General features: G+C 40.3%; 1 protein-coding gene and 1 long non-coding RNA gene across 2 annotated transcripts; both read left to right on the forward strand.

Annotated features, from left to right (window-relative positions):
• The first annotated feature begins 9,565 nt into the window (after positions 1-9,565).
• LOC455890 (zinc finger protein 85) lies at positions 9,566-36,955 on the forward strand. Its single transcript, XM_024351790.3, is given in 6 exon segments — positions 9,566-9,741; positions 20,320-20,446; positions 21,242-21,340; positions 32,640-32,729; positions 35,070-36,618; positions 36,620-36,955. Coding segments are annotated over 6 exon segments (1,959 nt in total). The 5' UTR covers positions 9,566-9,738; the 3' UTR covers positions 36,711-36,955.
• Positions 36,956-56,769: 19,814 nt separating this feature from the next.
• On the forward strand, positions 56,770-68,420 carry LOC129137977 (uncharacterized). Its single transcript, XR_008540862.1, has 2 exons — positions 56,770-57,126; positions 67,358-68,420. It is a non-coding gene; the product is annotated as an uncharacterized LOC129137977 (long non-coding RNA).
• Positions 68,421-72,089: the final 3,669 nt, after the last annotated feature.

The following is a 72,089-nucleotide window of genomic DNA, read 5'->3' on the forward strand; positions in this document are numbered from 1 at the left end:
GGGAACCTCTTCACTGTCACCCACTCATTCAACACAGTGGCAACCTTTTCACCGTCAGCCCCTCATTCATCACATTGGTAACCTGTTCACTGTCAGCCACTCATTAATCACAGTGGTAACTTGTTCACTGTCACCCACTCATTCATCACAGTGTGAAACTGTTCACTGTCTCCCACTCTTTCATCACAGTGGGAACCTGTTCACTGTCACCCACTCACTCACCACAGTGGGAACTTGTTCACTGTCACCCACTCCCTCATCGTAGTGGGAACCTGTTCACTGTCATCCTCTCATTTATCTCAGTGAGAAACTGATCACACTCAGCCACTCATTCACCACAGTGGGAACCTGTTGACTGTCACCCACTTACTCTCCACAATGGGAACCTGTTCACTGTCGCCCACTCATTTATCACAGTGGGAACCTGTTCACTCTCAGCCACTTATACACCACTTTGGAAACCTGTTCACTCTCACCCACTCATTTACCACAGCGGGAACCTGTTCACTGTCACCCACTCACTCATCACGGTGCTAAACTGTTGACTCTCACCCGCTCATTTACCCAGTGGGAACCTGTTCACTGTCACCCCCTCATTCATCACAGTGGGACCCTGTTCACTGTCACCCACTCATTAATCATAGTGGGAACCTGTTTACTCTCAGCCACTCATTCACCACAGTAAGAACGTGTTCATTGTCCCCCACTCGTTCACCACAGTAGAAACCTTTTCCCTTTCACCCAATCACTAATCACAGTGGCAACCTCTTCACTGTCACCTACTCATCCATCACCAGAGGAATATGATCACTGTCACCCCCTCGTTCAAAACAGTAGAATCTTGTTGACAGTCACACACTCATTCACCACAGTAGGAACGTGTTCACTGTCAGCACTCATTCATCACAATGGAAACCTTTTCCCTGTCAGCCACTCATTCACCACAGTGGGAACCAGTTCACTGTCACCCACTCGATCACTGCAGTAGAAACCTGTGCACTGTCAGTCACTCAGTCACCAGAGTGGGAATTTTTTCACTGTCGCTTACCCTTTCACCACAGTGGGAACCTGTTCTCTGTCAGCCACTAATTTATCACAGTGGGAACCTGTTCACTGTCACCAACACATTCATCACTGTGAGAACGTGTTCACTGTCACCCACTTATTCATTACAGTAGAACCCTGTTCAGTGTCACCCACTCACTCATCACAGTGCAAACCTGTTTACTGTCAGCCACTCATTCATTACAGGAGAAACCTGATGACTGTCATCCACAGGTTCACCATCTTAGAATTTTTTTCACTGTCACCCACTCATTCACCACAGTGGGAACTTTTTCACTTTGGCCGCTCATGCATCACAGTGGGAACCAGTTCACTGTCACCCACTCGTTCACCGCTATAGAAACCTGTTCACTGTCAGCCACCGTCACCACAGTGGGAACCTGTTTACTGTCAGCCCCTCACTCATCACAGTGGGAAACTGTTCATTTTCACCCACTCATACACCACAGTCAGAACCTGTTCACTCGCACCCACTCACTCATCACAGAGGGAACCTTTTCACAATCAGCCACTCATTCATCACAGTGGGAACCTATTCACTGTCAGGCATTCATTCACCACAGTAGGAACCTGTTCAATTTTAGCCACTCATTCACCACAGTGGGAACCTGTTCACTGTCACCCACACAATCATCATATTGGGAACCTGTTCATTGCCTCCCACTCATTTATTACAGGATTAACCTGTTCACTGTCACACACTCATTCATCACAGTGGAATCTGTTCACTGTCTCCCACTCATTAATCACAGGGGGAACATGTTCACTGTCTGACACCCCTTCACCATAGTGGGAACCTGTTCACTGTCAGCCACTCACTCACCTCAGTGGAACCTGTTCACTCTCACCCACTCATTCACCACAGTGGGAACCTGTTCATTCTCACCCACTCATTCACCACAGTGAGAACCTGTTCACTGTCTGACACCCATTCACCACAGTGGGAACCTGTTCACTGTCAGTCACTCACTCATCACAGTGGGAACCTGTTCACTCTCACCCACTCACTCAACACAGTGGGAACCTGTTCACTGTCACCCACTCATTCACCACAGTGGGAACCTGTTCACTGTCACTCACACAGACATCACAGTGGGAACCTGTTCACTGTCACCCACTCATTCATTACAGAAGGAACCTATTCACTGTAACCCACTCCTTCATCACAGTGTGAACCTGTTCACTCTCACCCACTCATTCACCACAGTGGGAACCTGTTCACTGTCACTCACACAGACATCACAGTGGGAACCTGTTCACTGTCACCCACTCATTCATTACAGAAGGAACCTATTCACTGTAACCCACTCCTTCATCACAGTGTGAACCTGTTCAGCCATTGCGCCTGGCCAGAAAAGCTTTTAATCATCTACTGACTGGGAACAGGAAAACCTTTTATAATCTAGAACAAAGAGAATGAGTCTGCTTGCCACTTACACTGCATCAAGATTTTGGGATCTTAAACCTTGGGTTCATAATCTTTAAACTCACAAAGGGCCCTCTAAACTCTTGCAATCATACTGGAGATCTTAATTGGAGATTTTTAGGTAAAGCTAAGCAGAGAAGCTTCTCCTCAAAAGCAGATGGCAACCTTGACATTGATAGCTTTCTCCGGAAGATCAAAAACAAAGACATCTCTTCTATCATGACACTCCTAGTTCACTTTTTTAATGGCTCTACAAACAACAGAAATAAAAAAGGGATCTCTTGTGTGCACTTTTGGGGTATACTTATATATGTAAATAATTTCACAACTAACCTTATATATCGACAAACTTATGTCTGGATAGGTAAAAGATGAAGGGCCACTGTAGGTGAGAAATAAGAAATGTCTCGCATTCTTGCTAAATGTGACATGGGAAATTTGTTGTCTCATAATATAAGAAACAGAATATTTATCCACTGCTCTTGGAGCAATATTGACTTAAAGAGAAACTTATGCAGAATAAGTTAGAGCACATTGCCAGGAGGCCATTACTCTTCTGAGTGGTCATTATTCGTTAGGTCTTTCTTTCAAAGGCTTAGAGTAAATGAGGCTATGGTTGGAAATTTATCTTCCATAATAGGCTCAATAGCAGATTCTACTGTAAAGGCTATGGTTACCCAATAGACTTTAAAATTTTTTACTAAAGTTGTGCTAAATAAAAGAATTTATCTAGTTTACTTACTGGATAAGCAGAGAAGTATCTGTGCAGTTGCTAGTATTTGTAGTTGCACATGGAGAAATACATTGAGTATTACAGAGATTCAGTTGTAGGGGATTAATGAACACACTGCTTGGTTGAAATGAGGAGACCACTTATCTAGCTAATCATTTGATCTATTTAATCATAGTTGGTTGGTTCAATGGGGACCTCGGTTAAAAAGCATACTTCAGGCTAAGCATGGTGGCTCATGCCTGTAATCCTAGCACTTTGGGAGGCCAAGGCAGGTGGATCACTTGAGGTCAGGAGTTTGAAACCAACCTGGCCAACATGTTGAAACCCTGTCTCTACTAAAAATACAAAAATTAGCCAGCTGTGGTGACACAAGTCTGTAATCCCAGCTACTTGGGAGGCTGAGGCAGGAGAATCCCTTGAATCCCAGAGGCAGAGGTTGCAGTGAGCCAAGATCACATCATTGCACTCCAGCCTGGGTGACAAGAGCAAGACTTCGTCTCAAAATAAATAAATAAATAAATAAATAAATAAATAAATAAATAAATCCATACTTCAAACTCTTGATATTATTTTCCTGATAGTCAAAATAATAGTCTCCCTACTGCACTCTATTCTCTCAAAAATTATAAATCTTTGCATGCAGTCATCTCTAGAATGCCAAGTGATCTCTCTTTAACTGGAATGATGAAAACTTGAAGATGTATTTGACCATGAGAACACCATAACCTATGAATGATCTAATAAGAACGGAAACCTAAAATAATGAAAACTGAGAGTGACATTAAAACTCTGAGGTTTGGTTACACTCCGATCTATGTGAAAACTTAATCAAAAGGGGGGAATCTTTTTAAACAAAATTATTGGAGGCCATCATCCTGGACTGAGCTTGTTCACTGGGCCCAAACAGACCAAAATGAACCAAAACGGAGTCATTCATGCTAAATGTGACATAGTTAAACTGAAAATTTAAAGAAATAGGTAGATTCTAAAACTGACCAGGTCTTGTTTTTCTTTTGCAAACAGCAGATTTCAATACAAGGAGGTCCCATCCACTGTAATCCTTTTAAACAATAATAACCTGAAGTCCCTTTTTTCACTTTACAAAACCCACAGTTCTACTATTTTACAGTGGAAATTGAGACTAAATACATCTTTTTTCTTTTCTTTTTTTGAGACGGAGTCTCACTCTGTCACCCAGGCTGGAGTGCAGTGGCATGATCTCGGCTCACTGCAACCTCTGCCTCTCAGGTTCAAGCAATTCTCCTGCCTCAGCCTCCCGAGTAGCTGGGACTATGGGTGCCTGCCACCACGATGGGCTAATTTTCATATTTTTAGTAGAGATGGGGTTTCACCATATTGGCCAGGCTGGTCTTGAACTCCTGACATTGTGATCCGCCTGCCTTGGACTCCCAAAGTGCTGGGGTTACAGGCATGAGCCACCATGCCCATCCATAAGTAAATTTTTGATGGTGACAAAGTAATATCAATGTCTAAAGTTTGGGGTTATTTCTCAAAATTGAGAAGCTAACCAAATGAGAAATATTGTTAAATTAATTATAGCCTAAAGCTAACCCCTTTTATGTTTAATTTTGGTCAATAGGTTTTTCTGTACATAGTTAACTAAAACCTAACTGGATATCTAAATAGATTGTTACCTATTCATGTACCAACCACTATGTTTGTGCCAATAAAAGAACATCAACTGTTCAAACCATATTCAAATAAGGCAAATCCCAAACTGTAATTAATCTGGCTATTTCTGTACCACTTCTATTTTCTGTATGTCACTTTGCTTTTCCTGTGCATAAATCTTTTTTACCATGTGGCTGTGCTGGATTCTCTCTGAGGCTACTCAGGACCCACAGACTACTTAATTTGCAAATTATTATTTGCTTAATTAAACTATGTTAAATTTAATTTCTCTAAAGTTATTTTTCTTTTAAAAGTTTTCAAATGTTTTCTTTCATATATATTATATATATACATGTACATATATACGTATATACATGTATATATACATGTATATACATGTATATATACATGTATATACGTATATATACATGTATATACGTATATATATACATATATACATGTATATACATGTATATACGTATATATATACGTATATACATGTATATACATGTATATATATACGTATATACATGTATATACATGTGTATATATACATGTATATACATGTGTATATACATGCATATATATACGTATATACATGTATATACATGCATATATATACGTATATACATGTATATACATGTATATACATATATGCATGTATATATACGTGTGTGTGTATATATATATATATATTTTTTTTTTTTTTTTTTTTGTGACAGTGTCTCACTCTGTTGCCCAGGCTGGAGTGCAGTGGTGCGATCTCGGCTCACTGCAACGTCCGCCTCCCGGGTTCAAGTGATTCTCATGCCTCAGCCTCCTGAGTAGCTGGGATTACAGGAGTGAGCCACCACGCTTGGCTACTTTTGTATTTTGAGTAGAGACAGGGTTTTACCATGTTGGTCAGGCTGGGCTCGAACTCCCAACATCACGTGATCTGCCCGCCTCAGCCTCCCAAAGTGCTGGAATTACAGGTGTGAGCCACCACGCCCGGCCTCAAATTTGTTCTATGATAAAAAATAAGTGATGTGTTGTAGGGCTTTGATTATCTAAAATAAGTTATGTTTTCCAAATTACTCTATATCAGCTATGTCAGCTATTTTTTCCAAATTATTCTATGTTCTTTCAAAATGCTTTTGCAATTTCTTTTTTGTTTTTTCATTTTGTTTGAGATAGAGTCTCACTCTATCAACCAGGCTGGAGTGCAGTCGTGTAATCAATCATGGCTTAATCCAGCTTCCACCTTCCGGTCTTAAACAATCCTCCTGCCCTAGACACCTGAGTATCATCATGCCTGGTTAATTTTTTAAATTTCTTTTATTGAGCCAGGATCTTATTATGTTGCCCAGGCTGCACTGGAACTCCTGAGCTTAAATGATTCTCCCATCTCAGCCTCCCAAGCCTCCCAAAGTATTGGAATTACGGATTTAAGGCCACCATGTGCTTCAGTAATTTCTCGAGATTATTTCCAATAATAAACAGTACTTTATGGGCACAAATCTACAAGCAATCTGGTTTTTATTTTAGAAGTGTCACTCTCCAGGGTTTTAAGAGTCTAGGGCAGCTACTTGAGTAGTGTGATCCATGGAGGTACATAGGCTTTGAAGTCAGACAGAGTTGATCCTGAGTCCCGGCCCAGCCACTTAGAAGCTGTGAGTTTTTGGACAATTTCTTGATGTGGAAGAGTTCTATAGACTACATATGCAGAAAAAGCAGAATGGACTGGGCATGGTGGCTCACGCCTGTAACCCCAGCACTTTGGGAAGCTGAATTGGGTGAATCACGACGTCAGGAGATCAAGACCATCCCGGCCAACATGGAGAAACCCCATCTCTACTAAAAATACAAAAATTAGCTGGGTGTGTTGGTGTGGGCCTATAATACCAGCTACTTGGGAGGCTGAGGCACAAGAATCACTTGAACGCAGGAGGCAGAGGTTGCAGTGAGCCAAGATCACACCACTGCACTCCAGCCTGGTGACAGAATGAGACTCCATCTCAAAAAAAAAAAAAAAAAAAAAAAGCAGAAGGATACTGATTGCAAATATGGTAGCAATTTTTCATCCCTCCTGTATCCATGTACATTGACAGGTGCTTTTACAGCCATTCCCATGAAGATTCAGAATCTATTTTCCAAACGCTTGATCTGGCTGGCCTTCTTTGCTCATGGCAGTAGAAACCTGAGAACATGACAATGTGTTGGTTTGGAGCCTAGGCTCAAACAGTTTTGACTGCTTCTGCTTTTCTTTTCTTTTCTTTTCTCTGTTTTTTTCTTTTTTTGAGAAGGAGTCTTTCTCTGTCATCCAGGCTGGAGTGCAGTGGCATGATCTTGGCTCACTGCAACCTCCACCTCCCAGATTCAGGCAATTCTCGTGACTCAGCCTTCTGAGTAGCTAGGACTACAGGTATGTGCTACCACACCCAGCTAATTTTTGTATTTTTAGTAGAGGCGAGGTCTCGCCATGTTGGCCAGACTCGTTTCAAACTTCTGACCTAACGTGATCCACCTGTCTTGGCCTACTAAAGTTCTGGAATTACAGGCATGAGCCAGCATGTCCGGCCTGCTTCTGTTTTTCTTTCAGAATGCTGCCATATTCATGAAAAAAAGCCCATATTAGGCCAGGCACGGTGGCTGATGCCTGTAATCCCAGCACTTTGGGAGGCCAAGATGGACAGATCAAGAGGTCAGGAGATCGAGAACATCCTGGCTAACACAGTGAAACCCCGTCTCTACTCAAAATACAAAAAAATTAACCGGGTGTGGTGGTGGGCACCTGTAGTCCCAGCTACTCAGGGCCTGAGGCATGAGAATCACTTGAACCCAGGAGGTGGAGCTTGCAGTGAGCAGAGATCGCACCACTGCACTCCAGCCTGGGCGACAGAACGAGACTCCGTCTCAAAAAAAGAAAAGAAAAAAGCCCATATTAGCCAACTGGAGTATAAGATACTATGAAGGGGAGAAGTAAGGTACCCCTGTTGACGGTCCCAGAAGCAGAAGCTCACCTCTACAAGCACAGCTGCTGCTTTCCTAGTCAATGAGCAGCTCATGATACATGTCTGAAGGAGCTCAGCTGAGAACAGAAGAATGGCCCCACTGAGCCCAGCCTAAATGGCTGAGCATTTCAATTATGAGCAAATCAGTTTTGGATGGTTCGTTATGCTGCCATAGCTAACTAATATGTGCACCCAGTGCAGATAGAATGCCAAGATTTAATAACAGGTTGATTACTAGTTACCTTCTAACATTGGGCACCATAAAAGTACTGATATTTTCCCCGATTTAAAGTTAGATGTCTTATAAGATAATGTTGAGAAATGCAGAAATATGGCCAGGAGTGGTGGCTTATGCCTATAATCCCAGCACTTTAGGAGGCCAAGGCGGTTGGATCACCTAAGGTCAGGAGTTCAAGACCAGCCTGACCAACATGGAGAAATCTCGTCTCTACTAAAAGTACAAAAAATTAGCCGGGCGTGGTAGTGCATGCCTGTAATCCCAGCTACTCGGGAGGCTGAGGTAGGAGAATTGCTTGAACCCAGGAGGCAGAGGTTGCAGTGAGCCAAGACCACACCATTGCGCTTTAGCCTGGGCAACAAGAGTGAAACTCCATCTCAAAAAAAAGAAATGCCAAAATACATGTGGACATGTATGCATGTGATTGTGCTTATATTCACTCAGTTTCCCACACCACAGAAGAAAACAGGTAACCACAGCCTGAACATTAGAGTCGAGGTCAAATAGCAAAATAAGTTTGCCTTTAATCTATTTTCTTCCTATGTAAACATTAAAGGTCAAGACTGTGAACAGATCTGAAGACATAGTTTTTTTTCTCCTGTGGCCCATCATCCTTTGTTCACTGTCTGATCTCTGAAAGAAAGATGGGCAACAGGTGGTAAGCAGTGGTTTACCTGTGATTTATTCCTGCTGCCATCAGCTTTTTCTATAGCCACTATTTGTTTCACCCTCGGAACTGAAAAGAGACGTTGATAAATAGAGGCTGTCCCCTCACCTGTGGCAGAAAAGGGGTGTTCAGGCCCTCCACCCCCACTGACATCACAGCTGTACTTCAATGTGGCAGCTATTGGCCATGTGTGGCTCCTGGGTGCCTGGAATGTGGCTGGTCTGAACTGCGATGTGCTAGAAAGGTAAAATACAGAATTAGTTTCAAAGATTTTGTTTCAAATGTATTTATATTTCATTAATAATTACATATTGCTCACATATTAAAATGAAAATATTTTGAATATATTGGGTTAAATAAATTGCTACAATCAATTCCACTTGTTTCTTCTTTCTTTTTAAAGTTTGGCTACTAGAAAATTTAAAATTCACCTGTGACTCACATTTTATTTCAGAGGATTGCCTGTTCAAAGGACCAGAATACAGGAAGGTCATAAAATCTAAAATTTTAGAACAATTGTTGTTATACTTTGTTCATTTGTGAATAGCCATATAATATATTATTTTTGAATGCATATAAATTGATACACAAGGTAAGGGCAAATACTCTCTGGTGTGAGCCTGGCTCAGCTCAGGAAGGAAGCCCTGTCTGAAAAGGCTGCAGCCTAGGCTGTCACTCGCTCTTCTTTCAGCCCAGCATCTGATCACATCTTCTGTCACTCAGGGCCTGAAAAGAAGGTGCCTTAAATATCATCCAATCAGAGACGCTGGGCTGGGAACCGTCCAATCAGGAACGCAGCTGGAGCGGATAGGGCGGCTTCCAGGATGTGGCGGGGCCTTTGTCTCTCGCTGCAGCCTGAGCGCTAGGTCTTGTTTTCCCTGCCCTGTGTTTTCTGCTCGTGGACGCCCAGCCTCTGTGGCCCTGTGGCCTGCAGGTATTGGGAGATCCACAGCTAAGACGCCGGGACCCCCGGGAAGCCTAGAAATGGTGAGAGTGCCGGGTCCGCCATCCCGAGGGGGAAAGGGGTTGGTTGAAACCGGTGGGAAGCGGCTGTGGCGGGACTCAGGCCTCCCTGTAGTCAGCTCCACCATCTGCGCTCCAGTTCTTTTTGCCCAGCTCGGCCCCAGTTCCTCCAGCCATAAGATGGCGGCTGCGCTGACAGCCGGCCCGGGCGTCCTGTTTCTTCCCTGCGCAGTGACTGTGCCCTGGACTGGAGCCCTCTCTGGGCAGCTCTGCATTCGCAGCACCGCGTCTCTCCCAGATTGAGCAGGGACCACGGGAGGGTTGTCAGGGGAGAATCCTGACTCGGGGTGCGGGTTCATGAAAGGAAAGAGCTTTGGGCTGTGGGGTTCCCGGTTCCTCTTTTTTTCTGTTAAAAATGTATGGGGGGACGGGCGTGGTGGCTCACGCCTGTAATTTCAGCACTTTGGGAAGCCGAGGCGGGCGGATCATCTGAGGTCAGGAGTTCAAGACCATCCTGGCCAACATGGTGAAACCCCGTCTCAATTTTTAAAAATACAAAAATTAGCCGGGCGTCGTGGCGCGCGCCTGCAATCCCAGCTACTCAGTAGTTTGAGGCAGGAGAATCGCTTGAACCCGGGAGGCGGAGGTTGCAGTGAGCCTAGATCGCGCCACTGCACTCCAGCCTGGGCAATGAGAGTGAAACTCCGTCTCAAAAAAAAAAAAAAAAATGTATAGGAGTCACCGCAAAAATATTAAAGAACTTAAAAAGTGGTTCAAGTATTGTAGAGCACTCAGCTATGGTTTGTAGTTTGTGGTCCATGGGAGGAGCTTGAATAAAAGACTTATAAGGTGCATGATAAAAAAATCAAATTAGTAATTGGTTAGGTACAGTTATATAGTCTCTTAATTTGTACGATCGTGTTGGCAATTTTCTGGTTATGTGACCAGAATTTAATTGGCAGTTTATAGTTGGTTAAGCCTGAATTTTGTTTTCCCCGATGTGGTAATTTACTAAAAAATGAAATTTTAGTTAGATTTTTTTAAAAAGGAGGACCCCAGGGACTAGAGCCACCTCAGTCTAATTGCCCACTGAATTATTTTCACAGTCCACAGGGGACTTCTTTTCCCCTGCATTTTTCACATATGTCCCAAGCAGGGTCTCAAGTCTACTTCTTACTCCCTGTTCTTCCAGATTAACTCTGATTTACAGTAAAATACTAAATTTCCAGTGTCATTGACATTCCCAAATGCCACCTTCCCCTCTCTGATACACATTATCAATTATTTGTCCTTTATTGTACATTTTATATTTCAATTAATAATTCTTCGACAAAACATTGGATGGCACTATTTAAAAAATTGTCTTCTGTTTGTAAATATTTCCCATGAGAAGAAAGTGAATAATAATCCCTGACACCATATTGTAAAAAAATCTCTGTGTCTCTTTTCCTTTTATCTTCCCTAGGCACAGAGTTCTTATCAGAATATTGGTGGGTCAAGGTTTCCGTTTGGAGACTTTATGGGGTGATGGGTCATCAGCCACTCTTCAGTTTTTTCCTGGTCCTGGGTTTTCAGTACTGTATGGGGATAAACCAGGATGCCCACCATTGTGGCTATGTTGGCTAGAGTGTCTAGTGAATATCAGCTCCTGGGTCATTTTCTCTCATAGGACAACCTGAGGTATGAAGTGTATCCTATCAAGGGAGCAGGTAGATACCCAGGGTCTGAGTGCAGTCTCCTGGTGTACTCTTCCTTTGAAAAGCTAACTCCTTGAGACATTAAAATTGACTTCACCCAGCTGGGCGCGGTGGCTCACACCTGTAATCCCAGCACTTTTTGAGGCCGAGGCGGGCGGATCAGGAGGTCAGGAATTTGAGACCAGCATGGCCAATATGGTGAAACCCCATCTCTACTAAAAATACAAAAATTAGCCAGGCATGGTGGCACACACCTGTAATCCCAGCCACTAGGGAGGCTGAGGCAGAAGAATTGCTTGAACCCGGGAGGCGGAGGTTGCAGTGAGCCAAGGTCATGCCACTGCACTCTAGCCTGGGTGAAAGAGCGAGACTGTATCCAAAAAAAAAAAAAAAAAGATTGACTTCACCCAACCCAGCTTCTATTTCTTGGAGACACATTGAGAGAAAAATGCAGAAATAATTTTTACCCCCTGGATTCTCTAAGATTTGTGAAAGAAAAAATAGTATCCCAAAAGACAAAAAAAAGGTCACCCCAGTGAGATGGTGCAAGAACTTGCAAAGTAAAATGCACTTGGGGCAGTCACTGGGGCATAGTGTAGTGTCTCTTGAGAGGTTGGTCATTGAGAACTTTAGTGAGCAGGAGCGGGTGGGAGAATCTTTCAAGTGATTGAATGGCCTGACTTGACACATAGGTCAGACACATCTCTTTTCTAATCAGTACTGTCCCTCTGTGGGTTTGTCACCTTGAAAAGATTTGTTCACTTATTTTGACTTCAGCTTCTTTTAATTGTAAATTGCATTTGATTAGTAAAGTTTAAAAGGCACAAAAATATTTGCACAGGGTGTAAAAGAAGTGGGTTTTAGAAAAAAATTAAAATCTAATCATATATTCCATTTGTTAAGAATTCTTATTTACTTTTTCCTTTGTCAGGGTGAGTTTAAAAATTTTCTCAGGTGTGCTTATGGCTGGGTGATTTTAAACAGAATTCCAAGGCTTAGCTTTTAGAATGTTATCAAGGAAAAAATTAGGAAAAATCTCTCTTCCATTTTGGCTGTAGAAAATAAATAGATTTCCACAAGAAAATGTGGTATATAATTGGTGAGTTACATAGATTCATGAAAACACAAATTTCTCTTTTTGCAGGGTAAAGTTGTGACACTGAATATTTCTGTCCCATATCCTGTTATCTTGATTTTTAAGTTTCATGCTAAATTTTATGAGATGAAACTTGGTACCTCCTAGAAGTATTCCCATGACTAATTGTTTACTACATGATTTTTTATAGAAATAATAAAATAATACATTTATTGTCTGAAAGGAATAAATGCTTTTGCTTTTCTAATTGAGGTATAAAATGTAAGCACCAAAAATTTTCTTTTTTTATATGAACACTGTGTTTGAGTGATTTCATTGGAGTTTTCAGTTTCAAAAACCAAGGGAATAAATCTGACGTGGAAATTAAAGCTTGAACCCAGTGACTCCAACCTAAGGCTAATATTGAGCCTACAAAAAAAAAAAAGATTATTAAAGGCCCAGTTAGTTCTTTCTGGGGAGCCTCCCCTACAGATGTCCCAGCCTGCTCACCCCAGCCATGGAAGAAGTCTTTCCATCCTGAGAGAAGCTCCAAAGCCCTGGAAAGCTGGGGCCCCACAGGCAGATGCAGTTAAGGTTAAGATGAAAGGAAACTGGGAGGGTCTCACTGATGATAAAGTTTTTTATTGTTTTGAGGCACTGTCTAGACTTTGTAAAATAAAACAAAGTTAGATTTGTGTAAAAAAAAAATTGAATTCCAAAGGAATATTGCAACAGGAGGAAGTACCAACTATATCATCTTTATGGCTTGCAAAGTTTAGGCAGACAAAGGCTTTGTTTCCTAGGGAGGAGCATAAAAGATTAGAAAAAAGGTGGGAGGGGAGTGGCAAATGGAGTGTGAAAAAAATCAGATTTTAGATCAGATAATGTTTTACCCTGAAGTCAGCATGTTCATAGGAGGGACATAAAATGGGGTTGTATGTTGACTCACACTCAGGGTAGCTCAAAGTTCAGGAGCCTGTGGGAAAAAAAAGAAACTTAAGTTTGATTAAGAAGTATTTTATTTCTGTGCATGGTGGCTCACGCCTGTAATCCCAGCACTTTGGGAGGCTGAGATGGGCATTTCACCTGAGGTCAGGAGTTTGAGACCAGCCTGACCAACACAGAGAAACCCCATCTCTACTAAAAATACAAAATTAGCCAGGCATGGTGGTGCATGCCTGTAATCCCAGCTACTCAGGAGGCGGAGGCAGGAGAATCCCTTGAATCCAGGAGGTGGAGGTTGTGGTGAGCTGTTATCACGCCATTGCACTCTAGCCTGGGCAACAAGATCAAAACTGTCTCAAAAAAAAAAAAGTATTTTATTTAGACCAGTGAAGACAAATTCAGCTCATTTTTTAATGAGAAAAGGAAGAAAATGTGTAGAGTATGTATCTGGCTATGTGATAGGTAAGAAAAGGGAGTGTCTTCTAAGTCATAATAAGAAGGGTGTTTTTGGCCGGGCATGGTGGCTCACACCTGTAATCCCAACACTGGGAGGCTGAGGCGTGAGGATCACGAGGTCAGGAGTTCAAGACCAGCCTGGCCAAGATGGTGAAACCCTGTCTCTACTAAAAATACAAAAATTAGCTGGGCGTGGTGGTGTGTGCCTGTAGTCCCAGCTACTTGGGAGGCTGAGGCAGAAGAATCGCTTGAACTGGCAGGCGGAGGTTGCAGTGAGCCGAGATCATGCCACTACACTCCACCCTGGCGACAGAGCAAGACTCCATCTGAGGGGAAAAAAAAGTGTTTCTTTTCATAAACTGTTGCTGGAGCACACAAAGGATGATTTTTATTAATCACAGCTATTTTCCAGGATTATGTATGTGTTTCATTTTTCCCCACCTCTTTTTTTGTCCTATACATTTCTTTCATTTGACTTCTTCTGGGTTGTATCTTTTATAATAAACTACAGAGTTTGCTGGGTTCTGTGAGTAGCTCTATCAAATTATTGAACTAGAGGGAGGTTATGGGAATCCCCAAATTTTAAACAGTAGCTCAGAAGCATAGGTGGGCCTATGGGGTTTGTGACTGGCATCTGTAATGAGGGCAGTGTTGTGGGACTGAACCCTGAATCAGGGTCTGTGCTGACTCTGGGTGGTGTCAGAATTCAAATTTCAGATAATGAGTAGGTGCTGGAGAATTGCTTAGTGTTCAGCAAACTCTACAGATTTGATACCAGAAAAAAGATATCACAGAGGCCTGGCCTCGAATGGAACTCTGGGTGTCTGGGAAGGGGAGGCTCTGCTCTCCTGTACACAGGCTGTCACACTGCCCATTGTCTTGTGATTCCAGGTCTCCTCCCAGGGTGACTGTGGACTGAAAACTTAGAGGAAAGGACCTCTGATGACAGACCCCCTTTTCTTGCAGCTGCCACCACAGGAGTCCCACCCACTCACACACGCTAGACATTGACGTGTCCACATCCCTCTCAAGACTAGTCATCATCCTCAGGAATTTCACCACAGCATTGTGGATCCTAGTATTTCTTGCCAAAATCCCACAAGAGTGTCTACAAGTCTCCTGGCATATCCCAACCCCCAGACACTGAATCTGCAGCAGCAAACTGTTTTCTCCACCAACCTATGGTTCTGGACCACCTGTTCATAATCTCATCTGCCTGCACAGGCACAAATAAATCAGAGTACAGCCCCACCGGGACGGCTGTCTGTAGCAAAAACCTACAGTCCTTCCACCTACATTGCACTTTACCCCACCCATGAAATTTTTTTCTTTTAACTTTTGATTTGGTTCAGGGGTACATGTGCAGGTTTCTTATATAGGTAAAATTGTGTCACGGGGGTTTGGTGTAGATTATTTTTTCACAGAGGTACTAAGCATAGCACCAAACAAATATTTATTCAAATTCTCTTTGTCATCTCACCCTCCACCCTTACTAGGCCTCAGTGTCTGTTGTTTCTTTGTGTACGTGTTCTTATTTAGCTCTTACTTTTTTTTTTTTTTTTGAGATAGAGTCTTGCTCTGTCACCCAGGCTGGAGTACAGTGACAGGATTCACCAGACAAAAACTGATCTCTTCTTTTTTTTTTTTTTTTTGTTTGAGACACAGTCTTGCTCTGTCACCCAGGCTGGAGTGCAATGGCATGATCTCAGCTCACTGCAACCTCTGCCTCCCAGGTTCAAGCAATTCTTCTGCCTCAGCCTCCCAAGTAGCTGAGACTACAGGTGCACACCACCACACCTGGCTAATTTTTATATTTTTAGTAGAGACAGGGCTTCACCATCTTGGCCAGGCTGGTCTCAAACTCCTGACCTTGTGATCCCACCTCAGCCTCCAAAAGTGCTGGGATTACAGGCATGAGCCACTGCACCCAGCCTATTTCTATTTCTTTAACCTTGCTAAGAATACATATGTATCTTATAATAAAATTACCCTAGAAAACCTTAAAATATTTCTTTAAATTTCTTAGTATATGTTATAAAATTGAGGGGGCAGTGGCTTGGCTTAAAAAGATTAAGATTACACAAACTCTGGGATTTAAGTTTCTCTTAGGTAAGCTTAGGAAAAACAGAACTGGAAATACCCTAGTGGCATAGAGAACAGAGTTCTACATAGGGTCCTCTCCCTGCCCCAGTTCTGTTTAGATTTAACCTATTTGGAGGCCTTGTTTAGGTCTGGCCCCACCCTGGAGTCTTGCCTCACACAATTTGTTAGAAGAAATCAAAGTTTTGGGCCAGGCGTGGTGGCTTACGCCTATAATCCCAGCACTTTGGGAGGCCAAAGCAGGCAGATCATAAGGTCAGGAGTTCGAGACCAGCCTGACCAACATGGTGAAACCCCATCCCTACTTAAAAAATACAAAAATTACCCTGGTATGCTGGCATGCACCCGTAATCCCAGTTACTTGGGAGGCTGAGGCAGGAGAATCTCTTGAGCCCAGGAGGCAGAGGTTACAGTGAGCTGAGATCATGCCATTGCACTCCAGCCTGGGTGACAGAGCGAGACTCCATCTCAAAAAAAAAAAAAAAAAGAAAAGAAATCAGAGTTTTTGTCTAGTGAATCCTTCTGCCTTTCTAGAGTTCATGCTCACAATTTCCTTAAACCCCAAAACAGATAAATGGTAAAAATAAAGTATGTATTTTAGGGTCTTAATTTTTAAATTTTGTATTAAAGTGAGTGCTTGCAGAAACATTCTATTTAACAACTTGTTTTCTATTTTTGCAAATCCAGTAGTTGCTCTGCAAGTCACATAAAATTAAATACAAACACAGTAAAAACTTCTCTAAAATACATTAAACTTTCCTTTCTGTATTCCTCTCATCTGTCTATATTTAGCTTTTCTTCTATGCAATTAAAAAAAATCAATGACAGAGAAACAAGAAGAAATGGAAAGGCAGGGCTCTTTATTTAAATCCTAAGAATTATTAAACACTTAATAACATCTTTCAGGGTGTTATGATGATGAAATCACATAATGTGTTATGGCCAACACAGTGCTTTTTAACATCCTTTTGAGAACATAGTTCCTGCTTAATATATCTTGCATTAGTACATGTGTACATGTTGTTGCCAAATGCAGGCTTATTCAGACATTGCTGCCTTCTGTTTCCTCTGTAAACTTTAATGAGCCAGCAAAGAATATGATACTTTAGGATGGAGATGGATTTTATTTATTTATTTAGAGACAGAGTTTCGCTCTTGCTGCCCAGACTGGAGTGCAATGGCATGATCTTGGCCCACCACAACCTCTGCCTCCCAGGTTCAAATGATTCTCCTGCCTCAGCCTCCCTAGTAGCTGGGATTACAGACATGCACCACCACACCCAGCTAATTTTTTTGTATTTTTAGTAGAGACTGCGTTTCTCCATGTTGGTCAGGCTGGTCTCAAACTCCCGACCTCTGGTGATCCACCCGCCTCGGCCTCCCAAAGTGCTGAAATTACATGCATGAGCCACTGCGCCTGGCAGAGATGGGTTGTCTTTATTTGTACCAGAAGTATTTGGTTGTGACAAGAGTGCTGAGTGTAAGGGAACCTGTGCTGTGCCTGCTTTCTCTAATGCCAATAATGAGCCCAAGGGAAGCAACATCAGCACTGACAGGGTTGTTACCTATTCATGGACTCTTTTCAAACCTGCAGAATCATATTACATAGAATGGAGCCAAAATTACCAAGTGATTTATAAGCTCATTAAAACTTGAGAGGCAATGCTTAGCTAAGTGGTTATCAGCCCAGGCTTCTCAGTAGGATTCCATGGCCAATTTGCAGAAATCTCTTTACTTGTGCCCTTTCCACAGATTCTGTTTATTGTTCTAGGGGGAAGCAGTCATGTTGTAGTAATGAAGTGCCTCATGTGACTCTTAAGTTGAGGCCAGAATCAAGTATGAGGTGTTCCAGATACATTCATGAGTTAAGTTCCACCTTTGCACTAAAGGGTGGCCGCAGGACTGTTTCTGTTTGGGTTTGGTAGGGACAGAGCAATGTGGCCATATTTTCTTTTTCTTTTTCTTTCTGCAGTTTCACTGGAGTGCAGTGGTGCAATCTCGGTTCACTGCAACCTCTGCCTGCTGGGTTCAAGCGATTCTCTTGCTTCAGCCTCCCGAGTAGTTGGGACTACAGGCACATGCCACCACGCCTGGCTAATTTTTTCTATTTTTAGTAGAGATGCTGTTTCATCGTGTTAGCCAGGATGGTCTCAATCTTCTGACCTCATGATCTGCCTGCCTCGGCCTCCCAAAGTACTGGGATTATAGGCGTGAGCCACCAAGCCCGGCCATGGCCCATATTTTCATTATTGTAGCAGAAATTGCTGGTGTCTGTGACAGGGGAGGGCACCTGAGAACAGGAAAAGTGAAACGTATTTTGATACCCATGGAGCAGCTCATTGTTCCTGAATCTCTTCCATTATAAAGGACATAAATGAGTGAGCTTTTTCTGCAGGTCTTGATCCTTCTGCCTGTGGGTCTGGTGGTAGCAGATGAGCAGGTGATGTTGACATCTTTAAAGACATATTCTCAACATGCAGCTGTAATTTGTTCAAAGAATCTCATCTGGAAAGGATTCCCAGAAAAGGAGGAGAAAGAGGAAAAAAATTGCTTCTTTTTTTAAAGCAAAACATGTCTCAGATCAAGAGCTGTGTCCACTTTGCCTCCTAGAATGCCATGCAAATCATTACTTCTCTATTGTATTACTCCTCCCTGAAGAGTTTAACTACTTGTAAAAATTCTTATGATAGTCAAGGGTGTCTGAAAAGTATTTTTTTTCTATATACCAGAGCCCTTTCTACATTCTTTACATTGTGGCTTCTTATATGCCATGCAGAATTCCTACCACAAATTTATAATCTGCACTATTAAAAATGTTCCCTTTGTGGCTCTTGAACATGAAAAGGTGTGGATACTCAAGATTTCTATTGGGGGAAAGCTGGAGTCATTTGTAAAGATGGAAAACATGTAATGTTGAGGTTCCATCTGTATTCTCCATTACCTCTGTGCAAAACAGGATCTAGGAAATGCTTAGTTAAACAAGATGACATTTATTACCCAGAAAGTCCTAAAAAAAAATTATCAGGAGATACCTGCTCTCTAGGGTGCTAAAGAAAGATGACTTAAAATTACTATTACAAATTATAGACAGGGAAGATATCTGTATCCTGAACTTTGCATAAAACTGATTTTTTAATGTTAAAATTCAGACTATAGTTTTGGAGGAGCAGTATCACAGCCGTGATGCTGTGTCATTTCATGTGCATCAACACATCATAAAAATATGTCCTAGGATGGGCGCGGTGGCTCAGCCTGTAATCCCAGCACTTTGGGAGGCTAAGGCAGGCAGATCACAAGGTCAGGAGATCTAGACCATCCTGGGAATGGTGAAACCCCGTCTCTACTAAAAATACAAAAAAAAAAAAAAAATTAGCCGGGCATGGTGGTGGGCACCTGTGGCCCCCTACTTGGGAGGCTGAGGCAGGAGAATGCCGTGAACCCAGGAGGCGGAGCTTGCAGTGAGCTGAGATTGCACCACTGCACTCCAGCCTGGGCAGCAGAGCGAGACTCCGTCTCAAAAAAAAAAAAAAAAAAAATTTGTCCTAGTGCAGTTCATGTTAATGATTTCACTTGGTTAAAGAGCTCTCTGACAGATTTTGTCACTATAGAGATAATTATTTTTTCTTCATTATTATCTTAATGCAGCTAATGTGCATAAACCATCACAGTTAATCCAGCAGCTGCCCTTTTTTCTTAGTTTTTTTTTGCATACATCTGTCTTTGGAAAGTCAAAGCTCTTATCTTTGTTTACAGGCCAGAAAAATTAGGAAAAACACAGGTTCTTCCCCTTACTGGATGTTTGACAAAATATTCTTCTTGGCCAAAAACATTAACCTTACTGGTGAGCTTGTTAGAAATTCAGACAATCAGACTTTATTCCAGATCATCTGAAAAAATAATCTGCATTAACAAGTTCTCCAGTTTATTGTACACATTAAAATTTAAAAAGTACCTTCTAACTCAACCTGTCTTTTCCATCTGAAAAATATACACAACTCATTCTGTAGAATGTGTATATGGCATCCAAAAATACACATTTTTATGCCCTTAATTTTATACTATATCATCCAGAAAAGTATCATGTATACACTGGTATTGTGGATCTTATGCCACTCTCTTTTCTTAGAGTTAAAAAATATATTAGAGAATATTTCTGTGTTAAAAAAATTATTTTATTTTATAATTTTAGTCACTCCTGTAAGTCAGAAACAGTTACCTGTACTCTCTCATTTCACCTTGAGTAAAATTAAAAATGCTTTTCATAACCAGTTGGTAATTATGTGTGTGTGTGTGTGTGTGTGTGTATGTGTATGTGTGTGTATCTTTCAGGGACCATTGACATTTAGGGATGTGGCCATAGAATTCTCTCTGGAGGAGTGGCAATGCCTGGACACTGCACAGCGGAATTTATATAGAAATGTGATGTTAGAGAACTACAGAAACCTGGTCTTCCTGGGTGAGGATAACTTCAATACACAATTTCTAATATGCCCTAAAGGTTTTATTTCTTTTATTTGTGGAATGCTTTTCTGGTAAAGTGTGCTTTGCATAAATTAGTTTCAGATCCCTGTTTTCAAGAAAATCTTGGGGATTCATACATGTAGAAAAGAATTTCTGCAAGATGTTTCATTTTGACCTTAACTTTCCAAATTTCTGAGCTGATCTGTATCCTTCACTGTAGATTAGTAAATTCCACAAATTTAATGGCATAAAATATTTTTGCCCACACCTTAAAATGTAATTGCCAACACCAATTTTTGATTCAATAGTACTGGATAGTAAAATTAAGAAACTGGGCCAGGCTTGGTGGCTCATGCCTGTAATCCCAGCACTTTGGGAGGCTGAGGCGGACGGATCACGAGGTCAGGAGATCGAGACCATCCTGGCTAACACGGTGAAACCCCGTCTCTACTAAAAATACAAAAAATTAGCTGGGTGTGGTGGCGGGCACCTGTAGTCCCAGCTACTAAGGAGGCTGAGGTAGGAGAATGGCATGAACTCAGGAGGCGGAGCTTGCAGTGAGCTGAGATCACGCCATTGCACTCCAGCCTGGGTGACAGAATGAGAGTGAGACTCCATCTCCAAAAAAAAAAAAAAAAAAAGAACCTACAAATCAAAAATATTTTTTAAATATTTGAAAATGTCTGTTATAAATTAGTATTTTGGGATTAATTTACTAGCTAAGCACATTACTAGATTGGTCATTAGAGAATATGAGCAAGATTTATATTATTTATTTTTAATAAAACAGGTATTGCTGTTTCTAAGCCAGACCTGATCACTTGTCTGGAGCAAGGGAAAGAGGCCTGGAGTATGAAGAGACATGAGATCATGGTGGCCAAACCCACAGGTAGGTGAAAGTGTAAATGAATACAACAGATGACACATGAGAGGTCCAAAGGCCAAAGAGAAAGCCAGTCCTTAAAATGTGATTTAGGAAGCTGTGTTCCAAAGAAAATAGTTTCTCAGAAGCCTGAGGTTTCTTTCTTTCTTTTTCGCTCTCACATGGGGGCATCTTCTGTCTTATACTTTTAAATTTTCTGAGGATTCTACTTTTCCTTCTGTGATCTTCAAGTTTGCAGTTAGAGCCAAAGTCCTCTTCGTGGCATGTAAGAGACTGCGCAGTCTGGCTGCTTTTTCCTTGTTTAGGGGGACACACAAATATCTGCATAATTTTGAAAAAGTCTATGTTAAGCAATATTTTTAATTGTATTTTTGCATCATGTTTGAAATATGTGAGTAGTGGTTTCTGTTCCATTGGGGGTTTTTTTGTTCGTTTTTCTGCACATTCCATCCTGTTTGTATTACTACATTCTTGAAATATAGTTTGAAATTATAAAGTATGATGCCCCTATGCTTTGTTCTTTTACCTCAAGATTGCTTTGGCTATTCAAAGTTTATTATAGTTTCATGTATGTTTTAGAATTGTATTGAAATCATTACTGTAAAAGATGCCACTAGAATTTTTTTTTTTTTTTTCGCTCTTGTTACCCAGGCTGGAGTGCAATGGTGTGATCTCAGCTCACCGCAACCTCTGCCTCAGGGTTTCTCAATGTTGGTCAGGCTGGTCTCAAACTCCCAACCTCAGGTGATCCATGTGCCTTGGCCTCCCAAAGTGCTAGGATTACAGACGTGAGCCACCATGCCTGGCCACCACTAGAATTTTGATAGGGAGTTTGTTGAATCTATAGGTTACTTTGTATAATATGACACTTTAACAATATTTATCCTTTCAATGCATAGACATAAAATATTTTAAAATTTATTTGTGTCTTCTCTAGTTTCTTTCTATGATATCTTATATCTTCCAGTGTAAAAATGTTTTACCTCTTTTGTTAAATTTGTTCTCAGAAATTTATTATTTTGATGCTATTATAAATAAGATTGTTTTCTTTATCAGATAGTTTGTTTTATGTATATGGAACCCTAATTTATACTTGTATGTTAATTTTATATTTTGCTAATTTACTGAGTGTATTTATTAGTTTAGACAGGTTTTAATGTACTATTCATGGTTTTCTATATATAAGATTATATGATCTACAACCAGCAACTTTTACTTATTTGTCTTCAATTTCAATGGCTTTAAAACAATTTTTTTACTAATTCTTCTGCCACATACTTCCAGTGCTATATTAAAATAGAAACATTGACAATGGTATTGGGAATGGGTGCTTGGTGTCACAAAAATCCTTTGAGAGACAAAGGATCTCTCAGCAAGGCTAGTTTACTTTCTGCAGAAAGAGTACACTCGCCAGCAGTTTTGCCAAGAGAATACACTAAACAAAGGAGGCAGGGTCATTTATAACCTGATGGGTCCACCCTACTGCTGTGTCCGGTTTCCATTGGCTACAACAGGACCTCACATTCTGTATTTGTCCCAGTTGGCTAGCAACTTAGAACTTTCTAAAAGAGGCAAAGGCAGAGGAGAACAAAGGAAGGAGGGAGCAACTTGTGGATGCTGAGAAAGGTAAAAACACCTCCAGATAAGGAATAGGAACAGGCTATGACCTAATGCTTGCTTGGACCAGTATAAGCATGCCAGGGCAAATATTTAGGCTAAAATGTGGGAGCTAAGAACACAAAGTACATTGATTTCTTTATCACGGCTAGCAGATATCTAAGAATGTCAGCACAGGTGTTTGAATACATTTTGCTTCTAAGAGAAGTTACTATTTATTCCTAATTACACAAGGAGGAAAGTCCCTTTGAAAAGGAACCTCTATTTCACATTTTACAATGAGCACAATATAGTTTTGCATTGGTGTATATGAATTTGAATGAGCAAACAGCTCTTCAAGTTTTTGGGGTTTTTTTGTTTGTTTTGTTTTTTGGGTTTTTGTTTTTTGTTTTTGAGACGGAGTCTCACTCTGTCATCAGGCTGGAGTGCAGTGGCACGATCTTGGCTCACTGCAACCTCCGCCTCCTGCGTTCAAGTATTCCCCTGCCTCAGCCTCCCAAGTAGCTGTGACTAAAGTCGTGCACCACAACGTCTGGCCAATTTTTTGTATTTTAGTAGAGACGAAGTTTCACCATATTGGCCAGGCGAGTCTCAAACCCCTGACCTCGTGATCCACCCACCTCAGCCTCCCAAAGTGCTTGGATTATAGGCATGAGCCTCAGCGCCCAGCCCTCTTCAAGTTTTTATAAACCAGTTTCAGAAGGTAAAGATCTTCTGTTGGGCCCCCAGGGTGACGGGATGCCCTCTGCGTTTATAGTGCAGAGGAATTGTAGCTTGATCAGAAGGCTGCTGGGTCTGCACTAGGGTCCGCCTTTAGTTGGTTTGTTGTAAGAGGCTTGGGTAGCTGTAACTCCCATTTTATTTTTGGACAAACTGAATATCCTTCAGGACTTCTATATATAAGGCAGACACTAGGGCAGTTTTCTGCAGTCGAGTCTGCTAATGGCAGGGCTTATATCAGGATGTGGATGAGTATGGCTTTCACTGAATACCAGAGAGCATTTCTCTGGGACACTGTGTGGGTTTCTGTGTAGGCAGAACTGGCCATAAACTGTGGCTTAGGGAGCTGGAACTGAGTCATTAAACTGCTTTGGGGACCACAGTAAAGGCCAAGGTCTGCAGGCCTGTCTGCATGTCTATAAATTGATGTCTTCCTCCAGGACTCTGGAAGGGCAGGGCCTCTTTCATACTGTGGCTGGGAGGAGTTTGGGATGACCAAGCTGGGTGGGCCATTTCTTTGGTCTATAGTCAAGAACAGAGTTTCTGTAGATTGCCACCTGAATGAGGGCCTGCCTTCCGAAACGGATACTCCTCAGTCTTGGGCTTTAGCAGTTTCACAAGTCCCTCCCTGGATCTCAAAGCTCTTAGAGGCACTTATTTTGGAGATGGGGTCTTGCTTCAGAACCCAGACTAGTCTTGTTTTTTTGTTTTTGAGACGGAGTCTCACTCTGTCACACAGGCTTTAGTGCAGTGGCATGATCTTGGCTCACTCCCATCTCCTCCTGGGTTTAAGTGATTATCGTGCCTCAGCCTCCTAAGTAGCTAAAATTACAGGCACACACCACCACACAGGGCTAATTTTTGTATTTTTAATAGAGACATGGTTTTACCATGTTGGATAAGCTGATCTTGAACTTCTGACGTTAACCTTCCCACCTCAACCTTCCAAAGTGCTGGAATTACAGGCATGAGCCACCGCATTTGTCCTAGGATGCTCTTGAAATCCTGGCCTGAAGCAATTCTCCAACCTCAGTGTACCATGTAGCTGTCATTATAGGGGTGAGCCATGATGCCTGGCTCTCTCATAAGGGCATTTTTGTCAGGATTGGCTGAAAAAATTTTCTTGCTGTTGCGGCATAAGAAAGTAGGGCACCTTTTATTTTTCCATCTTGCTGATGTTACTCTCTATGTACATTTTTCTTTCTATTTTCCATTTCAAACTTGTCTGTAATTTTAGATTCAGACATTTAGAACAATATGCTAGAATTTACATGTTATGCCTGAAGTAAATTATACAATTAGTAGGCACTCCATATTTACTAAAATAGTTACTTATAAATTTAAGTTTGCTGCAGGCAAAACGGAATTATAGGATATTCACCCACTTTCTTCAGCCTAAATCTAAATAATAGCATAATTTATTCCCAAATATTTGTTTTATATATCAGAGGCTCTAACCATATTCTGCTATATATGTGTGTGTGTGTGTATATATATGTGTGTGTGTGTGTATTTTATTTAGCAGTTTAAGGCTATTTGCTTCTAAATTTGGATTGCAGCAGTTTCATTTTGTGTAAAAATGCATATATTTAAAACAAAATTTATCTCGTTTCTTTTAAATGATTATAAAAAGTTTCTCATTACAATATTCTATTTATGCTTATACTGTATTTTCTCTGAAATTTTACTGCCATACAGTGCCTGCCGATGATTCAAAGTACCTGCTTTCCATGAGTACACTGTCAAATATTGTTGTCTAGACACATTCTTTCTTAATGGTACATCAATATTGCAAACCAGAGTTTAGGAGTAAACATTTATTACTGTCTTGCAGTTCCATATTAGTGTGTTTTAGTGTAGGCTTGTTTTTTGTTTTGTTTTTTGAGACAGTCTTGCTCTGTCACCCAGGCTGGAGTGCAGTGGCATGATCTCAGCTCACTGCAACCTCTGCCTCCCGGTTCAAGTGATTCTTCTGCCTCAGCCTCCAAGTAGCTGGGACTACAGGCACACACCAGCACGCCTGGCTAATTTTTGTATATTTAGTAGAGATGGGGTTTCACTATATTGGCCAGGCTGGTCTCGGACTCCTGACCTAGTGACCCGCCCACCTCGGCCTCCCAAAGTGCTGAGATTACAGCCCTGAGCCACCACTCCCAGGTAGTGTAGGTTTCTTAACATCAGTTTATTGTGTTTTTTGCTTTTACTTATGCATTATAATTTTAGGTAACTTGCAATTCTGTATGTACACGTTAGGTCAATGTGAGGTTTAATTAAGATACAAATCAGCCATATGTCTATAACAATCTGATTATATATGTGTGTGTGCTTATCTATAAATATGACCCCCAGTCTGGAGTGCAATGGCACAATCTCAGCTCACCGCAACCTCTGCCTTCTGGGTTCAAGCGATTCTCTTGCCTCAGCCTCCCGAGTTGCTGGGATTACAGGCATGCACCACCACACCCAGGTAATTTTGTATTTTTAGTAGAGACGGGGTTTCTCCATGTTGGTAAGGCTTGTCTCGAACTCCCGACCTCAGGTGATCCGCCCACCTCAGCCTCCCAAAGTGCTGGGATTACAGATGTGAGCCACTGTGCCTGACCTCTTAGCTGATTTTCAATGGTTGTTTCATCTTGTTTAAGTGAGTAGTTATGGAGATACTCTTATTTTTACCATGTGTTTAATAATGAATATCTATTTCCTTTATGTGAAAAAAAAAAAAACACTTTGTGATATGAAGGTAATTCCTGAAAGGATTTATAATTCTATATTGTTTTCAGTTTTTTTCTTTAGAAAATTGTTTTTAAAACACATAAAGTTTGTCATCTTAAATCTATTGAAGTGTACATTTTAGGGCCAGGCATGGTTGTGGCTCACATCTGTAATCCCAGAGATTTGGAGAGGCCAAGACAAAGAGGATCACTTGAACCCAAAAGTTTGAGACCACCCTGGGCAACATATGGAGACTCCTTCTCTACAAAAAATTTCTTTAAAATGGCCTGGCATTTTGGTGTGCACTTGTGGTCCAAGATCTTTGGAAGATTGAAGAAAGAGGATTACTTGAGCCTGGGAATTTCAGACTATAGTCAACCATAATTGTGCCACTGCACTCTAGTTTAGGTGACGAAGTGAGACCCTGTCTCCAAAAAAAAAATAGCTTTATATTTCAGGAATGTTAAGTATATTCACATTGTTATGCAAAAGACTTCTAGAAATTTTACGTCTTGTAAAACCAAAACTCAATACCCATTAAGTAACAGCAACCCATTTTACCCTCTCTGGTGCTCTTGACAAACACCCTTCCACTTTCTGTTTTTATGAGTGTGACCACTTAAGATATCTCATATAACTGGAATAATATAGTATCTATAATTTTATTACTAGCTTATTTTAAAGGGACATAATATTCTCAAAGGTTATCTTAAACTGTTACAAGATAATCTGTTTTAAGTCTGAAAAAATATTTCATTATATGTATATGTTACATTTTTTGATGTGTTTATAAATCAAGGGACATCTGGGTTGCTTCAGTTTTTTGGCTTATGTGAATACTGGTACAATAAACATGGATGCTCAAATATGTCTCCTAGGTTCTGTGTTGCATAGTTCGGATATACATTCATGAATGTGATTGCTGTACTTAATGATAATTCCAGTTTTAATTATCTGAGGAACATTTATAACATTTTAAAATAATGACTGCATCCTTGTTTTCCACCAATTAGTATGAGTTTTATTTTCATTGCATCAGCAACAAATTTGGTGGGTTTTTTTATATTTTATAGTGGCCATTCTAATGGGTTTTTTGTTTTTGTTTTTCATTGTTATTTATCTAATTTTGTTTTTCATTGTTATTTTTATGCATTTCTCTACAAATTAGTAATTTTGTGTTTCCTTTCTTCCCTCCCCCCACCCTTCCTGCCCCAGGTGGAGTCTTGCTCCAGGCTGGTGTGCAGTAGCATGAACTGAGCTCACTGCAGCCTCTGCCTCTGGGGTTCAAGCAATTCTCCTTAGCCTCCTGAGTAGCTGGGATTACAGGCACATGCCGTCACACCCGGCTAATTTTTATATTTTTAGTAGAGACGGGGTTTCACCGTGTTGGTTATGCTGGTCTCGAACTCCTGACCTCAAGTGATCCACCCGTCTCAGCCTCTCAAAGTGCTGGGATTACAGGCATGAGCCACCGTGCCTGGCCACATTTCCTTTCAAATGCTTTTTCCCATTTGTGTATTCTTTTTGAGAAAAATTTAGTTCAATTATTTGTTCATTTCTAAATAAAATTATTCAACTTTATTGTTAAGTTTTACAAGTTGTTTATACATTCTCAATGTTAACTTCTATGATATGTGATTTGCAAATATTTTTAGCTATTTCCTAGGAGGCATTGTCACTCTATTGAATGTTTTCTTTGATGCGCAGAAACTTTGAAGTGTAATGCAGTTAAATTTTACCGTTCTTTTCTTTGTTGCTCATGCGTTTAATGTCGTATCTAGGAAAATAGTGCCAAGACAAATGTCATGTCTTTCCCCCTTCATTTTTATATCTGGGTATTTTATTTAAAAATATTTTTCATATGTGGTTCAAGGATATAATCCATCTTCATCTTATCCATGTTGATATCCAGTTTTCAACATTATGTCTTGAAGAGGTTAGCTTTTTTTCTATTGTGTGCTCATGGCAACTTTACAAGATCATTTGATCATATACAGATTTCTGTGCTCTCTACTCTGTTCTTTCATCTGTTTATCTGTTTTTGTGTCAGTACCACATTGCTTTTGTTATTGTAGCTTTTATATTATTATTATTATTATTAATTTTTTTTTTTTCCTGAGACAGAGTCTCTCACTGTTTCCCAGGCTGGAGTGCAATGGCATAATCTCGGCTCACTGCAACCTCTGCCTTTCAGGTTCAGGTGATTCTCTTGCCTCAGCCTCCTGAGTAGCTGGGATTACAGGCACCCACCTCCACACCTGGCTAATTTTTTGTATTCTTGGTAGAGATGGGGTTTCAGTATGTTGGCCAGACTGGTCTTGAACTCCTGACCTCATGATCCACCTGCCTTGGCCTCCCAAAGTGCTGGGATTACAGACGTGAGCCACCTTGCCGGCCTATTATGTTTTTAAATCAGGAAGTATAATGCCTCTGTTCTTTTTCATGGGTGTTTGGCTATAGTTTATAATCAAATTTTAAACAATATTTCTGTAAAAATATGTGGCATTGGGATTTCTAGTTAGATTATATTGAATTTGTTTGCCACTGTAGTTTGTATTGACATCTTTGAAAAATTAATTTTTTTGAAACTTGAGCAAGAATATGTTGAAGGATGTGTTTTATTTTTACGTAATTTTGGATTTTCCAGTTTTGCTTTTAATTCCTAGTTGCATTCAGTTTTGGTCAGAAAACACACAGTGTATAATTTTTGTCTGCTTAAATTTATTTGTTGTTGTTGTCATTGTTATTTTGACGCAGAATCTTACTCTGTCACCCAGTCTGGAATGCAGTAGCATGATTTTGGCCCACTGCAGCCTCAACCTTCTGGGGTCAAGTGATTGTTCCACCTCAGCCTCCCGAGTAGCTTGGACTACAGACATGCAGTACTATGCCTGGCTAATTTTTTGATTATTTGTAGAGACAGAGTCTCACTTTGTTGCCCAGTCTAGTCTCAAACTTCTGGCTCCAAATGATCCTCCTACCTTGGTCTCCCAAAGTGTTGGGATTATAGGTATGAGCCTCTTCACCCAGCCAGTATTCTTAAATTTAATAAGATTTGTTATGTGTCCTAACAGAATACACAAGGTGCAAATAAGAATGTTGTGTATTCTCTTGCTTTTGACTGAAAAGTTTTGTACATGTCTGTTAATCCTAGTTGGTCTGTGATGTGGTTTAGATGTTTGTGTTCTTCAAATCTCATGCTGCAATGTAATCCTCACTGTTGGATGTGGAACCTGGTGGGAGATGTTTAGATCATGGGGCAAATTTCTCATGAATGGCTTTGTACTATCCTCTTGGTAATCAAAAAGTTTACACTCTGTTAATTCAGATGAGAGCTGCCTCATTAAAAGAACCTGGCCCCTTCACCTCACATTTGGTTCTGTCTTTTACTATGTGATGTGTCCAGTTACTGTTGGCCTTCCACCATTGTGGAAGCTTACTGAAACCTTCCACCAGAGGCAGATGCCGGCACACACTTCTTGTACAGTCTGCCCAACCATGAACCAAACAAGCCTTTTTTATTTATAAATTATCCACTCTCAGGTATTCCTCTATGTGCAAAATAATATATTCTGTAACGTTGTCTAAGTTTTCCGTTTTCTTATTGATCTTTTCTCTGAATTTTCTATTTATTATTAAAAATGGGGTCTTGATGTCTACAATTATTATGTTGCTATGTATTTCTTGTTTCACTTTTGTCAATATTTGCTTTATGTATTTTGGAGCCCTAATGTTGTATATACATATACACGTAAATAAATAGGCATAATAGTTTTAGATTCCTGGTAAATTGACCCATTTTACTATTGTATAATATCAGTCTTTGTCTCATGCTAGTACTTGACTTAAAGCATATAATGTCTAATATAATTATGAGTGTCTTACTCAATTGTGGTTATATTTGCATGTAATAAAAAGTTTTTCCATTCTGTTACTTTCAGCTTATTTGACTCTATATTTTCCAGTTTGTTATTGGTATTAAATATTATTTTATGTTGTGTATCCATTAACAGATTTATATTTTGTTTTTCATATTCTACAGAGGAAATTTAAGAGTTTTATGCACCATTATTTTGATAATAAATAATTTTATGTGTTGATATATTTAATAGAGAGTTTTTTATTTATATATGTTTTTATGATGCTGTTCAGCATCATTTTATTTTTTAACATAATGGACTCATTTAGCCTTTCTTTTTTATTTTGTATGCAGTGTCTCACTATGTTGCTCAGGCTGATCTTCTACTCCTAGTCTCAAGTAATCTGACTGCCTTGGCCTCTTAAAACTGTAGGATTTACAGGCATGAGCCACTACCTGGCAACCATGTAGCAGTTTTTGTAGGACTGTGCTAGGGGTGATGAATACCCTCACCTTTTATTTTGAAAAGTCTTTATTTTTATCTTGTTTTTGAAATAAAGTAATTATAATTAGTAGTATAATTATTATATATTTTTATATACTTATATATTATATTAATATATAATTATAAACATATTTTCAAGTAGTATTGGTTAAGAATTTTTTATTACATCATAATTTGGAAAGTTCTCAGCTTTTTTAAATCTTCAAGTAACCTCTGTATTACTTTTTTGCTATATTATTCTATGATTTTTTTCATGAATATATTGTTCTACTTGATGGTGTCCAATAAGTTTTACATTTCATGTTTTAATTTTGTTTTGCACTTTTATATTTTTGTGTTTTATATTTAAGGGTATTCCAGCTCACATTAGATAATTGTGTTTGGATGTTTTAGTTTATATTATAATTGTGTATGAAAATATTTAACTGCAATTTATGACAGTGTGAAGCAAAATCAAATATGAATCAGCCATATGTCTATTGCTCATGTGTTTATGTTTGCTTGCCTGTATAAATATTATTTCTATTTTCCTATAACTTGTGTATTTGTTGTGTAGTTTGGTTGTGAATGGTTGTTTAATCCTGTGTAGGTGAGTAGTCATAAAAATTCTTCTACTTTTATCATCTTATTTGTGAATCTATATTATTTCTGTGTGGGAGAAACACTTTTGAATTTTAAGATAATATAAAAACTATCATTACTCTGTATCTTTTTAGGTATTTCTGTTTATTTTTACTTATCAAAAACATAAAATTTATAAAATATTTGTAAATATTCAATTTAGTGATCTTAATTATATTGACATTGTTTTGCAACATATCACCAAAATGTTTTTATCTTGCAAAGCTGAATCTGAATACACATTAAACAACTACCAATTTTTCCCATTTTGTAGCACTTTCCAAACACCACTCTGTTTTCCTTGTCTAAGGTTGTAACTGCTTTAAATATCTTATACAATCTCTGTCTTTCTGTGGCTGGCTCATTTTATTTGGCATAATGTCATCAAAACTTATCTTTACAGTTGTCAGAATATTTCCTGCTTTTTGAAAACTGAGGGATATTCCAGTATTTTGTTTTTTGTTTTTTTGAGGTGAAGTTTCACGCTGTCGCCCAGGCTGGAGTACAGAGTGCAACGGCGCGATCTCGGCTCACTGCAGCCTCCGCCTCCTGGGTTCAAGCAATTCTCCTGCCTCAGCCTCTCAAGTAGCTGAGATTATAGGCATGCGCCACCATGCCCGGCTCATTTTTGTATTTTTAGTGGAGGTGGGGTTTCACCATGTTGGACACGCTGGTCTCGAACTCCTGACCTCATGTGATCCACCCGCCGTGGCCTCCCAAAGTGCTGGGATTACAGGTTTGAGCCACCGCACCCAGCCTATTCCAGTAATTTTATATTTCAAATTAAATCTGCTGGATGGTTTAATGACAGAAATTTGCATTGCTTTCACCCATTGGCTTTCAGTAACAATGCTGCAATAATTATGGGTAAGTAAATGACTCTTTATATGACATATACATTACGTATGTACTGCATTCTCTTATTAGTCTATGTTTTCAGCTTTATACTTATACCAGGTTGTTTTAATTTTGTAGCTTTGTACTGTGTTTGAAATCAGGAAGTGTAATGCCTCAAACATTGTTTTTTTTTTGAAGATTGTTGGGTACTTTATTGTCTTTTGAGATTCCATATACTTCTAAGGTGGCTGTTTCTATTTCTTCAAAAATGCAGTGAGAAGTTTTAAAAACATTGCCTTAAATCTGTAGATTACATTGAGCAGTATGAACATCTTTACAGCATTAATTATACCCTGATTCCATTTTTATCATAGAGTAATTTATAAAATTTTAGTTCTAAAAAATTTGTTAAGACTTCTTTTTTGTCCTAACAGGTTGTCTATCAAAAAGAATGTCGTATGAGCTATTGAGAAAGGTGTATATCCTGATGTTACTGAGGAGTGTTCTCTATGCCTCTGTTAGAAGTAATTGTTTTATATTGCCTTAAAGTTACCTGTTCCCTTCTAATATTCTGTCTTTTTTTATTATTATAGAAAGTAGGTATTGAAATATCCTACTATAAAAATTATATTGCACTCTATGTGTTTCATCGATTCTGTCAATATTTGTTTTATATATTTGGAACCTTAATGTGAGATATACACATGCACACACACACACACCCCACAAATGTATATAGAAATTTTTCAGAGGTTCTCAGTGAGTGAATCTATTATTGTTTAATGTCCTTCTTTGTCTCTTTGGAGTTTTGACTTTAAAGTACATTTTATAAAATATGACAGTTTTAACTTAAGATGTGTTGTGTAATATTACTTAGACCTCTTCTGCTCTCATTTGGTTAAAATTTGCATGGAATGTCTACTTCCATCTTGCCACTTTCAGTCTTTCTTTATCATTAGATTGCAACTGACTCTTGTAGAAAGGCAAGTTGAATCCTGGTTTTTAATTTTTTTTAATAAATCCCTTTATTGAAAGTATGTCTTTTAATTAAAAAGTTAATTTTATATATATTTAATTTTCTGAAACAGAAAGACTTACAAATGTTATTTTATTGTTTTAGTTGATTCTTGTATCTTTGTTCCCAATTTTCTCTCTCTTCCTTTGTGTCATTTTTATTTTTGTACTAATATGCTTTCACTTTTTAAAATTTTCTTTTATATCTCTATACAGATTTTTTTGTGGTACCTTGGGGTTTACATAAAATCTCTAAAAGATGCAACAGTATATTTAATTATGGTAAAAAATGAACTTTAGTTGTATACAAAAAATCTTTCTCATTATATCTGCCCTCAACTTTCTTACTGATGTTGCTAATTATATCTTTATGTTGCAAGTACATTAATGAGTGTTTATAATAATTAGTGTTTTTATTTTTCAACTTTTAGAGAATAACTAAAAATGTTTTCTGCACCATTATGATAATGCTAAGGAATTCTAATTTTGGATATGTGCATATCTTTCCCAGAAAGTTATGCATTTTTATATAATAATATGTTGTTTTCTTACATTATGTTATTTTCAGCATCTTTGATATATAGGGCATATGCAGTGCCAATACACTTTTTTTTTTTTTTTTTTTTTTACTAATTTCAGGACTATTACAATATCACATAGTTCCCTTCTGGCTTGCAAAATTTTCATGACAAATTTACTAGTGATCTCATAAGACTATGCTTATAAATGACACATCACTTTTATCTTGCATCTTTGAGGATTTTCTACTTTGTGACTTGAAATTGCACTCATGCATGTGTTTGTTATATCTTTGTGTATATTCTATTTGTTGAGCTTCTTCATTTTTACATCATTTTTTCTTATATTAAATTTTTTTGTATTTTTCACCTCCACAATTTCTGTTTTTTGATATTTTTAATATTTTTGTTGTTATCCTCATTCTTCTAATTTTCAATAGTTGTCTGTGTTTCTATTTTCCTCACTGAATATTATTCAAGTTTTTCAAACTAATTTGTATATCTTTATTTCTAATGATAGCTTTCTGAAATTTTTATGTTTCTGATGGGGCTATGTTGCCCCAATATTTTTATACGTTGTAATCTTTCATTGAAATTTAGACATTAAAAACAAACCACCTGTAACAATCTTTATAATATAGCTTTGTCTTGGCATATCTGAAACCAATTGTCTTGGATAGAGATTCTCAGAGTTTCTCTAACATGTTCTTAGGATGTGTCTTGTCTGAAATGTTTTAGGTTTTTTTTAGTTAAAGGAGTTTGTTCATGTTTCTTCTTAATAGTCAGTAATCATTTGCTACAACTATTTCCTGCCTATAGTATTGCAGTCTCTTTGCTGCTGTAGCATTTACCTTTGATCTCAGCAGACTCAAACTGCCATTCCAATGTATACCATTTATTTCAAGACAGAAACCAGTGTCTGGAAAAGTCCCTAGAAATGAGAAATAAAAATGTTTTTTGCCGCTATTTTTCTTGTCTTTTATAAAAGAAACCAAGAGTTGCCAATTTACTTCTAAAGCCACTGTGTTACATTGGGCAACCGAAAGAGCTGTGTTGTAAATGTAACAAACTTTTTTTTTTTCCTATGTGGCTCTTTGCATTATGCTCACCTGGGTCACTGCACACACTTAACTCATTTATAAATTTTCCACAAATGTATTTTGGTCAGTATGTTTTTGTTACATTTAAATGTCTGTGAAGGATTTAGGGCCTATGGTATTTTGCTGTGCCATCTTACTTAATGTAGTTTGTTTAATGTTATATGTTACATTTGTAAACTATCTTCATCTAAGTCTAGCAAGTGGAGTAATTTGTCATTTTTGTTTCTTTCAGTTATGTGTTCTCATTTTGCCCAAGACCTTTGGCCGGAGCAGAATATAAAAGATTCTTTCCAAAAAGTGACACTGAAAAGATATGGAAAATGTAGACATGAGAATTTACCTTTAAGAAAAGGCTGTGAAAGTATGGATGAGTGTAAGATGCACAAAGGAGGTTATAATGGACTTAACCAATGTCTCACAGCTACCCAGAGCAAAATATTTCAATGTGATAAATATGTAAAAGTCGCTCATAAATTTTCAAATTCAAACAGACATGAGATAAGACATACTAAAAAGAAACCTTTCAAATGTAGAAAATGTGGCAAATCATTTCGCATGATTTCATGCCTAACTGAACATAGCAGAATTCATACTAGAGTAAATTTCTACAAATGTGAAGAATGTGGAAAAGCCTTTAACTGGTCCTCAACCCTTACTAAACATAAGAGAATTCATACGGGAGAGAAACCTTACAAATGTGAAGAATGTGGTAAAGCCTTTAACCAGTCCTCAAACCTTATTAAACATAAGAAAATTCATACTGGAGAGAAACCCTACAAATGTGAAGAATGTGGCAAAACTTTTAACCGATCCTCAACTCTTACTACCCATAAGATAATTCATACTGGAGAGAAACCCTACAAATGTAAAGAATGTGGTAAAGCTTTTAACCGATCTTCAACCCTTACTACCCATAGAAAAATTCATACTGGAGAGAAACCTTACAAATGTGAAGAATGTGGCAAAGCCTTTAAGCAGTCCTCAAACCTTACTACACATAAGATAATTCATACTGGAGAGAAACCCTACAAATGTAAAAAATGTGGAAAAGCCTTTAACCAGTCTGCACACCTTACTACACATGAGGTAATTCATACTGGAGAGAAACCCTACAAATGTGAAAAATGTGGAAAAGCCTTTAATCATTTCTCACACCTTACTACACATAAGATAATTCATACTGGAGAGAAACCTTACAAATGTAAAGAATGTGGTAAAGCTTTTAAACACTCTTCAACCCTTACTAAACATAAGATAATTCATACTGGAGAGAAGCCTTACAAATGTAAAGAATGTGGAAAAGCTTTTAACCAATCCTCAAAACTTACTGAACATAAGAAAATTCATACTGGAGAGAAACCCTACGAATGTGAAAAATGTGGCAAAGCTTTTAACCAGTCCTCAAATCTTACTAGACATAAGAAAAGTCACACTGAAGAGAAACCTTACAAATGTGAAGAATGTGGCAAAGGTTTTAAATGGCCCTCAACCCTTACTATCCATAAGATAATTCATACTGGAGAGAAACCATACAAATGTGAAGAATGTGGCAAAGCTTTTAACCAATCCTCGAAACTTACCAAACATAAGAAAATTCATACTGGAGAGAAACCCTACACATGTGAAGAATGTGGCAAAGCCTTTAACCAGTCCTCAAACCTTACTAAACATAAGAGAATTCATACTGGAGAAAAACCTTACAAATGTGAAGAATGTGACAAAGCTTTTAAATGGTCCTCAGTCCTTACTAAACATAAGATAATTCATACTGGAGAAAAATTATAAATATGAAAATTATGGCAAAGCTTTTAACCAATTTACAAGTCTTACTAAACACAAGAAAATTTATACTGGAGAGAAACTACTAACCTGAAAGATGTGACAATAATTTTGACAACACCTCAGACTTGTAATCATACTGGTGAGAAATTCTAAAAATGTGAAGAATATGGCAAAGTCTTTAAATGGTTGTCACACTTTATTTTAGGTAAGATAATTCATATTGGAACAAACTACAAGTGCGAACAATGTGGCAAAACTTTATGCTCACACCTTATTGCACAGAAAAGAATTTTTAGTTGAGAAAAAGTATACAAATATAAAGAATGTGGAAAAGCCGTTAATATCTGCTCACGTCTTACTCAGCATCAGAAAGTACTTAATAAAAGCATTATAAATGGAATTACTGTCAAAAGAGCATTCAGAAAATATAAGCCTTTAATGTGAAAAAGAGTAACCATTTTGAAGACAAACATTGCAAATTTAAAGAGGGTTGTAGTACCTTTATTTGTATCACAAATCTTATTGTACAGATTTTGTACTAGAGGAAACCCCTGAAGCAGTTGCTTAAACTTTGTTTAAAATCAGATTTTTTTTTTTTTCTTTTTGAGACGGAGTTTTGCTCTTGTTACCGAGGCTGGAGTGCAATGGCGCAATCTCGGCTCGCCACAACCTCTGCCTTCCGGGTTCAAGCGATTCTCTTGCTTCAGCCTCCTGAGTAACTGGGATTACAGGCATGTGCCACCACGCCTGGATAATTTTGTATTTTTGGAAGAGACAGAGTTTCTCCATGTTGTTCAGGCTGGTCTCAAACTGCTGACCTCAGGTGATCCACCTGCCTCAGCCTGCCAAAGTGCTGGGATTACAGGCATGAGCCACCACACCTGGCCAACATCAGAGAATTTATATTTGAGAAAAACCCTGCAAATGTAACAAATTTTGAAAAACTTTTTCAAAAACTACAGCTTAAAAGCAGCAGAGGATTCATACTAAAATATATTTTTGCAGATGCAGTAGATATAAAAATATATTTAATCCAAAGTTAAGTTTATGTAAATATCAGAGGATTCACAGTAGAAATATCTAAGGTGCTGGCACTTCAGACACCACACTAAATCAGAGTGCTGAGTATAGAAAATAATCCAAAACTAAATTTGGTGGATAAATTATTTGTATATAACTTTAAAAGAAGTAGGACTTGTTTTGCAGAGTTTTAATTACATTCAAAGTATACTTTTTTCCTTAAAAAAGTTAGGTTTTTTTGAAAAGCAAATAATCATGTCATTCAACTTTCAAATTACTTCATGCTCTTTCTTATTCATTGCTATTATATTCACATGTGAAAGCATGTGATCAGTGGTTGCTACATCAAAGATAGGAGATTTTTTTTTCTTAGGTGGTCATTATTTATGACCTTTTCTATTAAAGAATAAGAACATTAGGCTGGGCGCAGGGCTCATACGTATAATCCCAGCACTTTGGGAAGCTGAGACAGGCAGATCATGAGGTCAGGAGTTCGAGACCAGCCTGGCCAATATGGTGAAACCCCATCTACTAAAAACTACAAAAATTAGCTGTCCACTGTGGCACGCACCTGTAACCCCAGCTACTCGGGAAGCTGAGGCAGGAGAATCACTTGAACCCAAAAGGCAGAGGTTGCAGTGAGCCGAGGTCACGCCACTCCACACTAGCCTGGGCAACAGAGCAGGACTCCATCTCAAAAAAAAAAAAAGAAGTACACTATTCTTTTTTTTATTTATTTATTTTTATTGATCATTCTTGGGTGTTTCTCACAGAGGGGGATTTGGCAGGGTCATAGGACAATAGTGGAGGGAAGGTCAGCAGATAAACAAGTGAACAAAGGTCTCTGGTTTTCCCAGGCAGAGGACCCTGCGGCCTTCTGCAGTGTTTGTGTCCCTGGGTACTTGAGATTAGGGAGTGGTGATGACTCTTAACAAGTCTGCTGCCTTCAAGCATCTGTTTAACAAAGCACATCTTGCACGGCCCTTAATCCATTTAACCCTGAGTGGACACAGCACATGTTTCAGAGAGCACAGGGTTGGGGGAAAGGTCATAGATCAACAGCATCCCAAGGCAGAAGAATTTTTCTTAGTACAGAACAAAATGAAGTCTCCCATGTCTACTTCTTTCTACACAGACACAGCAACAATCTGATTTCTCTATCTTTTCCCCACCTTTCCCCCTTTCCATTCGACAAAACCACCATCGTCATCATGGCCCGTTCTCAATGAGCTGTTGGGTACACCTCCCAGACGGGGTGGTGGCCGGGCAGAGGGGCTCCTCACTTCCCAGAAGGGGTGGCCGGGCAGAGGCGCCCCCCACCTCCCGGACGGGGTGGTGGCCGGGCGGGGGCTGACCCCCCACCTCCCTCCGGATGGGGCGGCTGGCCGGGCGGGGGCTGACTCCCCACCTCCCTCCTGGACGGGGTGGCTGCCGGGTGGAGATGCTCCTCACTTCCCAGACAGGGCAGCTGCCGGGCGGAGGGGCTCCTCACTTCTCAGATGGGGCGGCTGGGCAGAGATGCTCCTCACCTCCCAGATGGGGTCACGGCCGGGCAGAGGTGCTCCTCACATCCCAGATGGGGCAGCGGGGCAGAGGCGCTCCCCACATCTCAGACGATGGGCGGCCGGGCAGAGACGCTCCTCACTTCCTAGACAGGATGGCGGCCGGGAAGAGGCGCTCCTCACTTCCCAGACTGGGCAGCTGGGCAGAGGGACTCCTCACATCCCAGACGATGGGCGGCCAGGCAGAGACGCTCCTCACTTCCCAGACGGGGTGGCGGCTGGGCAGAGGCTGCAATCTCGGCACTTTGGGAGGCCAAGGCAGGTGGCTGGGAGGTGGAGGTTGTAGCTAGCCGAGATCACACCACTGCACTCCAGCCTGGGCAACATTGAGCACTGAGTGAACGAGACTCCGTCTGCAATCCTGGCACCTTGGGAGGCTGAGGCTGGCGGATCACTCGCGGTTAGGAGCTGGAGACCAGCCTGGCTAACACAGCGAAATCCCGTCTCCACCAAAAAAGTACGAAAACCAGTCAGGCATGGCGGCGCGCACCCGCAATAGCAGGCACTCTGCAGGCTGAGGCAGGAGAATCAGGCAGGGAGGTTGCAGTGAGCCGAGATGGCAGCAGTACAGTCCAGCTTTGGCTCGGCATCAGAGGGAGACCATGGAAAGAGAGGGAGAGGGAGACCGTGGGGAGAGGGAGAGGGAGAAGGAGAGAGAGAGGGAGAGGGAGACCGTGGGGAGAGGGAGAGGGAGAGGGAGAAGTACACTATTCTTACGTATGCTCCAGCCTGGGTGACAGGGCAAGACTCCATCTCAAAAACAAAAAAGCAGCGCACCAGCATGGCATATGTATACATATGTAACTAACCTGCACAATGTGCACATGTACCCTAAAACTTAAAGTATAATTAAAAAAAAAGAAAAAAGAAATAAATAACCATTGTACCACCAAAAGAAAAAGACAAAAAACAAAAAAATAAGAACATTAAAACATAAGATGCATGATGAAAATCTAAGTGGTGGGGCTCTTTGCGGTTAACATAATATTGAGTGATATATGAGGTGGTTGTTTAGAGTAATATTCTTCTGCATTATAGTAAATGAAAAACATTTTTAATTTTAGTTAAAATTAGTAATATATTATTTTACTAATTATATTTCTATGTAATAAAATGCAGTACATTTTTAAATTTTCAGATTACATGTAAACTTAGTTTTATAATTAAACTTTTTTAAACATATTATGATCATTGTGCATTCAATGATGCTTTATGATGCCACTAAGTTTTTAACCTATCTACCTTTCTCAAGAATGTAGTTAAAAGATGGTTACAGTGTGCAAGTTGGTAACATAATGAACTAACATCTCTTTTGCCAGTGGCTTTAAACTGCAAATAGGTTAAAGAATATTGTTCTTGTAGGTTAAATTTTTATTCTTTTTTTCTTATATGAACTTATTTTTTAAAATTTTTGTGAGTACATAGTATGTGTATATATTTATGCCATATATAGAATATTTTGATACAGGCATATAATATGTAACAATCACATCAGGGTAAGTGAAGTATCCATCACCTCCAGCATTACCCTTTGTATTACAAACCTATTCTACACATTTAGTTCTTTTGAAATGTGCAATTGTTGTTGGTTACAGTAACCAATTTGCATGGAATGTCTACTTCCATCTGGCCACTTTGGCAAGTGGCAAGATTTTGGTCATGATTTTGTTTTATGATCATAATAAGAATTGTATAGAAGTATTAATAAAATCCATACATTTCTGAATTCTGAATAAACATTTAAAAATTTGTTAATATTTTTCTTTAAATGTGGTCTTACTGCCTGCAAACACATACAGACTCTTAATTTTTATTTACATAGAGGTAAATATACACATATATTACTCTAAAGATAAACATTAAGGGTAAGAAAATTATAAAGTATGTGTGTTTTTGTGAATATGAATTTGTACCTATATTCAGAAGAAAAGAGCAATATTGGAAAAAAACAAATCATCTTAATAAGGTAACTAATTGGCTGTGTGCAGTGGCTCACGCCTGTAATCCCATCACTTTGGGAGGCTGAGGCGGGTGGATCACTTGAGGTCAGGAGTTCGAGACCAGCCTGACCAATATGGTGAAACCCCATCTCTACTAAAAATACAAAAATTACCTGGGTGTGGTGGTGTGCACCTCTAGTCCAAGTTACTCAGGAGGCTGAGACAAGAGAATTGCTTGAACCCAGGATGTGGAGGTTGCAGTGAACTGAGATTATGCCACTGCACTCCAGCCTGGGTGAAAGAGTAAGACTCATCTCAAAAAAATAGTAAGGTAACTAGTTTACTAGAAAACTGAATACCTCAAAAATGCTGAAAACAAATGTATACTGTCTGCTTTGTGTTAAATTTATTACTGTAATATCTTATGGTTTATGGTTCAGAATATTCCCATGCAAATATTTTGTTTTGACTTGCCTGGTACTCATGCTGGACCTATAATTTTCTTTTTTTAATAATTTTTTAAATAGTTTCTGAGGCATTATGTGAGCTTGTCAGGGATTATAATGCTTTTATAAAATTTAGTAGTGCACACAAAATAATATTTAGATGTAATTCCAAAATTAGCCTATCAAGTTATATTTTATTTTCTTAGAACATTTCATTTGTTCTTTTAATTGGAGAACTCTTTAAACCTGCTTTAGTTGTTGTTCTTTTCACTTTTTATAATTGAAATAACTATATTTATTTATTGAGCCAATTTTTTTTTCAGGTAAATACTAAGGATGCTTTATAAGTCATGAGGATGTTTTTATATATAAATATAGCAAACAAACATGAGAGTGCTTGCTGTGTAACAGATGCTGCATAACAAGCTATAAATATTCCTGCTGAAGTCAGAGATGGAAAATATCAATGGTGAAAAAATAATATTGATTTTTCATGTTAAGAAGACATTTTTTCCAGGCTACAAAGCTAACTCTTGCTGAATTTGAAGAGAAATTCTTCTTCCTTTGTTTTCTAAGTATCTTTTGTTTTATTATGTGTATTCCAGCTATGTATGCATCACAGCCCTTCTCCTTCTTTTTCTGTATTATATCTATGGTTTTCTCATTGTTGTCTTTATGCCATGTCATTTTACATGGTACTTTGTAGGTTTTGATGAGAAAGTTGGTATTTTTTTAATGTACTAAAAAATTAGTTTTAACTGGAGAGTTTGTTTGTCAATACAACTTTCAGATCAGTTAAGATAAAAGGCATTCAGTATCCACAGGTGAGAGGAATAAGTCAGTTAGTTTTCTTTTTTTCTGCTTGTAAAAGAAAAAAAATCTTACACAAAGTGTGGCAAATATTTGCTAAAAAGTATATCTCAGAAATTAAATTTTTAAGAGAGCTAATGGTGAGTGAAATTTTTTAAATTTAATTTTCTATGATATAGCACAACTTAACGTTCCCGTGCAGAATCTTCTATTTTTAAGTGTGAATGTTAAAGTTTGTAAAATAATAAAAAGACCTCTGTGGATTTAAAATTTGGAATAATATTTCTTTTTTATATTGATATTACAATTTGAAAAAATCTCTCAGTCTTATATAATTTTTTTAGTGGGTGAAGTTCAGTCTAGAGTTTCTATTCTTTGTCACATAACTGTAGCCAACTTATTGATCATTTTCTCTGTAAAACTTGGAGATCATGACAGCTTTTGGATTGAAACATATCCTATTAGTTTGCTCACAAACTTGTTTACTGTGTTCGAAGAGTGGCCAGTCATGAGACCAAAGCAACAACTGCCCTTTTAGTGTCTTTTATGCAGTTATTATCTGTAATAAATAAATATTTATTCTGTAAAACATGAATTTTGAAGTGTGTATACATTGTCAAATGTTTAATTCTAGGTAATTAATGCTTTACCTCACATAGTTAACATTTTTTGTGGTGAGAGCACGTGACATAGTCTTAGCACTTTTCAAAAATACAAATACATTATTAGGAACTATAGCCACCATGCTGTAGAAAAAATCTTTTGAAATTATTTCTCCTATTCAAGTATAATTATGTATTTTTTGACTGACGTCTTTCCAAACCCCCCTTCTAAATACCTTGGTATCTGGTGGTCACCATTTTACTTTCTACTTCGATGAGATTACGTTTGTTTAGGATCCGTGTGTAAGTAAAATTATGAAATAATCTTTCTAGGCCGGGCGCGGTGGCTTACATCTCTAATCCCAGCTCTTTGGGAGGCCGAGGCGGGCAGATCACAAAGTCAGGAGTTTGAGACCAGCCTGGCCACTGTGATGAAACCCCATCTACTAAAAATACAAAAAGTAGCTGGGCATGGTGGCGGGCGCCTGTAGTCCCAGCTGAGGCAGGAGAATCACTTAAACCTGGGAGGTGGAGGTTGCAATAAGCTGAGACTGCACCACTGCACTCCAGCCTGGGCGACAGAGCAAGACTCTGTCACAAAAATAATAATAATCTTGATGTGCCTGGCTTATTTCAGGTAATGTAATCCATCTGACTGAAAATAATAGAATTTTCTTTTTTGAAGGTGAGTAGTATTCCATTGTTTAAATATATCATACTTTTTTTTTTTTCTTTTTGAGCCAGAGTCTTTCTCTGTAGCCCAGGCTGGAGTGCAGGAGTGCAATCTCGGCTCACTGCAACCTCCCCCTAACTAACTTTTATATTTTTAGTAGAGATGAATTTTCACCATATTGGCCAAGTTGGTCTTGAACTCCTGACCTCAAGTGATCCACCCGCCTCGGCCTCCCAAAGTGCTGAGATTACAGGCATGAGCCACTGCCCCCGGCCTACTATATTGTCTTTATTTACTCATTTGATGTTAAACTGTTGATTCTATATTTTGACAATTGTAAAGAGTGTTGCAAACAACATAGAAGTGCAAATATTTTTTTATTCTGATTTTATTTGTTTTGGATATATATCCAATATTACAATTGCTGTATTATATGATAGTTTTAAATTTTTTGAGACTTCTCTATTTTTTATTTATTTATTTTTGTTTGTTTGTTTTGAGATGGAGTTTCACTCTTGTTGCCAGGCTGGAGTGCAATGGCGTGATCTTGGCTTACCGCAACCTCTGCCTCCCAGGTTCAAGCAATTCTCCTCCCTTAGCCTCCTGAGTAGCTGGGATTACAGGCATGCACCACCATGCTTGGCTAATTTTGTATTTTTAGTAGAGACAGGGTTTCTCCATGTTGGTCAGGCTGGTCTCGAGCTCCAGACCTCAGGTGATCCACTTGCCTCGGCCTCCCAAAGTGCTGGGATTACAGGCATGAGGCACCGTGCCCGGCCTATTTTATTTTTTATAAAGGCTGTTCTCATTTACACTCAAACCAACAATATGCAAACATTCTTTTTTCTTTTCCTTTTTTTTTTTTTTTCGAGACGGAGTCTCGCTCTGTTGCCCAGGCTGGAGTGCAGTGGCAATCTCGGCTCACTGCAAGTTCCGCCTCCCAGGTTCACGCCATTCTCCTGCCTCAGCCTCCCGAGTAGCTGGGACTACAGGCACCCGCCACCACGCCTGGCTAATTTTTTGTATTTTTAGTAGAGATGGAATTTCACCGTGTTAGCCAGGATGGTCTGGATCTCCTGACTGCGTGATCCGCCCACCTCAGCCTCCCAAAGTGCTGGCACTACAGGCGTGAGCCACTGCAGCCAGCCCCCAAGCATTCCTTTGTCTTCACACCTTTACTAATTTTTTTTAATAAGAGTTATTCTAACAAGTGAGTTGATATCATAGTTTTTTCTTATTTTTTTTTGCTTTTCCTGGTAATAATTGATACTGAGTATTTTTTATATCTCTTGCCTATATGTCTTTTTTGAAAAATAAGTCTTTAACTCATTTTTAATATTATTTGTTTTTTATTCTATAATTGAGTTTCTTATATATTTTGATATTAAACCCTTGTCACATGTATAATTTGTACATATTTTCTCCCATTTTTTAGTTTTCTCATCCTGTTGGTTGTATCAGATTCTGTGCAGCAACTTTTTAATTTGAAGTAATCTGACTCCTTTATTTTTTCTTTGGTTCCCTGGGATTCTGAGATTAAATTTTAGAAAGTCACTGCCCAGACCAATGTTATGGGGATTTCACTGTATATTTTTTTGTAGTAGTTTCATAGTTTCAAGCCTTACATTTAAATATATAATTTACTTTAAGTTGATTTTTATATATGGTGTGAGATGAGGGTCTCATTTTATTGCTCTGCATGTGGCTATACAGTTTTCTCAACACCATTTATTGAAGACACCGTCATTTCCCTAAAAGATTGTCACCTGTTAATATAATCAGCTGTAAGTAAATGAATACATTTCTCATTTCTCTCTTCTGCTCCACTGGCCTATGTGTCTTTTTTTATTGCAGTACCATACTGTTTTGGTTACTATAGCTTTGTAGCATATTTCAAAGCCAGGTAGGGTAATACATTCAGCCTTTTTTGTTTTGTTTGATTGCTTTTGCTACTCAGGGTCTTCTGCAGCACCATATAAATTTTAGATAGATATTTTTAAATTCCTATGATGTTTGTCACTGGTATTTTGATAGAAGTTGCATTATATTTGTAGATCATTTTGTATAATGCAGGTATTTAACAATATTAATGCCAATTCATAAATATTTTCATTTGTGTATTATTTATTACTTTAATATTCTTTAGATTATAATGTAAGGTGTTTCAACTTTTTGGTTACATTTATCTCAAAGTGTAGTTACTACAGTTATTGTAGATAGGATTGTTTTTTAATTTTATTTTGAGATAGTTAATTGTTTACAAAAATGCCACTGACTTTTGCATGTGGATTTTTTATACTGTAAATTTAATGAATTTATTAGTTTCTAGTAGTTCTTAGTAAAGTCTTAGGCTTTCCTATACTTAAGATTATGTCTTCTACAAATAGTAATAATTTAACTTTTTTTTCCAATCTGGATGCCTTTGATTTTATTCTCTAATTTCTCTGTCTTGGACATTTCGTACTATGTTTAGCAAGACTGAAGAAAGTGGGCATCCTTGTCTTGTTCTAACTTTCAGAGTAAAAGCTTACAACTTTTCCCTGTTTAGTATGCTGTTTCCTGTGCACTTTTTGTTATATGTGGCATTTATTGGCTTCAGGTGCATTTTTCCTATACTTAATTTTTTCAGAGATTTATCATTAGGGAATGTGTTAAACTTTTGTTCTGCATCTATTTAAATGTTAGAGTTGTGAAATCACAGCTAACTCCACATAAATACAAAACATCCTCAGAGACTACTATGAACATCTCCACGCATGCAAAGTAAAAAATTTACAGGAAATAGATAAACTCCTGGATACACACAACCTCTCAAGATTGAACCAGAAAGAAGCAAAAATCTTGAACACAGCAAAAATTAATAAAATGTATAATGAAATTATAAATTTAGCAATAGAAATTATACATTATATTATAGAATAGTAATAGAAATCATACATTAGTAATAGAAATATATACATTGGTAATAGAAAACCCATGAACCATGAATAGCCCTAGATCAGATGAATTCACAACTAAATTCTACCACATATACAAAGATGAGCCAGTACTAATCCTCTGAATGTACTCCAAAAATCAAGGTGGGATTTCTTCCTAACTATATAAAACCAGTATCACCTTGATACCAAAATCTAGTGAAGACACAATAACAATAAAAACTATAGGCCAATATTTTGGGTGATCATTAAAACAAAAGTTCTCCATAAAATACTAGCAAGCTGAGTTCATAATCAAATCAAAACGTTATTTTACCACAATCTTGGGAGCTTTACTTCATGAATGCAAGGATGTTTCATCATATACAAGTCAATAAATGTGATTCATCAGGTAAAGATGATTAAAAGCAAACATGATTATCACAATAGATACAGAAAAGGCATTCAAAAAATCCAATATCTATAAAAATATTCTCAACAAACTAGGTATTAAAGAAACATCTCAAAATAGTAAAGCCATCTGTGACAAATCTGCAGCTGAAATCATGCTGAACAGGCAAAGGCTGGATGAACTCTCCATATGAATAAAAATAAGACAAGAATATCCACTCTTAACACTCGTATTCAACATAGTTCTGGAAGTCCTAGCTAGAGCAATTAAACAAGATAAAGAAATAAAAGGGATCTAAATAAGAAAACAGAAAGTCCAATTATTCTCACAGATGATATAATTCTCTACCTGGGAAACTTTGGAGATGCCACAAAAAGACCCCTAAGCCTAAAAAATGACTTAAGCAAAGTCTCAGGATACAAAATTAACATACACAAATGAGTAGCATTTCTGTACATGAATAACATTCAAGCTGAGAACAAAATAAAAAACAGTTCTGGTCGTCGGCAAGGCCTGAGTCCTGTCCTCTTGCTCTCCTCCCTGGACAGCATGAGCTTCACCACTCGCTCAGCCTTCACCAATTACCAGTCCCTGGGCTCTGTCCAGGTGCCTGGCCAGTCAGCAGCGCAGCCATCATCTATGCAGGCATGGGGGGTTCTGGTTCCAGGATCTCCGTGTCCTGCTTCACCAGCTTCCAAGGCCCATGGGGTTCAGGGTCCTGGCTGCGGGGAGAGCCAGGGGTCTGACAGGAATGGGAGGCATCCAGAATGAGAAGACCATGTAAACCCTGAACTACTGCCTGGCCTCCTACCTGGACAGAGTGAGGAGCCTGAGGACCAAGAACCGGAAGGCGGAGAGCAAAATCTGGGAGCACCTGGAGAAGATGGGACCTCAGGTCAGAGACAAGCCATTACTTCAAGACCATCAAGGACCTGAGGGCTCAGATCTTCACAAATACTGTGGACAATGCCCACATCGTTCTGCAGATCGACAGTGTCCGTTGTGGGGAAAAGAAAGAGAGATCAGATTGTTACTGTGTCTATGTAGAAAAGCAAGATAGAAGAAACTCCATTTTGATCTGTACTAAGAAAAATTGCTTCTGCTTTGAGATGCTGTTAACCTGTAACTTTAGCCCCAACCCTGTGCTCACAGAAACGTGCTGTAATGAATCAAAGTTTAATGGATTTAGGGCTGTGCAGGATGTGCCTTGTTAACAATATGTTTGCAGGCAGTATGCTTGGTAAAAGTCATCGCCATTTTCCATTCTCAATTAACCAGGGACACAACCGCAGGGACCTCTGCCCAAGAAAGCCTGGGTATTGTCCAAGGTTTCCCCCCACTGAGACAGCCTGAGATATGGCCTCATGGGAAAGGAAAGACCTCACCATCGCCCAGCCTGACACCCATAAAGGGTCTGTGCTGAGGATTAGTGAAAGAGGAAGGCCTCTTTGCAGTTGAGATTAGAAGAAGTCTTCTGTCTCCTGCTCATCCCTGGGAATAGAATGTCTCAGTGTAAAGCTGGCCATTCCCATTCATTCTCTTCTGAGATAGGAGACAACCGCCCTGTGGCTAGAGGCAAGATATGCTGGCAGCAGTACTGCTCTGTTGCTGTTTGCTATACTGAGATGTTTCGGTAAAGAGAAACATAAATCTAGCCTACGTGCACATCTGGACACAGTACCTTTCCTTGAACTTATTCATAATACAGATTCCTTTGCTCACATGTTTCCCTGCTGACCTTCTCCCCACCTGTTGCCCTGTTACACTCTCCTCACTAAGATAGTAAAAATAATGATCAATAAATACTGAGGGAACTCAGAGGCTGGCGCCAGTGTGGGTCCTCTGTATGCTAAGCACCGGTCCCCTGGGCCCACTGTTCTTTCTCTGTACTTTGTCTCTGTGTCTTATTTCTTTTCTCAGTCTCTCATCCCACCTGACAAGAAATACCCACAGGCATGGAGGAGCTGGCCCCCTTCAGTCCGTCTTGCTGCTGATGACTTTAGACCCAAGTGTGAGACAGAGCTGGCCATGTGCCAGTCTGTGGAGAGCAACATCCATGGGCTTTGCAAAGTCATTGATGACACCAATGTCACTCGGCTGCGGTTGGAGACAGAGATCAAGGTTCTCAGGGAGGAGCTGCTCTTTATGAAGAAGAACCACAAAGAGGAAGTAAAAGGACTACAAGCCAAGGTTGACAGCTCTGGGTTGACCAAGGAAGTAGTTGCCCCCAAAGCTCAGGACCTTGCCAAGATCATGGCAGACATCCAGGCCCAATACGACGAGGTAGCTCAGAAGAACCGAGAGGAGCTGGACAAGTACCAGTCTCAGCAGATTGAGGAGAGTACTATAGTGGTCACCACGCAGTCCACCAAGGTTGTAGCTGCTGAGATGATGCTCACAGAGCTTAGATGTACAGTCCAGTCCTTGAAGATCGACCTGGACTCAATGAGAAATCTGAAGGCCAGCTTGGAGAACAGCCTGAGGGAGGTGGAGGCATGTTAAGCCCTGCAGATGGAGCAGATCAACAGGATCCTGCTGCACCTGGAGTCAGAGCTGGTACAGACCCTGGCAGAGGGGCAGTGCCAGGCCCAGGAGTACAAGGCCCCGCTGAACATCAAAGTCAAGCAGGAGGCTGAGATCGCCACCTACCGCCGCCTGCTGGAAGATGGCGAGGACTTCAATCTAGTTGACGCCCTGGACAGCAGCAACTCCATGCAAACCATCCAAAAGACCACAACCCGCCAGAGAATGGATGGCAAAGTGCTGTCTGAGACCAATGACACCAAATTCTGAGACATTAAGCCAGCAGAAGCAGGGTACTCTTTGGGGAGCAAGAGGCCAATAAAAAGTTCAAAGGTCAAAAAAAAAAAGAGTAAAGGCCTTCTGCTTCATCCATGTTGCTGCAAAGAACATCTTTTTCTGTGGTTTCTTAGTATTGCACGGTATATACGTATTTCAGATACTACATGTTCTCACTTATAATTGGGTGCTAAACATTGGGTGAGCATGGAAACAATAAATGCTGGGAGTTCTTTAAAAAAACTGCCAAGACCAGCATTGAAAAACTACTTATCAGGTATGAGGTATACTACTTGGACAATGGAATTATTAAGTGCCCAAACTTCGACATCATGCAGTATACTTATGTTACAAATCTGCCCATGTACCCCCATGAATCTAAAATAAAAATAATAAAATGCTTTGTGGTATAATGGCATGCTATATTTCTCCAGTTCTGGGTTAATAGTTGAAATTAGGAGTGAAAGACACAGAATTATGTCCGTTTTGGGTACAGAGGTGAATGTTTTTATACCAGGTCGCCCCACGTTTTATGAGCTAACGTCTCTGAAAACCCTCGGTTTATAGCCCAAAAAGTGTCTTATCCCCAAGTATGCAGCTAAAATAAATGGCTACATCTTTATATTGTATTTATTAACTGTACACTAGATTATAATTTGTCACTCTACTCTTTTTGGGGAAAAAATGGTTTAATCACATTTCTCTTTTAGAATAAACCATTTTTGAAAATGTGAGGCTGTGAAAATCATGTTAAATTCCTGAATTAGGAAAATAATTTTTTTTTTCTTTTTTGTGGAGTCTAGCTCTGTCACCCAGGCTTGAGTGCAGTGGCGTGAACTCAGCTCACTGCAACCTCTGCCTCCCAGGTTCTAGCAATTCTTCTGCCTCAGCCCTCTGAGTAGCTGGGATTACAGGCACCTGCCACCATGCTCAGTTAATTTTTGTATTTTTAGTAGGGATGGGGTTTTGCCATGTTGGCCAGGCTGGTCTCAAACTCCTGACCTCAGGTGATCTGTCTGCCTTGGCCTCCCAAAGTTCTGGAATTACAGGTGTGAGCCACTCCACCTGGCAAGAAAACATTTATTTTTAAGCATAAAAGTCTTATGGTCATAGACCAAAAATGACAAAGTACACGGTATGGGTTATTTATGACCACACTGCTGCAACCACTCTATCACAACCATTCTGGTGAAATAATAATAATAATAATAATAATAATGGATTAGAAGGTACTTTTAGAATATCTTTCTGATTCTATTGCAATGTTAAATTCTTGTCTTTATTATTTGTCATATAGAAGTCTGTACTTCTACAAAAGATGCCAAGAATTTCAAGTTAATATCCTCACACATATATTCTCACTAGAAGGGCACTGGTGTGTTTGCAATCAGGGTGGAGCATTTCTGGCTTTGCTTGTGCTACTTTGATTGTCTAAAATAGAAAGACAGGAAGTAAAGTGGAGTCAGCCATGACACATTGAGTTTCTACAGCAACAACATCTGAATTCTTGTGTTACGTCAACTAGAAGTAATGACAGTATTTTATTTTATTTTGTTTTATTTATTTATTTATTTAGAGACAGAGTTTCACTCTTGTTGCACAGGCTGGAGTGCAATGGTGCGATCTTGGCTCACCACAACCTCCACTTCCCAGGTTCAAGTGAATCTCCTGCCTCAGCCTCCTGAGTAGCTGAGATTACAGGCATGCACCACCACACCCGGCTAATTTTGTATTTTTAGTAGAGATGGGGTTTCTCCATGTTGGTCAGGCTGGTCTCAAACTCCCGACCTCAGGTTACCTGCCCACCTCGGCCTCCCAAAGTGTTGGGATTACAGGCACAAGCCACCACATCCGGCCTGTTATTTTACTATATTTATTTTTAAAATTGTAATTCATTTATCCTGAATATATCACTGGGCCCAGAACCTAGGTGATGTGACTCTCCTGCATTACCTCTGCCCATAAGTGGGATTATTAAATATACCTGGGCCTACATAGGTATACAGATGCTACAATGACTCATATACGTGGACACAGCCAAGAGAAGAGATTTTGACTCTCATAGGTTGGCTTACAACAATGGATAAGGTCCTAGGTCTCCTACTTGTACCAAAGTCAAAGAGAATGACAACATTCACACATATCATATAAATTCCTCAAGTGGCACCGAAAGTGTCAACAGGGCCAACCATGCTGAAGAGGTTGTGACTCTCCTATGCACACCCAGCTGACTGTAAGGACTGTCACCCTTCCAGATGGACACAGACCACTGTGGAGGTTTTGAATGTCACACCAAGAGTGAGTCAAAGGTTGGAATTGTGACTCTCACACATGGATGTGGTCCACAGGTGGAATAACGACTCTTGGACCTCAGGTGGAATTGGGGCTCTCATGCAGGGATTCAGTCCGGCATTGAGACTGCTTTGCATTCTTGGACCCAACCCACAGGAGATATTGGCTCTCATACATAACCCGGGATATGTGCAGGATTGTAAATGTCATCCCTGGACCTTTCTGCGGGTGTAATTGTGACAGATATTTTTGCCTAGAATCTGAATGATTTGACTCTCCTGCCTGGGCCAAGCCCACAAATGTGATTGTGACATATACTCAGGCCAAGCACCTAGGTTATGTGACTCTCCTGCCTGAGCCCTGCCCTCAAGGGAATTGTGACATATCATTGAACCCAGCACCTAGGTGATGTGGCTCTCCTCTCCTGCCTGGGCCCTGCCTACAGAGAAAATTGTGACATATTCCTCGACCCAGCACCCAGATAATGTGACTCTCCTGCCTGTGCACTGCCTACACAGGGCATTGTGGCATATCGCTGGGCCCATCAACCATGTGATGTGAATCCCCTCTCTGCCTGAGCCCTGCCCTAAGGATTGTAAAATATTGCTGGGCTCAGCACCCAGGTAATGTAACCTTCTTGCTTTAGCACTGCCCAAAGGAGAAATTGTGACATCTATCTGGGCCAATCTTCTAGGTGATGTGAATCTCCTCTCCTGCCCCCTCCCTGCTCTGGGACTATGACACATTACTGGACTCAGCACCTAGGCGATGTGACTCTCCTCTCCTGTCTAGGACCTGCCCAATTGGTGACTGTGACACATCACTGGGCCTAGCACCTAGGTAATGTGACTCCTCTTTTGCCTGGCCCCTGACCACAGGTTGCATTGTGACATATCACCGGGCCCAGCACCCAGATGTTACTCTTCTTCTGCCTGGGTTTGTTCACAGATGGGATTGTGACATGTGCCTGAGCCCAGCATCTAGGTGGTGTTAGTCTCCTCTCCTGCTTAATACCTGCCCTGGGTACCGGGCAAGGCGATATGTCACAATGCCCCCTGAGATCAGGGCCCAGGAAAAAAGTCACATCACCTGTGTGCTGGGCCCAGTGATGTGTCACAATGTCCCTTGGGGAATAGAGTTCAGGAAGGAGAGTCACATCACTTACATGCTGCATCCAGTGATATATCACTTTCCTGCCTAGGCTCTGCCCACAGAAGGCTTTGTGACAGATCTATGGGCCTGTAATCTAGGTCATTTCACTTATTTTGGGGGGGCCTTATGCACAAAAGATTGTGACATATTTCTGGGCACAGTATACAGGTGAGATGACACTCCTGCCTGGGCCTGGCCCACAGAAGGAATTATATCACTGCTTCCATCACCTAGGTGAGGTAACTCACCTCTCCTGCCTGGGCCCTGCCTACAGGAAGAATTGTGACATAACACTGGGCCCAGCACCTAGGTGATGTGACTCTTTTGCCTTGTTCCTTCCCACAGGTGAGAGTGTGACATACCTGGCCTCAACTCACAGCTGTGAAAATAACTCATTCTTGTGCCTAGCCAATAGGAGAGATTTTGATTCTCATAGATACATTTAGGGCAACTGGTAAGGTCCTGGGTCTCCTACTTTTATGAAGATAACAGAGGATTATGACACTCACACATATCATATAAAGCCCTTGAGTGGTACAGAGAGTGTCAGAACACAGGAGCAGGGCACAGTGGCTCACGCCTGTAATCCCAGCACTTTGGGAGGCCGAGGCGGGCAGATCACCTGAGATCAGGAGTTTGAGACCAGCCTGGCCAACATGGTGAAACCCCATCTCTACTAAAAATACAAAAATTAGCCAGGTGTGGTGGTGCATGACTGTAATCCCAGCTACTCAGGAAGTTGAGGCAGGAGAATTGCTTGAACCCGGGAGGCAGAGGTTACAGTGAGCCAAGATTGCGCCATTGCACTCCAGCCTGGGTGACAGAGCAAGACTCTGTCTCAAAAAACAAAAACAAAAACACAGCACTCAGATGAGATTATGACTCTCATATTCACACTCAGCTGCCAGAATTGTCACCCTCAAACATGGACACAGCCCACTGGTGAGGTCCTGGATCTCACAGGAGTACACAGTTGGAATTGTGACTGTCATACGTAGGCCTGGCCACAGGTGTGATGCTGACTCATTTCTGGACACAGCACACAGGGACAATGATGACTTTCATACCTGAACCCAACCAATAGGAGAGATGTTGACTCTTGTACCTAGGACAATGAGTAAGATCCTGGCTCCATACCAGCACAAATTTCCAGAGCAGATAGCAACTGTCTTGCACACTGTATAAAGCCCTTGGGTTACACAGAGTTTCATAACATGGCCCCGCACACAGAAGCGACTGTGACTCTCATATGCACACCCAGCCAACAGTAAGGATTGTCACCCTCTATCATAAAGCCACCCCGCTGTTGAAGTTCTTAATCTCACACCTGGATTCAGTCAAAAGTTGAAATTGTGACTCTCCTACGTGAATGTTTTCCACAGTTGGATAATGACTCTCAGACCAGGATTCAGAACACTGGTGAGGCTGTGACTCCTTTACTGAAACACAGTCCCCTGCAGGCAGGATTGGGGATCTTATGCACAAATCCAGCTAACCCTTAAGACTGACTCATGTACTTGGACCAAACTCACAGGCATTGACTCTCATACCTGAAGCCAGGACATGTGTGGAATTGTTAAGCTCTTCTCTGGACCTTTCCACAGATGTGGTTGTGACATATATCTTTGCCTAGTACCTGAGTGAGGTGCTTCTCCTGCCTGGGTCTGGCTCCTAAATAGGATTGTGAGATATACCTGGGCCCAAGCTCTCAGGTGATGTGACTCTCCTGCCTGGGCCCTGTCATAATGGGGGATTTTGCTATACTGCTGGACATAGTAGCTAGGTGATGTGACTCTCCTGTCCTATCTGGGCTCTGCTCACAGGTGAGATTGTGACACATCGCTGAGCCCAGCACCCAGGTGATATAGCTTTGCTGCCTGGGCCCTGCCCACACAGGGCATTACGGTATATTGCCGGGCCCAACACCCAGTAATGTGACTCTTTTCTGGGCCTTGTCCTCAGGGTGCATGGTGATATATCACTGGATCTAGCACACAGGTGATGTAAATCTCTTGCCTGGGTCTTGCCCATAGGAGATATTGTAACATATCGCTGGGCTCAGCACTCAGGTGATATGCCTCTCCTGCCAGGGCTCTGCCCACAGTGGGGATTGTGACATATCACAGGGGCCGACACCTATGTGATGTGTCTCCTTTTCTCCCTTGGTCCTACCCTCAAAGAAGATTGTAACTTATTGCTGGGCCAAGCACCCAGGTGATGGGACACTTCTTCCTGGGCCCTGCCCACAGAGGAAATTGTAACATATTTCTGGGCCCAGAACCAAGGTGGTATAATTATTTTGCCTTAGCTTTGCCCACAAAAAGGATTGTGACATATTCCTGGCCCAGCATCCAGGTTCTGTGGCTCTCTTGCCCTGTCTCTGCCCACATGTGGGATTGTGACATATCAGTGGGCCCAGAACCAAGGTGATGTGAGTCTCCTGTCTGTGCCCTGCCCACAGGGGAGATTGTGACACATTGGTGGGCTCGGCATCCAAGTGATGTGAGTGTCTTGCTTGGATTTTACCCTAAGAGAGTATTGTGACACACCTGTGGATGTGACTTTTCTGCTTGATCCCTGCCCACATTTGAAATTGGGGCCTACACCTGTTTCCATCACCTAGGTGATGTAGCTCTCCTTCCTGGTCCCTGTCCAAAGGGAGGATTGTAACACACCTGCTTCCAGCACCTAGGTAATGTGACTTTCCTGCCTGGGCCCTGCCTCCAGGTAATTGTGACATATACCTGAACCCATCTTCTGAGTTGTGTTGCTCTTCCTCCTGGGTCCCGCCCAGAGGGTAGATTGTGGCATGTACCTGGGTCCAGCACCTAGGTGATGTTACACTTTGCCTGGACCTAGAACACAAAAAAAGATTTTGACAGATTTCTTACCTCAGCACCTAAGATATGTGACTCCACTGCCTAGGCTAAAGCCACAAGTGGGATTACATAAAACTGGGCCGAGTACTGAGGTGATTTGAGCCTTTTTTAGGTCAAGTTCTCAGGGGGACTGACATATACCTGGGCTCAGGAATTAAGGTGATGTAGCTGTCCTGCATGGGCCCAATCCACAGAGAACACTGTGACGTATACCTGGGCCCGGCCCATAGGTCATGCGACTCTCTCACCTAGGTCAAGGCCACAAATGGGATAGTGACATATAGTTGAACCAAACACCTATGTGTTCTGACTCTCATGCCTGGCCAAAGTCACAAGGGGCATTGTGACATATACCTGGGCCCAGCACTTAGATGATGTGACTCTTTAGCCTGAGCCCACCCCACAGGGAGTATTGTGACACATACCTGGGCTCAACACCTATGTGAGGTGTATATCTAACCTGGGCCAAGCCAACAGAAGAGATTGTGACAATATGCCAGGGCTAAGCACCTAGACAATGTGTCTCTCTTACCTGGGACCTGCCCATAGTGGGGATTGTGACACATACCTGGTACCTAGGCTATGTAACTCTTCTGCCTGGGCCAAGGCCATAGGTGGGATTGTGATGTAGAGCTGATTCCAGAACCTAGGTGATGTGAATCTCCAACATGAGCCCAAGCAACAGGAGGGATTGTGACACATACCTGGGCCCAGTACCTAGGTGATGTGGCTCTCTTGCTTGGGACCTGCCAAACAGGGGACTTTAATATACCTGGGCCCCACATCTAGGTGATGTGACTCTTCTGCTGGGCCTCGACCATAAGAGAGATTGCGATATATACATGGGCCCAGCCTTCAGGTGATGTAGCTCTTCTGCCTGAGCCAGGCTCACAGGGGGAATTGTAAGATTTAGCTGGACCCAGCTCACAGGCAATGATGACTCTCATACCTGGACCCAGTGAAGAGGAGACATTCTGACTCTCATAGCTAGCCTTAAGGAAATAGGTAAGGTCATGGATCTCATACTTGTACAAAAGTCACAGAGAGGTTTGTGACTCTCAAGCATATCACGTAAAACTCTCAGGTGGTAGAGTGTTATAACAGTGCCCATCACGCAGGTGAGACTGTGGCTCTCATGCACTCCCAGTTGAAAGTTAGGATTGTTACTCTTACACATGGACACAGCTCACTAGTGAGGTCCCCAATTTTATAGCCAAACATACGTGACAGCTGGAATTGTGACTCTTCTATGTGAATCTTGACACAGGTGGGATGGTCATTCATTTTTGGACCAAGCCCACAGGCATGATCATGAGTCTCATACCTGGACCCAGCCAATAAGAAACATTTTTGGCCAGGTGCGGTGGCTCATGCCTGTAATCCCAACACTTTGGGAGGATGAGGTGGGCTGATTACGAGATCATGAGTTTGAGACAAGCCTGGCCAATATGATGAAACCCTATCTCTACTAAAAATACAAAAATTAGCCGGGCGTGGTGGCACACACCTGTAGTCCCTGTTACTTGGGAGACTGAGGCATAAGAATCTCTTGAACCCAGGAGGCGGAGTTTGCAGTGACCTGAAATCGCACCATCGCACTCCAGCCTGGGTAATAAAGCGAGACTCTGTCTTGAAAAAGAAAAAAAAAAAAGAAACATTTTGACTCTTCTGTTGGGCTTAAGGCCACAGGTAAGATCATGTGTCTATACCAGCATGCAGGTCTCAGGGAAGATTGCAGCTCTCATGCATGCTGTATAAAGCACTTGGTTGGTACACAGAGTGTCATAAAAGAACCCAGCACACAGGAAAAATTGTGATTCTTGTATGCATACTCAACCAAATGTTAGAATTATCAGCCTCACGCATGCACACAACCCACTGTTGAGGTTCTGAATCTCACACCCAGAAAAGTTGACAGTTGGAATTGTGACACTCATCCATGGATGGAGTCCACAGGTGTGATGGTTAATACTGAATGTCAACTTGATTGGATTGAAGGATACAAAGTATTTATCCTGGGAATTAAGGAGAAAATAACAAATTATCCCATAACATTTACTAATTATCTGAAGATAGATCCTCAGAAAATATATTACTGGGTTAAATGATGTCTATGTAAACTGTTCACAGTTACAGCCAGAGGACTTTCCAAAAGGGCTGTAGCAGGTCCATCGGCGCCGGCATTCTCTGATGCACCTGCTGCTCTGTATCTAAGCTCTCCTGCATATTACATTCTTTTAATTTTTGTTGTCAGTTTGTGTCTATATGGCAAATAAAATCTCATTGTCCCTTTCACTTTCAGTTTTTAAACTGACACGTTTGAGTCACCTTTCAGTTGTTTAAGACCTATTAAGATTTTCTCTTTTTTGAGTCATCTGCTCAGATCTTTGGCCCTGTGATGGGTATTCTCCCACCCTGGAGTTTTCCAGCATTTGCCCCTTTGCCAGTTCTGGGATTGTTGTAGTTCTTTCTCCAGACTCCCTTTAATATTAAAGAAAAAAAAGCAATTGGCCGGGCGCGGTGGCTCACGCCTATAATCCCAGCACTTTGGGAGGCAAAGGTGGGCGGATCACAAAGTCAAGAGATCGAGACCATCCTGGCCAACACTGTGAAACCCTGTCTCTACTAAAAACACAAAACGTAGCTGGGCATGGCGGCGCTCGCCTGTAGTCCCAGCTATTCTGGAGCTTGAGGCAGGAGAATCACTTGAAGCCGGGAGGCAGAGACTGCAGTGAGCCAAGATCATGCCACTGCACTCCGGCCTGGTGACACGGTGAGACTCCATCTCAAAAAAAAAAGGGGGGGGGGGGAGGATTTGCATGGGGAGAATCCTATGGAGGACCAATAAAATCTCAGAGAAATGAGCTCGACATAAAGCAAAGAAAATAGATTCGCTTTCAGAATTTTTGACATTTTTGCCTTTTTAGTAAATTATCAACACTTTGGAAATTATGTTTTATTTCAATATTTTTCTTTTCTTTGCAAAATAGGTATACACCCAAACTCACACAAACACAATTACTTACTCCATAACTCCTTTACTTCTAAGATTTATCCTTAGAGGAATATATTTGTATATTTTATCCTTGTAAAACAAGACTATCAGTCTGCATATATTTTGCAAGTCAGAAAGGTGACATGTGCAAAAAACAAAGTGGAATAAAATTTTGTAAATACTCATTCAATATTCAGAAATACATGGCTTTAAATTGTACTTTTATATAATCTTCATTATTACCATTATAATGGCCCTGTAGTTACAAAAAGAATAAAAATATTACCAATAGAAACAATATTCTTTAAACTGTTTGATGTTTAAAGTTATTGAAAAAAGGGATCCCTAAAAATGTTATTCAACTATGTTAACCAATAGTGTATTGTTACCATCTGTTACCTACAAGCTTCAGTTAGGTTGGATAGGTTAACACTGGTAAAAAAAATAATACTTTGTTCAATGCACAATAGTAGAAACAAAAACAATTATGCTTAATTAAAACAAATTAAGTTCACACAGAATCTAAATTTTTTTTTAATCCACTGTATCTTATTATTTTAATAAGCAATTGGAAAAACAACATGAATTGAAGATCTAAAATGTTTCTCCCTTACTATAATGCATGGAATCTTACTCTAAAAACCTACCCCATGTATCACATGCTGTTGTTAATCAACCACAAAGCACTTCTCCACTTAGAATCTCTTGATATATGTTACATTTCAGTGTCTATGAAAAACTACGTGAATGATGTTTGTCTAATAGAGATGTGCCTCTTATAGGTCTGATGAAGCAAAAACTAACCATGTGCTTTTGTATACACACTAAGAATGAAGGCATAACAAGTGATCTAAGAGTTGAATTGCAGCCGGGCATGGTGGCTCACGCCTGTAATCCCAGTATTTTGGGAGGCTGAGGCAGGTGGATCATGAGGTCAGGAGTTCAAGACCAGCCTTGCCAAGATGGTGAAACCCTATCTCTACTAAAAACTGCAAAAATTAGCCAGGCACAGTGGCAGGTGCCTTTAATCCCAGCTACTTGAGAAGCTGAGGCAGGTGAATCGCTTGAAGCTGGGCTGCAGAGGTTGCAGTGAGCCAAGATCGTGCCACTGCACTCCAGCCTGGGTGACAGAGTGAGGCTCTGGCTCAAAAAAATAAAAAAGAGTTGAATTGCATCAATGTTTGCTTTTCAAGAATTTTAATTTTTTAATGCAAAAAGTATGCTTTGAATGTAATTATAACTCTCCAGAAGAAAAATCAATCTCCTCCTTTTAAATGTACATACAAATAAATTAATTTTTTGGTAATTCTTTATAGAAACAAAGTCTTGCTGTGTTACCCAGGCTGGTCTCAATCTCGTGGGCTCAAGTGTTTTTTTTCACCCTAGCCTCCCAAAGTGCTGGGATTACAGACATGAGCCATGGCACCTGGACTTCAGCAATTTTCTAAGCTTCCCAATGACACAGTATATTGTAAAAATATACACAGTAGCCTGGGTGCGGTGGCTCATGCCTGTAATCCCAGCATTTTGGGAGCCCAAGGCAGGCAGATCACAAGGTCAAGAGATCGAGACCATCCTGGCCAACATGGTGAAACCACGTCTCTATTAGAAATACAAAAATAAGCTGGGTGTGGTGGCATGTGCCTGTAATCCCAGCTACTAAGAAGGCTGAGGCAGGAGAATCACTCGAACCTGGGAGGTTGCAGTGAGCCGAGATCATGCCACTGCACTCCAGCCTGGCAACAGAGTGATACTCCTTTTAAAATATATATATATATATACACATATATAATATATACATGTGTACATATATAATATATGTATATATTATATATATGCAATAAATACATTAAGCTACATTACCATAAGAAATTTGGTCATGTAGTGTTTAAATTACCTATCTCAATTTATATTAAAAAAACTGAAAATCGGGGCCAGGTGCAGTGGCTCACGCCTGTAATCCCAGCACTTAGGGAGGTCAAGGTGGATTGATCACCTAAGGTCAGGAGTTCAAGAACAGCCTGACCAACATGGTGAAACCTCATCTCTACTAAAAATACAAACTTAGCTGGGCGTGGTGGCAGGTGCCTATAATGCCAGCTACTTGGGAGGCTGAGGCAGGAGAATCGCTTGAACCCGGGAGGCAGGGGTTGTAGTGAGCCAAGATCATGCCATTGCACTCCAGGCTGGGCAACAAGAGCTAAACTCCATCTCAAAAAAAAAAAAAAAAAACCTGAAAATTTAAAAAAAAAAAATAGATTTTCTTACATTTAGAGAGGTACTTAGTGTTCTGATAAAGTTACTGAGTACAAATATCTCTAGAAACACATTTGAAACCATCACAGAATAGAAAGTCATAAAGTAGAAAACTCACATCTTTATCTGGTGTTCTTGCGATTTTGAAACCAAATTTCAATATCACTACTGCTTTCACACATTTCAGCAATGATGTAGAAAGGATTTAAAATAGTTTCATACAGAGTTTCTCTAAAAGACAAATAAGTCTCATGTCCCCCAATAGCAATGGAAGACCTGTCAGATTATTCAACCTCTTATAAACCATAAGATGGACTTCAGCTCTAAGTATAAGCTTGAAGGAAGATTAAATTAAAGTAGAATTCTTGGGGGATTTAAGACCATGGGACAGAAGCTGCCCCACTGTTTGGGTATGAGAAAAAAAATCAGGCATTTTAGAAACTATTTCCATTGGAGCAGACCTTCTTAAACCACATTTTATGGTCTGGCTTTCTTCTTCACCTTTGGACCTCAGCTGTGTCATCTTTCACTCCCACCTACCTAGGTGCTGGCTATGGTCTCTTGTCTTTCTAAATTCCAAGATTCTTTCCTTTGCTTCAAAGAGTTGATCAGGCCCAGATTAGACACAGCAAGACCTGACTTATTAGAAAAGGGGAACATGAGTTTTGCTGGATTCTCCAATTACCAGACTAGTACTTAGTACTGTGCTTACTAAAGAAAAAGAATATTACAGATAATGTAAAGTTAATATCAAAATACCTTTTCTTCGACAGAATCTTTAGAATATTTAGAAAGTATTTTAAATTTGTGGGTCCTTAGCTCACTACCCAGTAGTACTACTGAATCAAAAGCTGGTGGTGAAAATTGGATTTTAAAATATGAGCAACATTTTATGCTACTAAATTTCTATAATTACCACTAAACTAGAGTGAAGAATGTCAATCATTCAAGAAAAAAAAGGTTAATCTCAAAATAAAACATATTGGGCGGGGCACGGTGGCTCATGCCTGTAATCCCAGCACTTTGGGAGGCCAAGGTGGGTAGATCACGAGGTCAAGGGTTCAAGACCAGCCAAGACCACTGCACTACTTTTTTTTTTTTTTTTTTTGAGACAGAGTTTTGCTCTTGTTGCCCAGATTGGAGTGCAGTGCCATGATTTTGGCTCACTGCAACCTCCGCCTCCCAGGTTCAAGCGATTCTCCTGTCTTAGCCTCCTGAGTAGCTGGGATTATAGGCATGTCCCACCACGCCTCGCTAATTTTGTATTTTTAGTAGAGATGGGGTTTCACCATGTTGGTCAGGCTGGTCTCAAACTCCTGACGTCAGGTGAACCACCTGCCACGGCCTCCCAAAGTGCTGGGATTACAAGCATGCACCACCGCGCCCAGCCAAAAAAATTCTTTTTTTATACTAACAAATTCCCAAAATTTTCTAGACAGCAGGGATCTAAAACTATCCATTGAAAGCAAAATTATGTTTAGGAATACAGAGCATATTTTTATGTTTGTTGGCTTCTTGTAAGTTTTCTTTTGAGAAGTATCAGTTTATGTCTTTTGCTCATCTTTGTGGGGTTGTTTATTCTCCTTTAATTAATTTTTTATAGGTTCTGGAAATTAGACTTGTCAAATGCATAGTTTGCAAACATTTACTCTCATTCTGTAGGTTGTCTGTTTACTCTGTTGATAGTTTCTTTTGCTGTGCAGAAGCTCTTTAGAATAGTTAGGAAGTTGGGAAATTATCACTTTTTGTTTTTCTTGCTTACTTTTGGAGACTTAGTCAAAAATTCTTTGCCAAGGCCAATGTCAAAAAAGATATTTAGTAGGTTTTTTTGTAGGATTTTTATAGTTTGATGTCTTAAATTTAAATCCTTAATTCATCTTGTGTTAATTTTTGTATATGGCAAATTGTAGGGGTTCAGTATTATCTAGTATTTTTTTCCGCATACGGTTAGCTGGTTATCCCGGCACCATTTATTAAATAGATAGTCTTATTTCCATTGCTTATTTTTGTCAATGTTGTCAAAAATTATATGGCTGTAGGTGTGCAGCTTTATTTCTGAGTTTTGTATTCTGTTCCACTGGTCTCTGTCTGCTTTTATACCAGTAATATGCTTCTTTGGTTCTTGTAGCCATATAGCATAGTTTAAATTTGGGTAGAGTGCTGTCTCTGGCTTTGCTCTTTTTGCTTAAGATTGTTTTGTGTATTTATGCTCTTTATTGTTTTATATAAATTTTAGAATAGTTTTTTTAAATTATCTGAAAAATTTTATTGGCAGTTTGATAGAGACAGCATTGAATCTGTAGATTAATTTGGCCAATGGGGTCATTTTAATATTGATTCTTTTAATCCATGTGAATATAATGTACTTCCATTTGTTTATGTCATCTATGATTTCTCTTAGCAGTATTTTGTAGTTCTCTTTGTGATAATTGTTCACCTCCTGGGTTATATGCATTCTTAGGTATTTTTTTGTGGCAAGTTAAATGGGATTGAGTTCTTGATTTGGCCCTCAGCTTCAATAATATTGGTGAATAAAAATGACTTTTGCGTATTGACTTGGTATTCTGAAACACTACTGAACTTGCTGATAAGTTCCAGGAGCTCTCTAGTAAAGTTATTAGGGGTTTTTAGGTATCAAATTAGATAATCCATAGAAAGAGATAGTTTGACTTTTTTTCCCGTAATTTGGATGCCTTTTATTTCTTGTTCTTGACTGATTGTTCTGACGAGAACTTTCTATTATTAATATTTTGTCATTAAAAGTGAATAAAAATTCTATCACTCTCCTGCTTCCACTTCCCTTAACTCTTACATTACAGCCAAAAGAAATCTTTACATTTCTCATTTTATTACAATAAAAATATGTATTTTGCCAGAAAAATAAAACAAGAATATGGTTAAAAAAAACCCAAAACATATATCAAATTTAAAATTTTCTACAATAAAATAAAATCAATTGAAACATGTAAAATAAAAGAAAGCAGCCTGTAATCCCAGCACTTTAGGAGGCCAAGGTGGGTGGATCATGAGATCAAGAGTTCGAGACCAGCCTGGCCAACATAGGGAAACCCTGTCTCTACTAAAAATACAAAAATTAGCCAGGCCTGGTGGCACATGCCTTTAATCCCAGCAACTCAGGAGGCTGAGGCAGGAGACTCACTTGAACCCAGGAGGCAGAGGTTGCAGTGAGGCGAGATCATGCCTCTGCACTCCAGCCTCAGTGAAAGAGTGAGACCCTGTCTCCAAAAAAAAACAAAACAAAACAAACAAAAAAACAAAGTGCAGGTGAGTGCTTCAAACTGAACACCTTAGAAGCCCTAGTCCATTGTGGATGCACTGAAGCCAAGATTGTCACCAAAACTCAGTTCTCTGTTCTCCAGAGTCCAGGATCTGTAAAACTCTGCATTTAAAAAAGCTCCCAATGTTTTTCCAGGGGAGACTGTGTTCATCTGTATCCTATCTCTTCTCACCTTGATTCAAATCCTACCTGATCTAGCGGTGCTGTTTCTGGTTTTGAGCTTAGTTTTCTGTAATTCTCTTTCTTATTTGGATTGTGGTCTGGTCCTAGTCAGAAAGGAAGTTTAGGTGACTCAAATCTCTCTAGATCCAGAGTCCCATAGTCTATTCCCGACTTACATTTGTTGGTCATGTTCTTAACTAAGGCTGTTCAGCAAGCATCAAGAGTTAATGAGAAGAATACGGTTCCAAGGGATCATTACTACAATTCTCAAAGCCACCTCAGGGATATAAGCCATTTCTCATTCCCTATCTCAAAATAAAACCCTACCAAAGACACACAGCTTACTATCCCTCATTCCACCACTCTTTCTGATCTTAATATGAACAGCCCAAGGCCTTATCTGGCATTTGAGTGCATTACTCACTGGAATGGGAAGAGAGCACCTTGTCTTTTTTCAAATAGTTTCTCCTCCTCATCTAAGCTTCTATCTGTAAAAAAGATTTGTTGAAAATGGAGCTGGCAAGTGGGGCCTTGGATGAAGAGGTAGAGAAGATCTTGGTCTTCAGTTTCCCATTCCATGTTGAAACTCAAATGAAATGTCCTCTCTCTTACACATCCAGACTCAGAATGCAGGGTGTTATGCTGGACTTGCCTTTTATAAGCCCCTCAGCTGGGTACGGCTCACTCTTATGACAAGAAATTTATTTCCTGGAGACATTATGGCCTTCATAAGGAATGTTTCAGGTTGTGATTTACTGGGTACCTAGACACATAAGGGGAGATTTTTTTCAGGGTCCTGTCATAGCATCAAAAACCAAAATAACAAAACCAGCCAGGTGAAGTGGCTCACACCTGTAACCAAAGCACTTAGGGAGGCCAAGGTGGGTGGATCACCTGAGGTCAGGAGTTCGAGACCAGCCTGGCCAACATGGCGAAACCCCATCTCTACTAAACATACAAAAATTAGCCAGGTGTGGTGGCGAGTGCCTGTAATCTCAGCTACTTTGGAGGCTGAGGCAGGAGAATCGCATGAACCCAGGAGGTGGAGGTTGCAGTGAGCCGAGATCATGCCATTGCACTGAAGCCTGGGTGACAAGAGTGAAACTCTGCCTCAAAAGAAAAAAAAAAACCAGTAGGCATGAAAATTGAAAGGCAAGAGACTCATCCCCTTTTGATTTCTAGCCCTCTTTTCACCCAGAACTATTAAAAACCTTGGCCAGATTTTAAAATGCTAAATTAAACAGACCATATATTAACAGGTATATTTAAATTGTACACAAAAGAAAATTACATAAAGGCCAGGCACGGTGGCTCACACCTGTAATCTCAGCACTTTATGAGGTTGAGGCGGGCAGATCACTTGAGGTCAGAAGTTCAAGGCCAGCCTGGCCAACGTAGTGAAACCCCGGCTTTACTAAAAATACAAAAATGAGCTGGATGTGGGTGACATGTGCTCGTAGTCCCAGCTACTCGGGAGGCAGAGGTGAGAGAATCGGTTGAACCCAGGAGGCAGAGGTTGCAGTGAGCCAAGATTGCACCATTGCACTCCAGCCTGGGTGACAGAGTGAGACTCTGTCTCAAAAAAAAAAAAAAGAAAAAAGAAAAAAGAAAATTACATATACCATTAAAATTGTATACCTATATGTCACAATTTTTCAAATGCTTGGAAATGACATATCAAATTATAGTTGATTGCATTTGATAAATATACAATAAAATAAAATGCAGAACAACCAAACTCCAAATAGAATATGCCTTTGTCTCTTGAATGTTGAAGAGATAGTTAAATCAAATGTGATCACATTGAATTGATCAGATAGGAGCCAGTGCTAACTCAATCAACCACTGATTCCTAAGGCAGCAAAGAGCCCAGCTGGAGAAGGAAACTTCTCCTCTACCTCACCCTCCCTCAGTCATCCTGGGTGCTACATTGTCTTCTGTAGAATTTGCTCAGCATTCACTATCTGAGCTGACAAATTTGGCTAGATTATTATCACAACCCTAACACATTTTGGTTCTTTGTTCTTGTTTCTTTGTTTAAAATAGGCTGTGGATATAACTATTACATCATGAAACTTTTTTTTCTTTTTTTGAGATGGTGTCTAGCTCTGTTAGCCAGACTGGAGTGCAGTAGTCCAGTCTGAGCTCACTGCAACCTCCACCTCCCAGGTTCAAGCGATTCTCTTGCCTCAGCCTCCTGAGTAGCTGGGATTACAGGCGCCTGCCACCATGCCCAGCTAATTTTTTGTATTTTTAGTAGAGATGGGGTTTCGCCATGTTGGCCAGGCTGGTCTCAAACTCCTGACCTCATGATCCGCCTGCCTCGGCCTCCCAAAGCACTGGGATTACAGGCGTTAGCCACCACACCTAGCTTACATCATGAATCTTTAGAAACCCAGTATGGTACTTGTCTGGGTCTAGTCCTAAAAATAATAAACAGATCCAAAAAACTGTTGCAACATTAACCTTTGAAAGCTGCCTGTGATGATACTGACTCACTGACCTCCTTTCTCCTCAATCCACAGAGAAAGTGCAAGAACCACCAGGTCTTAGGGCACATGGCCAGGACCAGGAGGTACCCAGTGAAGTGCTCTAATATGGTCCTGTCCCACAGCCCCTGAACCAAATAAGGACAAGCAGAACCTGAAACCAAGGAAGGCTTGGGAACTGCAGACTCCAGGACTCTTTACTAAGACTAACAGGAGGAATGAAGGCAAAGATCAGATACCTGCACGGTTGAAACCGTACCCAGACTTTGGAATTTTAGTGTCTCCTTCTTTACTCTGTGTGCACAGCCCTCTTTAAGAGTGGAGAGAGAAACATAACAGAAATACATGAAGAGTCCGGGTGCGGTGACTCACGCCTGTAATCCCAGCATTTTGGGAGGCCGAGGGGGGCAGATCATGATGTCAGGAAATCGAGATCATCCTGACTAACACAGTGAAACCCCATCTCTACTGAAAAATACAAAAAAAAAAAAAAAATTAGCCAGGCGTGCCTATAGTTCCAGCTACTCAGGAGGCTGAGGCAGGAGAATCGCTTGAACCTGGGAGGTGGAGGTTGCAGTGAGCTGAGATCGTGCCACTGCACTCCAACCTGGTGACAGAGCAAGACTGTGTTTCAAAAAAAAAAAAAAAAAAATACATGAAGAGCCCAGCATACTCCCGAGTTCCTCTCTCAGGAGCTCATTCTATTCCTGGAGGATCACTGTGAGCAGGTGTATGAAGATACCTTGAAACTGCATGTGGCAGGCACAATTGCAGTAGATTACAAATGAAAGCCCATCTTGATTGGATATGAAGAAACCATGCAAGGATACTTGGAGTTGGGGGCTGGATTTGACATGAAGGCAGAAGACACCTTCACAAAATTCAAAAGACCTTCATTGCTTTCCTCACAGCAAAATATGAGCAAGGACAGTGCCCCTGCTGTTCCTTCCCAGGGTGGTGACAGAAAGTTGAGACACATACAAACACTTAGCGTAGTTTACTCAGCAAGCAAGAAAATCTTGGAAGGAAGATTCTACTGCAGAATTTGTGCAGCAGATATGAACTGAAGCATCAGCAAAACTGAAAAGTAATGAGAGAATCTGGTGGCTCTGAGGTGTTTTTTTCCCTTTGTTTCCTGCTTAGTTGCTCTTTGTGGATCCCCTGACTTGTTTTACTCCTGTGCCCTTTATGAATGAGTGATGATCATCTTAAAAATCAGGATGTTCGGCCAGGTGCGATGGCTCACGCCTGTAATCCCAGCACTTTGGGAGGCCGAGGCGGGTGGATCACCTGAGGTCAGGAGTTCGAGCCCAGCCTCACCAACGTGGTGAAACTCCATCTGTACTGAAAATACAAAAATTAGCCTGGCTTGGTGGTGTGTGCCTGTAGTGCCCACTACTCAGGAGCCTGAGGCAGGATAATCGCTTGAACCCGGGAGGCAGAGGTTGCAGTGAGCCAGGATTGCACCACTGCACTCCAGCCTGGGTAACAGAGAGAGACTCTGTCTCCAAAAAAAAAAAAAATCAAGATGGTAAAAAATATTTTTCATGTATGTGTACCTTCCTTTTTACTCTTCTTCTTCTTCTTCTTCCTCTTCTTCTTCTCCTTCTTCTTCTTCTCCTTCTCCTCCTCCTCCTCCTCCTTCTCCTCCTTCTCCTCCTCCTCCTCCTCCTCCTTTTTCTCATCCTCCTCCTCCTCCTCTTCTCCTTCTCCTGCTGCTGCTGCTTTTTTGGATTCTTCTGCTTCTGTTTTCTTTTTCTCTTTGCTATTATGTACATGCCCACCAAGAACATGCTAGGTATGGGGATTTCTGCACAGATGCTCAAGTGTTTTATGAGATGCCTTCTGGGAGGTAGAATCCTTTATGTAAGATCATGTGTCTTTCCACGCTTGATACATATTTTTAAATTATCTTTCAAAAGGTAATTGGCCATTTATACTCCTTACAAGCATGCACAAAACAGCAGGTTTCCTCTGATAACATAGAGACCGTATTAAGGAACATTTAAATTTCCAAACTGATGGTCACACAAACTCATATATTTTGTAATTATTTTTTAGCCACCATTAAAGTTGGATGCCTCTTTATGTAGATAATGACAATTTTTACTTCTTTTACTGTGAAATGTTATTATAGGTCCGTGTCTTTTTGTAATTAAGTTTGTAATTTTGCTCTTAATTTTTAGGGGTGGCTAACACCTTTTATTTGAACACCATATCTCCCACATCATTCTAGCAGGGTAGTGCCTATCCACAAATCCTGAGAATAGATTTGTTCTGAATCTGTTGTCATGAGTTAGCCGGAAGTCAATAAACCCAGAGTGTCATCCATCCGCCTAGCAGGGCCTCTTATCAAGTCATGAACTGGTTTCTCTCTTAATTCATGAACAGCTGAAGAACTGAAGGTGGATTTATTAATTGGCCCCATGCTTTACCTAACCACTTGGGCCAGGACTCAACCCTCTTTGCCAAGCTGACTATCAACAGGCTTGAAGTTTGCTCTCATAACGTACCCTAGTGTGCCACCAAGACACCTGTCCTGGCCACTACAACCTGTCTTATGGTTGTCTTGGTATAAATGCAAACTCAGATTGCTTGCTGTCGAGCATATATGTGGCCAGGACAGCAAATCTAGCATTCAGGAATGAGGCAAGAGGCCTTCCCAGACTCCCAAATGAACTTTTCAGAATTTTCCAAAAATGCTGCAGTACTTTCCAGACCCCACTCTCCAAAAGAATCATAGATGCGATCTGGGAGCCATTCAGACACTCAAGCCTCCTCTGGAGTGAAAATGAACTTGGACCTAAAGAGGCAACCCTTTGTCCACAGGTCACCAAGAATGCTGAGCATCGATCACCTCCCTCCCCATGGGAGACCTTACCTCAGTTCCATCAAAGCCCATATTGTTTCCCAACCTCCACAATCCAGACGTGTTCTAGAGTAAACTCTCAGAATTGTCTTGAGATGGGACAAGGGCTGGTGGAGCTCCAGGTTCAGAATGGCGGCATCATTTTCCCTCCTGAGAAGTTTGCACCTGCTGATCAGAGCCCTTACCTCTTAGGGGGCTTAGCCCATGTCCAAGGAAGTACCCCCTAACTGGATCTCCCAGTCTCTTCCTCCTCTAAGGAGAGTGCCCATGAGACCCTCTATGCTAGGGAATACATGACCTCCATTCTTACGTAACTTGGTTGACTGATAAACGGATACCCTGAGAAACAAGAAGATGCAGGGAACATCTTGGTTCTGGTTAATCTGTGCTCCTTAGCTGAGGTGCCTGTGCAAATGCTGGAACCCAAAATAATATTGGGTGGTAGACACACAGACACTGCCTAATAAAATTATGTAAGTTTATGTTTAACATAAATAGAATTTATAATGTTATATAAAAATGTTGCTACTTAATTTTATAAGGAAATTCAGTCAGATTTTTATAAAGGCATTACAATCTAATTTTAATGAGAAGCTATGAAAATTATGTACACTTGGTGTGTAAATGACTGAGTTTTGGGTAATTCTGCAAAGGCCAACTATGAATGTGAGTCATTGTTAACCAAATGCTCTTACAGATACCATATTGCACACCTGTTTTAATTTGTTCTTTTACCTGAGGTCAATTTTTCATAATTTTATTTATCAAATTTTATACACTTTAGATAAAAGAAACCTTTGCAGTTACCATGTACTCTGTTGGTCTGTAGTTTGTTAGAAATACAAAATTTCAGGCAAGATACAGGTATGTTGTATCAAAACCTGGATTTTATGTATTTCCAGGTGATTCACATGCACATTAATGTTTGTTATGTTGGAGTAATTCTATTCTTAAAAGGGGAAATAATTATATGGGTGTACTGGTTTGTCTAAAAGGTATAACTAAGATGGTACGTTTCAATGCATATACATCCTATCTCACACACACACACAAAAACTGAGAAAAAAGTGGAAATGGGGAATAGATTGAAGTAGAGATTAAACAAAAATGACACATAGGCCAGGTGCAGTGGCTCATGCCTGTAATCCCAGCACTTTGGGAGGCCGAGGCAGGCAGAGAACCTGAGGTCAGGAGTTCTAGACCAGCCTGACCAACATGGTGAAATCCTATCTTTACTAAAAATATAAAAATTAGGCCAGGCGTGGTGGCTCACGCCTGTAATCCTAGCACTTTGGGAGGCTGAGGCGGGCAGATCATGAGGTCAGGAGATCGAGACCATCCTGGCTAACACGGTGAAACCCTGTCTCTACTAAAAATACAAAAAATTAGCCGGGTATGGTGGCATGCACCTATAGTCTCAGCTACTCAGGAGGCTAAGGCAGCAGAATTGCTTGAACCTGGGAGATGGAGGTTGCAGTAAGCCGAAATCATGGCACTGCACTCCAGCCTGGGTGACAGTGAGACTCTGTCTCAAAGAAACAAAACAAAACAAGACAAAAATTAACCAGGCATGATGGCACGCTCCTGTAATGGCAGCTACTCAGGAGGCTGAGACAGGAGAATTGCTTGAACCCAGGAGGCGGAGGTTACAGTGAGGCAAGATTGTGCCATTGCACTCCAGCCTGGTTGACAGTGAGGTTCTGTTTCAAAAAAAAAAAAAAGACACACAATTAGCAGATATTGAAGTTGAGCATCAGTCTATTATGCTATTATGGTTATTGTGTAAATGTTTAAAGTATTCTGAATAAAACACATGTATGAAGAGATAAAGTTGATCTACAACATTAGCTCTGAAGATTGTGGTTCCTGGCTAAGCACAATGGCTCACACCTGTAATCT

The sequence above is a fragment of the Pan troglodytes genome, chromosome 20, assembly GCF_028858775.2.
Source record: "Pan troglodytes isolate AG18354 chromosome 20, NHGRI_mPanTro3-v2.0_pri, whole genome shotgun sequence".
Taxonomy (NCBI): domain Eukaryota; kingdom Metazoa; phylum Chordata; class Mammalia; order Primates; family Hominidae; genus Pan; species Pan troglodytes.